This window comes from Marmota flaviventris, chromosome 12 (genome assembly GCF_047511675.1).
Source record: "Marmota flaviventris isolate mMarFla1 chromosome 12, mMarFla1.hap1, whole genome shotgun sequence".
Lineage (NCBI taxonomy): Eukaryota > Metazoa > Chordata > Mammalia > Rodentia > Sciuridae > Marmota > Marmota flaviventris.
In genome coordinates, this window is record NC_092509.1 from 63510023 (window position 1) to 63582111 (window position 72089).

Below are 72089 nucleotides of genomic sequence, written 5' to 3' on the forward strand. Positions count from 1 at the left end.
CAGGAAATATAAGTTGATTTTAGTCTTCACTGGGTTGTTGTTGAAAGAATCAAATAAGATAATGTATATTAAATTGCTATCATATTTTTCTGAAATAATGGAATCACGGGTTCCACCCATATTTCCTTGCTACACCTGGGGATCAGGGGATACACCTCCCAAACCCTTCTTAGTGTTTTCCATATGAGGAATGAGATTGGCAGTTTGGGAGGCAGTAAAGTGGTGGGAATAGAGACTACTGAGGGTGCACCAAGGGGCTGGCTCCCTAGGATGACAAGACCTTCTATACTATGCAAACGCTCCAAGGTTATATCTTGACCTAGGCTGCTCTTTGTCCCCTAAATTTTTTTCCAAGGTGTTCAGGGACTGACCTGTTATTTTCATGGGCAACACCTGTTACTTCTGAATGGCACACTGATCTCCATTGCCATTTTATTGGAGATTTAACATCCTGCTTGAGGTTTCATAATGAGTCTGATGGCTTGGTCATAAGAGAAGGGAAATACAAAGACAAAAGGCTCGTTTCTAGCCTTTCCAACTATACATACTTTTTTTCATAAGACATTGATGAAAATAGGGAATAGGGCCACATATACTTTTATTTTTTATTTTTATTTTTATTTTTGGTACCAGGGATGGAACCCAGGTGCACTTAATCACTGAGCTACATCTCCCTTTTTTTTTTTGTATTTTATTTAGAGACAAGGTCTTGCTGAGTTGCTTAGGGCCTCCTGCTGAGCTCACAGTCCTCCTTCCCTAGCCTCCCTAGCCACTGGGATTACAGGTGTGTGCCACCACACCTGGCCACATATGCATTTTTAAAATCTAAAGACAATTACATTTTATTTACACTTAAAAGAAGAAGCAGATTTGGGAACTACCAATTCAGACCGTGGTTCTGGAGTTACAGGGAGAAGACCAGGCTTTAGCCTCTGTGCCTGGGCATCCCCTTAGTCTTTTCCTGAAGACACCTCCCAACACCTAATGTCGCCTTCTATGAGAATACCAAATCATCTTGTCCTCTCTGTGTTCTTTTTTCTTCCTGTTTTTCTCCCACTACCTCTTCCACAGGCCTCCCTCATTTTATCCTTTTGCCAGTTCAATAGAAATTAATATTCATGACTCTGCTAGAAATGTGATGGTGGTTAAAACGTGCTTCTTATCATCAGGGAGCTGAGGCATTTGTAATGCAACAAAAATTGATTCGCAGCAGGGAATACAGAGGAGGGAGAGGTGAATTCCAAAGGGATTGAATTTTTTAATGGAGTAAGAGAAATCAAGGAGGTCCCCATGCAGGGAGTGCCATCTAAGCTGGATATTAAGTGGTACACAAGCACTGCATAGCCGAGCAGAGCTTGTAAGTTAAAGGAAGACACCCTTAAGCAAATTTCCAACTTGTTCATCCCATGTAATGAATGATCGCAGACTTAGTGAGACATGATCACTTCCCAGAAATATGTCCATTATTATTTTTTTTTTTTACCAGGACTAAAGAAAGAGAATCTCCCAGCTTTCTCTGTGATCCTTCGGGCTTCACATAAAAAGCTCCGATAGCCCAGGAGCCAGGGTGAGTGGGGTATCAGGAAAAGCTGGGCCAAGGAGAGAAAATGCTTATCTCTTTCTTCCTTCCTTCTATCTGTAGACACAGGCTCCTAAGAAAAACCCACTAAGCCAGAACTCATAAAGGAAGAAGAGCAGATGAAGAGCGCATGTACCTCAGCAACCCAAGCAGCCCTTTGGTCAAGGACACTAGCTCATGCAATAAATTCTCTGTACAAACCCCCAGTGGAAAGGTTATAATCATGTGTTTCTATTTAATGAAACTATAAACACACACCATCTCATTCTCATTTAGCAGAAAAGAAAAGTTAGACACTGGAGTTCTCAGAGCAATGACTCAGACTTGTGGGCCTTTACCTTAAGAGAGAGTCTGTGTTGACATGTACAGATCGGCGTTGGATGTCTGTCTTGACTTGACTGGTCAAGGAATCCGGCAAGTTAGGCTAAAAAAAAGGAAACAACAACCAGGACAGTCCAGAACAGTCAAATGGATGGTTTGACAGATGATCATTATCCCCATGTCAGTCTGTCATTTATGTCAAGTAATCACGCTAGTTAATGATGAGCTCCGTGTCCATATGTTTTTGGTGGAGTTCTACCCACCCACCTCATTCCTTTCACTTTTTCTCTTCTGTCCACTTTCTTTTTTTTCTTCCTTGGTCTTGTTCTTGCTTTGGCTTGCATATTTTCCTTCTTAATTTCCCACTATGGTTTATTCATCCTTTAGAAAAAAAACAAGATTATGCAAACTTTTTCTATTTGGTATCTAATTCTAATACGGATTCTAGTTTTTAAGGAATTGTATCAAAAGGTAATTCAAGAATTGACATTTCCATGGTGTGTTGTGATTCACACTTATAAGCCCAGCAATGAATGGGGCTGAAGCAGGAGGATTGCAAGTTAGAGGCTAGCCTCTACAATTTACCTAAACCTTGTGTCAAAATAAAAAGAACTGGAGGGGTAGCTCAGTGGTAAATCACCCCAAGGTTCCATCCCCAGTGCCAACAACAATAGCAGCAAAATCAACATTTCAAAATAGAGAGAAAACACACACACACACACTCACGCACACACACATTCAAGGACAGTGCAAACTTTGAAAACAGTTCTTATATAAATTCCCAGCTTCACTGTTATTTGTCAGAATGGCTATAGATAACTTATTTTTTGACACTGGAAAGTGTCAAATCAAATGTATAGACTTATTATTTCTTGCTTGACCCTCATGATGTCATGCAAAGAGCCCTGGATTGGAAGGCAGAAGCTTTACCTCTGTTGCTATTTCCATCATCTGTCAGTGCTTGGCTTTCTTTTCCCTGGTCTCATTCTCTTACTTGGACATCAAAGAGTTGTCTTCTTGATTTCTGTCATGGTAGCATCTGAGTATTTTGAGTCTATGAGGCTCCTAAAAAATAGATGATGAGCACGGGGCATTTAGACACTAGTCTTTACACATACCTGATGTCATCATTGGCTTTATTCTAAACCCAATATTGAACATCACAATTAACAGTATTTGTAAACTTTGAGAAATAATTGCATTGTCTAGATTTCTCAAGATCTCTTCTCCCTCTAGCTAAGTATGAGATACGCTAAAATCAGACTCAAATGTCACTATTTCATGCCCTCTTATGCTGAAGTGCCTGTCCTATAGATCATGCTCTTTATTTTCATAAAGCTACAAATAATGTGAATCTCAGGTTGCTGAGAACAACCATTCAAGTCCAGGTTGTTTCTGCTCTACTGACTATAACAGATACATTTCTGCTGTGCTAAGCTTAACATTTCTCTTGTATTTCTGCTGGTTCACAAGTTCCTACCAGTGGCTGCTCATGTTGAGCTGGGTATGAAAGCCTGCTCCACACACTGCCATCATTCCCCTGTTGAGTGCCTGTCTCTGTTACACCCACAAAGCATGGTATTTCCTCTTGAGTGACCACCCTCTAAAGATTGTCAAGGCTCTGATTTTAATTATTTCCTGTCTTCTGCTGCTTTTGGAGTTCATTTATTCTTCTTTTTCTAGGACTTTGAGATGTAATGTTAAGTCATTTATTTGTTGACTTTTTCCTTCTTTTAAGGAATGAACTCCATGCAATGAACTTTCCTCTTAGACCTGCTTTCATAGTGTCCCAGAGATCTCAATATGCTGTATCTGTGTTCTCATTCACCTCTGAAAATTTTTTAATCTCCTCCTTGATGTCTTCTGTTACACATTGTTCATTCAGTAGCATAGTATTTAGTCTCCAGGTGTTGGAGTGGATTTTATTTCTTATTTTATCACCAGTTCTGCCAGGCACCATGCTGGTACCCTCAGGACACCACAGCTATGTGATGACTTATACCTTACAGAAAAACAGTGTTGGTAGTGGTGGGTTACTTTTTTCTGTTCAGTTTTGCTAGAGGGGAATCCCAAAGCAGAGTTGGTCATGCCACAAAGTAAAACAACTACTTCAACATTTACTTGGAACTTTCCATAACACCCAGATGAAGTTCAGGTGGGGTTAGGTTGGGGGTGAATCCGACTTGCTGTGTTCAGAATCATCTTTTTTATCCCATGACTAAGGCTCTTTTACTGAGTCAACCTCATCATGCCTGAATCCTTCCTCTCTGAGGACTAGTTCTCTCCCAGAAATCTCAGTGTATAGGCAAACAAGAGTCTGGAGGCTGACACTGCCCTTTTGCCAGATGTCCCCAGACACATCTGAATCTCTTTTAGTCTCAAGCTGGGCCTTTTATTATAGTTGCATAAAAACTGGGTATAATTCAAATTCCTGACTGTATTTTCTGGTTCCTTTGAGCATTTATAGTCTACCATTTCACACAGTTCATCCTTTCTGAGGGTTCCATTGCAACTTGTCAATATGCTTTTTTATGATTTTCTATGTCTATATCGGGTCTCTCTTGAATTACATTCTCAAAGATAGGTCTTGTTTTCTCCTGCTGTCCTCAGTTGGGTCTTGCAAAGTGATGCTAATGTATTAGGATTTTTGAATGGGACAGAGATACCCAAGAATGTTACTGGTGCAACTGGGACAATCAATTAACTTCAAATAAAGAAAATCAGAATTCTGAAAAGATAGTGGAAAGGGAAGTGTAGCTCCTTGTGCCACAATATATCAATGAGTTCAGGACATTGGAACATGTCCCCTATGAGATTCCCATAGAGCCATACATTATAGTTTTTCTTAAAGTATAGTGAGAAGTTGGATTTTCTTCCTCAGCTTGGAATCGCTGTGCCATATTTTGGTGCTTTACTATCTAGAAGAGCACACGGGCAGGAAATCCCAGGGAGGTGAGTATGAGACATGGAGAAGATTGTAATTACACAGAAGTTTAAGGGACTGGAATACTTCGGTTGGATTAATGTTGTAGTTAATTGAAGGTTAGTCATAATATCATTCTTATTTCAACACTTTTTGAATAATCCTTATAAAATGCCTTTAGCAACGTCCATGCAGTAAACATTGTTGAAACTTCCTTTGATGTCTGAGAATTTTTAGAGCCTTTAGGTCAATATTGCTAACACAGATTTTCATTGGAGTTTTAGGAGGCAAGATGGTGCAGGAAGTCAGTCTTTGTCTGAACTAGCCACTATATATTCTTTGGAGATGGTGAGATAAATCTTTCATCCCAGGTGGATGTTTTATGATGGTCCCTCCTTCACTATCCTCACTTTTCCACTCTTAAAATTGTGAAGCTTATTTGGGATGCGTGGTTTCAGAAGTCTCAGTTCATACACAGCTGACTCCATTGCTCTGGGTTCAAGGTGGGGCTGAACATCATGGTGGAAAGGTGTGGTAGAGGAAAAGTGCTCAGAGCATGACAGTGAGGAAGCAGAGAGAGAGAGCTATGCTCACAAGGAACACAATATAGACCCAAAGGCATGCCCCAGTGACCTATCTCTTCCATGCACACCCTACCTGTCCACAGGTAACACCCATTTAGTCCATATTACATATGAACTTCCAGGGGACCCCTCGTATCTAACCCATAATACTAGGTATATAAGAAATTTAAACTATATAAAAATATTAGCCCAAAGTATTCCTTTTGTTCAGATAATTCCCCTTATAGCATATGTAGTTTTGGGTGGATGGTGAGAGAAGTTGGTTTTTCCCTATGATTCCAGAGACTTTTTTTCCTATAACTTTTTCCTAAACCAGTTTCAGCATAATCAGATAGACTAAAGTAATACTTGCTAGTGAAAAAAACATTGAAGATTTGCAGAAAAGTGAAAAAATAGCAAAAAAAAAATCATTTCTATGCACACATCTTTAACCTTCATGGCTCAAGATCATAGTTTTTAAATGGATTCTATTTTTGTATTTCTGATGCTTAAGATGTTAACTTTACAGCATTTATGTGGGATTTTAATTAACTATAGCAGATTAGATAGATCTGTTTAGCTCTAATCCCTCAAAATATCCTCCTAAATGATTATAAAAGAGACTGAATATGAACATCATGAACTCTGAAGGTCTTGCAGAATGATAGCAACAAAAGTTTAGGAAGTGGAACTAATGTTTTCAACTAGTAGTATGTTAAATATTAGTATCTTGGTTAGTTTGAAATCATTTTTAGACCTTTCCTGTATAAATAGTTCTGAAATTTTACTCTATTTGTAAGATAATAAGTTATGCTATCATAATTTCATGAGTTCTGCTTGGAGACCTTAGACTCTTGTGTCTGAGACAAGGGGGTTTCTTACATCTGGAGAAGCAGAGAGTGGAGCTTCATGTTCATGTAGGTCTTCTTGCCCATGAAATCTCTCAGAGATCCAGAGCTGTCCAGATTTATGCTATCTACTTGAGAGTTAGCTTCTCAGTAGAGGGGTTGAATTCAGGAAACCCTATTCTTTTAACACAGATGGTTAGCAATTTCCCTAAATTTTCCCTGGAGGTATGTATTCTCTTTATCTTGGACAAACAAATCTGTCTGTGGCTTCAAAGGAGACATTATTCATCCAAAGATATTCACTGTACAAATCCAACAAAATGTATAGAAATATGAAAGGTCCATGTAGAATCAGCTCTCAACAAATGATGTAATTCAATAGTAATTCAAAAGAAACATGATTTCAATTTTAAGAAATTTAGACTTACAGCTTGACCATATATTATCTAAAAATTTTTCAGGTTTATGGTTCAAAGCCATAGACTTGTATTCCCTTTGTTCTTCTCAAGGCCCCAATTTCAAAAAGTATATACAATTATGCATCACATAACCACATTTCTGTCAGTGATGGATCCCATATATGATGGTGGTCCCATAATATTTTAACAACACTGAAAAATTCCATAGAATTGATGTTGTACCCCTCAGAACATCCTATACTGCACATTATTCAAATTTATGGTGAAACTGGTATACACAAACCTACTTTACTGCCAGTCATATAAAAGTACAGCACATACAACTGTGCACAGTAACAAATACCTGATAATGATAGTAAACAACTATGTTACTGGTTTGTGTATTTACTATGCTATAATTTTTATTATTATTTTTAGAGTGTACTTATTTTGCTTGTAAAAATGTTTACTGCACAACACAGTGCTGTATTATGCCAGTGGCAGCTGCATACATCTGGATTTTACTGAGTCTTTTGATTAATTCATTTTCTTTTGCACTTAATTTGGTCTTGTGTTGCTTTACCCTCCATGGCCTTAGGACAATAGACTACACAATATAGCCTAAGTGTATCATCTATGTGTGTGTGAGCATGCTGTATGATGTTCACACAATGACAAAATTGCCTAACAATGTATTGTTTAGAACATATACCATCCTTAAGGGATGCATGGCTGCATATATACACATAAATACATACAAACATATACACACATGTATAAAACCTGCACATCATACATATTTCTGGAATACATATGAATTTATGTATATAAAACATGCCTATTATGTGCATGCATAAATATACTTGTGTGTGTTCACATAGGTATATATGTATGTGTGTAAACATATATAATTGTATATATGCACTTATTATGTATTATGTAATTATATATATGTACTTATGTATAATTGTATATATGTACTTAAGACATAACAGTGGATAAATGCAAGTTGAGGAAAGATGGTGCATCACAATGCCACTACTCAGAATATGCTTCATGGGAATTTCAGAGGCATGTCAGTGAGGCACAAGAGAGGGCCCAATGCTTCCCTAAAGGAAATTTTTATTCTTATGTCTTTGACAGATGTAGCTAACCTCAAATGTCTCACCTTAGCCACGGCTGCTTTAGATGCCCTGCCACTGCTCAGAGACATTATTCTTTGCTTATATAGGCCAATCTGAGATAATTCTACCCAGCAGACTCTCTGGATGACTTTGTAGCCACTTCAGAGATGCTCAATATAGTTCACAAAGAACTTCTCCCCTACTACCCATGATTAGATAGAAAGTCTGAAGTTGCCTGGCAGGACTCCGCACATGCATGAGCCTTGCTTTTCTTTTCCTTTATTTTCCTTCCTTCCTTCCTTCCTTCCTTCCTTCCTTCCTTCCTTCCTCCCTCCCTTTCTCTCTCTCTCTCTCTCTCTCTCTCTCTCTCTCTCTCTTCTCTCTCTCTCTCTCTCTCTTTCTTTCTTTATCTATATAAGCAGCCTTCTCCACACACTTATCAGAATACTACATGCACAGCTTCCCCTTATGCTGCAGCATATGTCCTAATAAAGCCTCTTTTGGATGGTCACATTTTACCTATTTGTGATTTCTATCTTGAGTAGAGTAGGCTAAAAAGCTGGTTTCACTAAGCATTAGTAGTACTGAGACTGCTGGCACTGAAGGCGGCCAGCAACAAGGACTGGTAACTTTGAGGGTGACTAGGTGGGGGGCATCAGAGAGCAATGCAGAATTACTGGTAGCTGCTGCCTCCAGATTCCAGGAAAACAGTGAGAAGGACCACCAATACTAAGAGTTGAAAGCTGCTGGCATTCAGAGGCAGAGCTACTAACACTAAGGGAGCGGCACTTTGCCTATTCATGAATTCTATTTGAATTCAGCAAAACAACCCTCAGCCAATGGTATAAAATATATATTTTATACACACACACACACACACACACACACACACTGTAAGAAAGGAATAGAAAGCAAGAGACTTCATTGAAGAAATGGTTCTTGAGGAATAGTTATCCCAAACTCCCTCACCTGGCCCAGGCAGCCAGACTACCATTTCTTTTTTTTTTTTTAATTTATTATTATAATTATAATTATTATTATCATTACTATTTGTGGTTTTAGACAGACAGACTGCCTTTATTTTATTTGTTTATTTTTATGTAGTGCTGAGGATTGAACCCAGTGCCTCACACATGCTAAGCGAGTACTCTGCCAGTGAGCTACAGCCCCAGCCCCAGACTACCATTTCTTGTTCAAACATGGAAGCTTCTTCTCTATTGAGGTGGAATGAAGCATTTAGAACATGCTTTGTGTAGAAGTTGGCATCACAGATTTAAATCTGTCTCATTACATTTTTAATAACTAAAGGGGCAATAGTCTGACAGCTCCCCCTCTTCACACACACAAAGGAAATTGACCAACTGACACATTCCATTTCACTGCATGTTGCCAGAGACAGTCTCATTCAAGAGAGACTGAAGGAGACGGAGATGGGGCAGCAGAGGAGATCCTTATTGGCTAAGTAGTTATTTCTTAAAATTTGAATGGGTTACTAGATGTAAGATGAAAAATGACATGAAAAAGAAATATTTTTTAAGAAAAGCAGAAAGCCTAATAATAAAGAAATGAGGAAATAATTCAGAAAACAAAAGTGACATGAAAGTAACATAACTTGAAATTTTATCGCATCCACAAAACAAGTGCAAGCTACCTTTTTTGTTTAAAGCACAGAATAAGAAAGAGCTCTTGAAAAGGAGTAGTATAGTCTCAAAGTTAAAAAAAAAAGCTAAAGGTTTCTGGAAAATAAAACTAAGGAAATCACTCAATAAATAAGAAAAAAGAGATTGAACGAAGTAAAATAATGAAAGAAAATACAAATAAAAACAACAGACCATTACTATTCACAGATAAAGTAATTAGAAATATAGAAAATAAAAAAATCAAAGAAACAGAAAAAAATAAAACAAAACATTACAAAGAACTTATTAATAGTAATGGGTGAAGCTATCAAGGACACCAGATACGAGGTCAATATAAAAAATCAAGTATTTCTATATTCTAGAGATAAATATATGGAAATGAAATTTAAAATATCATCGGTAATAGAAGCAAATGATTAAATTTTAAGAATAAATCTAATGAAATATTTTATAAGAATAGAAAAGAAAAATGTTACTGACAGAAAATAAATGCATCTGAAGTAATTAGAGATTATTTCAAATATATACTGTATTTATAGTAGGAAGCAGTTTCGTTAAGATTTTGAGTCTACCCAAATTGAACTTTTGGATTCAATACAATTCTAATTAAATACCAGGACAATTTAGGTGAAAATTGACAAAATGTGTATGAAAATATCAAAATCTAGAATTACTAAGACAATTTTGGAAAAATTTTTAAAAAAGACAAAATTTCAACATTTAGTCAGATTTTAAGATTCACAATATAAACAGTAATTAAAGCAGTGTGGTTTTGGAGCAGGTCTAGACAAATAGATAAATGGAACAGAATAGAGTCCAAAAAAAGACCTGCACATATATAGTCAGTTGATTTATAGGAAAGTTGGCAGTGGAATTCATTGGAAATGTGGCCTTTTCAATGAAAACGGTGTTAGAGCAATTTAATATCAGGATGGAGAAAAACCAAACCTTGATTCTTGTCTTGCATCATACACAAAAATAAATGTGTCATAGATTATAAATATATATGTTAATATACATAAAGGCATATAAATATATAAGTATAAAAGGTAAAAAGTTATGCTTTTACATGAAAGTACAGATTAATGCCTTCAAGAAATTGAGAGTAGCTTAATATTTCTTTTATTTTTTAATACTGAGATTGAATGCAGAGCCTCCCACATGCTAAAAAAGTGCTCTACTCCTGAGATATGCCCAGCCCCAATATTTCTTTAAAAGGCATTAATCATACATGAAAAGATTAAAAACCTGGATATCTTTAAATTTAAAAAATTTTGTTCATGGGACAATATTAAGGGAGTTAAAAGGCAAGCTACAGAATGCAAGAAAAGATTCATAATTCAAAATTCCTATTACATGTACTTCTGTCCAGAATATATAAAACCACCTACCAATCAATGGGAGTATACATATAATTCAATTTGAAAATGTGCATAATATTGGAGCAAAGAATTTATAAAAAAGGTCCATGCACATATGAAAAAATGCTCAATTATTACTCATCAAATAAATGCAAATTAAAGCCATAATGAAATACCATTTACACCCACCAGAAAGGATAAAATTAAAAAGACTGACAGTCACATATATTGGTGAGGCTATGGAACAACTGGAATTCTCAGACATTGCTAATCGGAGTATACGATGGCACAGCGTCTTTGGAAAATCGTCTGACAGCTTCTTTTAAAGTTAATCATCATGACCCAGCAATTCCATTTCTACATTCATACCTAAAAGAAATTAGCAATATCATCCAAATGTATCAAATGATCACTTTTGCATCTTTTATAATAATCCCAAATTAGGAATAACCTATGTATTCATCAACAAATCTAGTAAGTGAATTGTGAATATGGAATATTCTATAACAATTATAAAAATAACCAACTACTATAACAAGAGGAATTTAAAATCAATAATATAAGGTGTTCTGATAAAGTTATAGGATGAAGGGATGACCATAAAAATCTTGAAAGGCCAAATAAGCTCCATGTGAAGGAATAAGGATCAGATTAATATAAGACGTCTCATCAACAACTGCATATTACAATAAAGTGAAGCAATGTTCCCTCAAATTCTGAGTCAACATATCAATCAGCTATGAGAACAGAAAAAAAATAATTTCCAACAGGCAAAGAAGGGCAATGTTTGCGTTTTAATCATATTTTTTATTAAGTTGCTTGAAGATATAGTCAAGCAACCAGAGGAAAAGAATCAGGAATGGATGACAAAATTCAAAGTGGTGGACCTAACACAAGACAGCAGAGACAAGGAGCCCCTCATGACGACCATAAAGGAACCCTAGAGGCAAAACATTCTAGTTTGGTGTAAAGAGACAATAAAATAAAATAAAATAAAATAAAAAACCCAAGAATTTGATTTCTTGAGAGGAAGAAAAAGAATTTCATGCAAAAAAAATGCTTAAATGAAAGAACAAAAATGGAAAACTAGGATAATTAGAGACACCATGAAAAATGCAATCTAGAAAGTTAGGACTTTAATGGAAATTAAAAGCAAAATTGAAAATATATAATAAAATGGATTCTACTTAACTTCACTGAAGGGGAGCATTTTACTTTGGGTAAGTAGTGTAGGGGTTTACTTTAAGCAATATTGGACCCACAGGAAAAGAAATATTATTCCAGCACAAAACTTGGCTGGATAATGATCAGTTTTTGCAAATTCAGCTTATTGTACAGACAGAATAGGAAAGTCCTTTCTATTGTTGAAGGGAAGAAGGTAAATTTCCACAGTCTTAACATTGAAAAATGTTAAGTATATCTGACAGAAAGGGGAATTGAAATCAGGAGGTGGTGGGAAGAGGGGAAAAGTGGGTAACATTCTTCAGAGGAAGAAGTTGAGATCCAAGTTTTTAAAGATAGGAAAATTGTCTCCTGTATCTCAAAACACTAGAAGACAGAATATTGAATCTTTTTCACCATGAGGAAATGATAGTTGTTTGAGGAGATAGATGTATTTAACCTGATTAAATATGCACAATGTATACGTATATCGAAACATCTCATGGCACTCTATTAGTATGTACAATTTTTATGTTTTGTGTATCATTTAAAAAAGTAAGGATAAATAAAGGAAAATTGATTTAAAATCATAAAGGTAAACAACATTTAAGACAACATTTAAAAATAAAAGCATCACTATCAAGCTATCAAAGAGAAAGGATAGAGAAGTAGAAATGCATTACAATGTATAAAGCTGGCTTCATAAAGAAGCAAGGTCTAAAATATTGCTCAGAATTAGTACAACAGTCGCCGTAAGAACCTAATGCATACAGGGTTGGAAGCATTTCCCTTTTAGGAGTGAGACTGGGGTTGGTGAGAGTGGCTGTTGCTTTTTTTCCTATTAGTGCTCTTCTGCACTAATTAATCTATGACCTCATACGCATATTATTTTGTTAAAAAAATAAGTAAAAACGTAATGATCATTTGCTATGGGTTCCCCCAACCCCAACGCCGAAATATTCATCCTCCAAATGTTTGGTCCTCTGCACACAATTCCTATGCTTTGGAGGAAGGGGCCCCACACTCAGCTCCCATCTTTATGCTGGAAGCTTGGATGAGGACAGAATACATGCCCTAAGGAGAACACTAAGATGTGAGACAGAGAACTTTGCTTGGGAGGTCTGGAGAAGAAGTTTCCTCTTTCTTCTCTGGGACCCCCTTGGAGAGAGCTGTCTCTGGGCTGGATGTGAACCGTGCAGCCCCAGAGGTTGCCAGCAGTCAGGTTGTGACAAGAAGGCTTCTGAGTGAAGGTAGCACTGCAGGAAGCAGTCGGGGAGAACTGGGGGAAAAAAAGTGGCTTTCTGGTCTCTAAAGAGATGCTATTTAAAGCCTCACCTATGGCCAGCTCTACCACAGGAATATTTAAGTTACGTGGGCCATTAAGTTTTATTTTTAAAGCTGGTAAAAGTCAGGTTTCTAGTTACTAATAACCAGAAGATTTCTAAAAGACAAAAATAAAATCCCCCAAACCCGAACAATAACAAAAAGACAAAACTCAAACAACCACAAACAAAAATAAAAAAATACACTTGGAGAATATTTATAAAACAAATAGCAGCATAGACTATTTTATAGAGTTTTCTATAAAAGTTACCTACCAAACATTTTCACAACTATCCCTTTAATCTTCACAGTATCCTTATGAGGTGGGAATTGCTAACCATGCGTTATGAATGAGAAAATAGAACAAAATGGTCAGGTGACATGCTCAAGGTTATAAATGATGAGTTCTTTCGACTCTATTGTACTGTTACCAAAACACTGTATTGCATGTATAGACAAATGAACCAATTAATAGAATAAGAAGCCCATAAACACAGCCATGCATATGTGGAACTTTAATGAGGGCAGAGGTGGCTTGGCGTTTCAGTGGAGAAAAGAGGGATTATTCAATAAAAGGAGCTGGAAAAATTGGTTGTCTATTTGGAAAAAAATGAATTTGGATCCCACCCTTACACCATACCCCAAAATCAACTCCAGATGGATTAGGGACTTAAATGTCAAAAGCAAATTTTAAAACACTTAGTAGAAAAATATAGGTGGGTATCTTTCCGATCTCGGGTAGAGAAGGATTTCTTAAACAGGCACAAAAAGTACAAACCATAAAAGAAAAGATTTATGATTTTGACTTTATTAAAATTAAGAAATTGTGTCCATGAGAAGAATTCTTAAAGAAGGTGAAAAAGCAAATCTGCAACCTGAGAAAAACTCATGTGCAACATATAAGTGACAAAGGGTTAGTGTCCACAATAGGCAAAGACCCCTATAAAATGCTCAGAAATCAAACAGCTCAATAGAAAAGAAGGGGGAAAAAAGAATAAAATATAACAACATATATTTCAAAAAGAAATGTAAACAGCAGGACACACATGGAAAGATGTTTAGCTTCACAGCAATACATACCAGCAAATCAAGGTACATAATAGCAAGATGATATGAATATCAATTTATTTCCAATTTGTTGGCAAGAATTAAGAATTTAAACTACACCAAAAATTGGGAGAGTTTATACAAGATTTCTTATATTTTACTGGTACAAACTGCTTAACAACTTGGAAAGCTGCTTGACATTATCATTTATGTTTTGTTTTGTTGATACTAGGGATTGAACTCAGGGCACTTGACCACTGAGCCAATTATCCCCAACCCTATTTTGTATTTTGTATTTAATTTAGAGACAGGGTCTTACTGAGTTACTTAGAGCCACACTTTTGCTGAGGCTGGCTTTGAACTCATGATTCTCCTGCCTCAGCCTCCTGAGCTACTGGGATTACAGGTGTGTGACACATGGCCAGCTGACATTATCTTTTAAAATTAAACATTCACACACCCTATAACCCAACAGTTTTATACACACACACACACACATATTTGTGCACCCAGAGAAGCATAAAATGATTATAATAGCATTTAATAATTACTCTGTAATAACAAGAGCAGCTAACAACTATTAACAGGGAAACAGACACAGAAATTGTTCATCCTAGAATATATTATAGCAGTGAAATGAATTATAGTTACTTATGATAATATAATGCTGAGTGGTAAGTTCTCAGATGACCACCACATGATGGTTCTTTATAGCCAAAGATTCTTAAAAGTAAGCAATAACAGTTTTGACCAAATACATATGTATGCTAAAATTGTTTTTAAAAGAAAATAATCTAGATGTAAAATTTAGCATGCCAGGGTGGTGCAGGGTAGGTAATGGGATAGGGGTGAATTGTATCATTAGAGGTAATTGTTGCTCATGTCCTAATTCTTGGTTTGGGTAGTTGGTTTTAATTACTAAGAAAACAATAAGCCAATGAATAAAAATGGGTAAATGAATAAATAAAATAAAGTCATGCTTTTACCAATGATGACAGTGTATCATAAATCAAGTCTTCTCATTTGTAGAATGGGATTCAAAACTGCGCCTCCACCCTGGGTTTATAATGAGGATTCAAATTCTTAGAACAATGCCAAATAGTAAGTTTCATATTAGTATGAGGGGGGATGAAAAAAGAAGAAGTAAAGGGAGGAAAAAAGTATGGAGAGAATCACAAATAATCCAATTCTGTGTATATCGAGTTCATTCTTAAAACATTAGTTTAATGCAAATGGGTGTCAAAGGTTGCCAACAAGGGTGGGCCCAATCAGAAAAAAAAATCAAGAGTGGGTTAAAATTTGGAAGAAATTTTTAAAAAGGTAAAAGTGTCTCTAAAATCCAAATACACCAGTGGACTGGCTTACTAGTTAATGGGCAAAGGTTCCAACTTCTATTTTCAGAGTGGAACTTAGTTGCCACGATAATAGGAGGTGACATTTGTTTGATTTTCCTCCCTTGAGTTGTGGAAGAATCCTATAAACTCCTCTATAAATAACCAAGTAGAGGCTGAAAGGTTTCCTGTAACTTACTGACTACAGCCAGTAACCTCTGAGTGACGATTGAATCAGCAGTGTGGCAGCATCCTCCTGGGGAATTCCGCCACTTCCTGTAAGGCTGGACTGGTCATGAGTACCTTATGGTTTTTCCCCTCTGTCCTCAATAGCAGTATCTTAAAAGCCAGTAAACACAAAATATCCCATGCCATATCGTAGAATCCCAAGGTCAATGATTAAAAGCTCAGCTCCTCTGGCCAAGGGGAACAGTGTCCAGTTGTTAAAAGCAACACAATTGAACTCCCAGCCATGAGTAGGAGACAAGACCATAAACCCTTCATCTGAGCAAAGTGCTCAGTTTAACAAATTCAAGTGCCTAGTGAAATGCATAGCAACCCATGTGTCATACTCTAAAGTGTGGGAGTGAGTTAGGGGTAGGGGTTGATTTGGTAATGGGGTTTGGGTTACATGCAGAGTGGATCACTCAGACCACAAAATAAATTTAGCAGATGTTTTCAGCTTCTTTGCTTTATTAGCTCCACAGCAAGCCATTATCTTTCATTTATTTATCTTCCAGTATATGTTGCTTTCTCCCCTTGTCTAAATACTTCTTGGCGGCCTACAAGGTGGGTACCAGAAGGACTGAGTGTAACAGAGATGATTCTTTTCTCACCATTTGGTTATTATCTCTATTACTCCCTCTTCAGCATATCATGCATAACAAACACAACAAAAATTAAATCTAAATCTTGCATTAAATAAAGTTCCAAGTAATAAAATACCAAAATAATTTTTATTTTCACCCCTGCCCCCCAACAAACTACAGTCTACTGTTTATTTATTTTTTTCCATTTGAATAAACATGCACTGGGAAAACCAAGAGAAATACACAGAATAATCCAGTTGGTTTGTTCAGATGAGAATTGACAATGCTTGTTCAAATCCAAGGACTTCCACCCGCACCAGTTCCATCTGATCCAGGAATATTCTTTCCCTTTCTGGTCCTTTCCAGCAATTCAATTTTGTGGAAAGACCAACTAATGGTTACAAATGGAAACTTGTTATTTAAAAAAAAAATCACAGTATAGGGACAGGTCTTCCCAAGAATTGAAAATAAAGTAGAACATGAGTCAGGGATAAAGTCATTTCAAATTCATGTACAAAACTGAAAGCCCTTGTTTGACTTTTCATTCACAGGATTTTTTTTTTCTTTTCGTTTCAGGCTGTGGTCTGAAAAGCATAATGTGATTTGTATAAGAAGCATGTTCCCATTTGGACCTTTAACAAACTCATCTGCTTTGTGTTCTGTCTGAGAAAAGTTAAGTTTGCCCCTTATTAAAAACCAGTTTAAAAAAGACACCAAGGGGAAGGGATAATCCGGACTGAATTTTCTATGGTTTTTTTGTGACTCCAGTTGTTGAGAAGTGAGATTCCGAAGGGATGGATGGGATCGCTCCAGAGGCTTAGTTTAGCATCATCAAAGCCTCCCCACTCTCCCTTTGCAAAGCACAGTATCTGCTTTACCAATCAGAGGGAAATTTATCATGTAGGATTTAGGGGAGATATTTATGGTACCCATAAGCACAATGGCTTTGCCTGGTGAGATGTCAGCATTACTCCATAAGGAGATAAAAGGCCACAGCTGGTGATACAATACAACAGGGACCATTTCAGAATTTTCTAACAGAAGACCTTGTTAAGAAGAGGGATTTTTAGAGTACATTTTGCTGGCTTATTTATTTATTTATTTATTTATTGCCTTCTAGGATGAACAGGTGTGAGAGTCAATTCAAGAATGCTACTAGAGGGAGAAAGGAGTGAGGTAAATATTTCTGATCATTGGGGAAAGACTGAGATTTTTAAACTTTACATCAGGCATGTGATCCAAGCCCTCTCTATCTGTGCACATGAAGGAAACAGAAAACTAGGCCAAGGTTATGCAGAAGATTGGTGTGTGGATTTTTCGAGTTATGGTATTCTCTGACTACACAAAATAGAAGGCAGCTATGTGACACACATCTGATGACAATGTGCCAGTGCAATTTTATATTCATCCTACCTGATGGTACAAGATGTCTGAAGTGGGAAGAGTGTTTTGTTATTTCTTGAACTTACTCTTCTCTTTTGGAAGGTAAGATTATATAATGTGATGAACTTCTGTTGAAAAAAAAGGAGTTATCACATTAAATTACAAGAATTGTTAAAATGAACATATTAAAGCACTACAAAAATAGAGATTCATAAATGCAGTAGAGGTTATTATTAGCAATGTTAACTATAACTTTCAGAATCCTTGAAAGATACACCAGGTATTTTTATTCTAAAAATCCTCTGGCCTTGTGGAGTATCTTATGCACAGCACACCATTGACAAATATTTGTTAAATTGCTGAATAAAAGATAGGTAGACTTTTTAAAGTGGTTACAAAATTACTGATCCACAAAAGGAAAAAAAGAGAGAGAGAAAAGTTGTGCTATACAAATATTGATCATTTAGGTGTTAAATTTTCCATTTATACATTTTTTTTTCAGTATAAACTCATGGGGAAATTGCACCAAATTATTTTAAACAGTTCCTCTTAGGGGCCCATGAAGCAGGCTTTCCTCTAAACTGGATAGATGACTTTTACAGCTGGTCAGTGCTGAGTTCTCTACATTCTTGCCTGAAAGGCGAAAATGACTGGGATATAGGATATCTGACCTATAGATTGCTCATTCTCTGCATGAGTCAATCTTTGAAGTCCAAAGATAAAACTCATCATTCATCACAAATCTTTCCTATAGTCATGAGGTCAGACATCCCAGGGCCCTTCCAAAATTACTGTTCAGACTGATGGTGGGAGAGATTGGCCCAGCTGTGGTCACCTTCAGACACAAAACTCCCTCCCTCTGGCTGAGGGTATGAATGGGTAGAAAGAAGAAAAGAAATAAAAGCTGGCTCGCCATTGTTGAGTCAATCCAGCCCACAGCCTTCAGGATGAAGGGCCACCTGACTCAGAGGAGGCTGCTGGAAGCACAGTGCTGTTTTATCCTGGGGTGTGTTTTCATTAGAAATACCGACTGAAATGAAACAGGGAGTTTGTGCATTGGTTTATTGGACGATGAATATCCCAATCACACTGATGAAAGGCTGAGGATTTGCTACATGTGGGAATGCTTTAGATCACACCTGTGGCCGAGACAGATGTGCATTTCCAAATGCTTATTTCTTTTCCTGCAACGCCAGGTGTATGAGAAGAGAAAAGAAAACTTTTTTCTCCCATGAAAATATGCGTCCAATTCAGTTTCAATTTTTTTTTTACTCTATGTGCCTTAGATACAATATTATCCTAGGGAACCAAACGAAGTAATAAAAGAAGTAAGACAAGAAGATGGAAGGAAGGAAGTGTTATGCTCGAATTCGGGACCCCCAAAAGACCACCAGAGACCAAGATGGATGTAAGCAGCAAAGAGGTGTTTATTGCGAGCTAGCTCGGTCCTCCGCGCGCACACAGCAACTGGTGATGCAGAGAGGCCCTGAGCCCAGGGTTTGCAGCAGTTTTATACATTCTTTGGAGAAGGCAGGGACCCCCACATACATCATAGCGTCTCTTAGCAAATCATCACACATGGCGGGAAAATCATAAAACAACTCTAAAACATGATTAGCACATTCACTGGTGGGAACAAGTTGGGTAGGAGTGATTGGTTAGTACAAGAGAGGGATTCGTTTGAACTGATTGTTTTAAGCCACAAGGGGAGTACGTGCTGAACTACATGGTTTCCCAACATGTTATCAATCACCATAAACTACTGGGGGGTCATTTGGCATCCCAGGTATTTTCCCTGTCTCATGCTGATTGGTGGTTGCTAGGGGGTTGCTGTGGGTCCTCACCTAGCCTGACTGAGTCAGGGACACCAGTAACTATAGGCACTTGCTCCAGGTATTCCTTGTCAAGGAAGGAGAGGAGTAAAGAGTGTGATTTTTCCTCTCTGCCCTTGACTCTCCCCACCCTCCTCCATCTCTTTCTCTCTCTCTCTCTCTCTCAGCAGATTCTGCTGCTTGGTGACAGCTGCAGGTTATGATTCCTTACTGAAGTTTTTCTGATACTTCATTTTCAGTTGTCTTTGGAAGCTGGATCTTATACTTTGGTTCTATGACCCTTCTAACACTCTGTTAGCTATCCAGGATTTTTTCCAATAAAGCTTTACAGCAGATGAGTTAGCATATGCAAAAGTATGGAGAATAGTATAATAAGCCCTCATAGATCCATTACCTTCGGAAACAGTTATCAACACATGGCCCACCTGGCCTGATGTGTACTCACTTTTACTCTGACTCATGGTATTTCAAACAAATCTCATACCTCATCTTATTTAATCTGGGAAATTTAAAATCTTTCTCTCTAAAATAGATTCTTTTAAAAATTGGTACATACCCATAAGACATCCTTATGGGTACAGTGTGATCATTAAACACGTGTATTTGATGTGTAATGATCAGGGTAATTATCATTTCCCTCTCCTTAAACATTTCTTTGCAGGGGAAGCTTTACACTCTTCTTGTCTAGTTCTTTATAAAGTATATAATGAATTGTTGTGAACTACAGCACCCTAATTTGCTGTAGAGCTTTAGAACCTATTCTTCCTATGTAACTGTATTTCAGTAACCATTATATATCCTTTTCTGTTCTCCTTTCCTGGTCTCTTCAGACCACCATTCTACTCTCAACTGTTTTTGCGTCTACCTATGAATGTGAACATGTGGTATTTGTCTTTCTGTGACTGACTTATTTCATGTGACATAATATCTTCTGGTTTCATCCAGGTTGCTGCAGATGACAGGATTCGATTCTCTTCAAGGCTGATTAGTATTCCATTGTGTAAATATTCCATACTTCTTTTGTACCCTGATTGATTCTGCTTATTAGCTATTGGGAGCAGGATTGCAAATAAACATGTGAGTGCAGATCTCTCTTTGATATTCTGACTTTCTTTCCTAACTGTATAAACATTTTTTTAAAAAAATGAATACATAATCATTATCCCACCTAATAATAATAGTTCCTTTGTACCACAGAATATCAATATTCAAATTTTTTTCATTAGCTTATAATCATTAAAAGTTTTTAAAAATACATTCCAGCCAGAACCAAAATAAGTTCCATGCATTGCAACTGGCCAATAGTTCTTTTCAGTATCTTTTAATGTGTATATTCCATTCCTCTTGGTCTTTCTTTTTTCTTTGCAGTCAAAATAATTAAGTTGTTTCCTTGTAGCATTTCTCACAATTGGATTCTTGTGGGCTCATGCTTTTTTGTCCCATGCATTTTCTGTAAATTATTATTAGTTATATCTTGTGGCTCAATCAGAATCAGTTCTAATTTATTTAGTGCCTGTATGTCATAGGTGGTGTTGGGAGCCTCTACTAAGACCTGTAATGTCAAGATGTGTCCCTTCTTATGATGATAGGAGCAATTAATGATCATTGGATCGATCCTTTAATTAAGAATAATAAAAGGGTGATATTATAATTTTCTCAGTCCATTTTAATTTATTAGTTGAACTTTCCATAAAGAGAAAACTTTTCTCATAAATTGTTTGATTGCCTTGAGGGCTCTGCCATACAGGGAAAAATGTTTAATCTTTTCCCATTCTTTGCCAGTTTTCAACATAATTAGTTAACTCAGTAGTCAAAGGTGATTGTTATTTTTTTCCCTGTAGTCATTATGAATTAAAAGTCTTGAGCATAGCCCATGTCTGTCAATCCACTGCAGTTATCTTTATTGATATTTAAATTGGCACATGACAGGCCAGCCAGAGCCTCCTCAGGATGCCCCAGTCCCCTTGATGCATCCTCAGTGATTTCTGGTATATCTTTTCTCCATGGTACAACAAGTTGTTCCAGGCTCATCTTCTACATTTTCTTTCCAGACCTGGTGTCAGTCATTTCTTCATAGTATTTAGGGGATAATGGTTGATCATGGGCTGAGACTTGTTTTCAGATATTTTCAGTGAGCAGAAGCAGTCAATATATTTTTTTCAAAGGATAAATTTGAAATCATACTAATACATGTCATTCAAGTTTAAGACCACTGAAATTTTGCTTAATTCAATCTGTTGCATATGTTTTCTTCCTTTTTTCCTATGAAACGTAGAGTAATAGTATCAATGATCCTGCCAATAATATGATTAATGGAGAGAGAGAGAGAGAGAGAGAGAGAGAGAGAGAGAGAGAGAGAGTTTTGTGTTTTATAATAATTTAAACTAGTTTCTTTTTGTACAGTTATGCCACAAACCAATCAAGTTGGGTTTACTTGTTTTAGTTTCCTTTTGTTCTTTAGGAAATTTTTTCTTTAAAATTTAATTTGGTTGTACATGAAAATATTTGATAACTCCAAAGTCAAATTTACAAAACACATTTAATCTAGGTTATAGTCTTGACCCTTTCATCTTTGTCTCAACCTGACCCTGTATTTAACAATTTTTGTTTATGTTTATCTTACATTTAAAAATTATATATATATATATATATATATATATATATATATATATATATATATATATATAAATTTTATATGTATAATTTTTAAAATGTCATATATAATTTGAAACATATGTAAACATTTTTATAAGTGTGTGTATAATAAAAATATATTTTTAAAAAGTGTGTGTGTGTAAAAATACATCTCTGTCTTAGATAAGTGGTAGCATATAGTACATATTTTGTGCATTTTACTTTTTCCATTTGGTGAACTCTCTGGAGATTACTTCATAACAGTTTGTAGAGATAGTCCCATTCTTTTTTAAAGTCCATAATACTGCATTGTGTGAATTTGCCATAACTTAGTCAACCAGAACCTCAGTGGTAGACATTAAATATTTTGAATCTTTGGTATTTACAAGTAGAACCACAATGAGCACCCACATGCTTATTTATTTTTGTATTTTTTCCAGTGTGTCTGTAAAACAGATTTTCAGGAGTTAAATTCTTGGGCCAAAGGGTAAAAGCATATGTAATTTTATTAGGAATTGTCAAATTCTCTCTGTTGAGATATTACCTTATTTCATTCCTACTAACAATGTAGTACATTGTCAAAATTTTGAATTTTTGCCAATCTGATAGGTAAGAAATCATATCTTAGAGTAGGTTTATTTTCATCTCTTTTATTATGAATCACATCTAGCATCTTTTCATATGGTTAAGAGCCCCATGTCTCATGTGTGTGTGTGTGTTTGTGTGTGTGTGTGAACTGTATGTGCCTATTTTTCCATGTTTTCTTCTATTGAGTTGCTGTGTTTCTCCTCTCTTTCTAGGTATTCTCTGTCATTGTAATTATTTGTTGTATGAGTTGCAGAAATTTGATGTTATTTTGTCATTTCACTTTACTAGTGCTGTTTCTCTTGGTCCTATAAAATTTATTTTCCTTATAAATTTTATGCAGTAAAATGATGCATAAATGTTCTCTTATGTTGCTTCTGAATTTTGAACAACAGTAAAAATGTATGTGCTTCCAGGTTGTAGGAGAAATACACCAACTTTGTAAGTATTTGCATATTTTGGAATTTTTTCATTTATTGGTATGGTGGAAGAACAGACACAATCTATTTATTCACATGGTTGTCCACTTATTCAAAAATGCTTTATTGAAAACCTAATTTTCTCAATTGATTTGAGATAATTTACTGTATACTGTTTTCACTTGTATTTGAGTCCATTTCTATATTGTTGGTCTGTTTATCTCTCCATGCACCCATACTATACCATTTTAATTATAGAAACTTTAGGATATATCTCAGTGAGACTGGGGCAAAGGACAGGGAGCTGATTATTAAAGACAAGGAAATGGGTAGATAGCCTCCCCATCACCCAGTTGCTAACAGCCTCCTGACAGGGGAAGGATCACAATTTCCAACACAAGCAATCACTCCCTGAGCTCTCCTCTTGCATTTTGGCCGCCATGTAGGCAGAATGGGAGGACGGGGTATGAGGAGAAAGGAAACCTGAAATCTATAAAGGTGCAAGACACCCCCACTCCCTTGGGCACCAACTCTGGACCCCTTCCTCTCCAGAGGAGAGAGTCTATCTTTCTTTCTTTCTTTCTGTCTCTCTCTCTCTCTTCTGTTTCTTAGGTAAAATTAACTTTTTTTGCTCTTGGCTCTGTGTTCCTCAGGTGTTTAATCTTCTACAACCAGGGAATGAGGACCTGATCCTTATTTTCAAGACCAGTTTCATTAATATCTACTATTACCCTCCTTTCTATTGCCTTTTGAGTTATTTCTGGATATTTTTGCTTGCTGTTTTTCCCAATTATGACTTTAATGTCAACAGATATGATGTATTTATAATGGGATCATGTTAAATTGAAAATTAATTTGGGGAATATTTTAATTGATCCATCCTTCTAATAATTCAATATGTCTTTCTGTCAAAGTCTACATTTTAAACTTTCAGGAACATTATAGGTTTTAATAAAGTTTCTGATATTTCTAAGTTTGTATTTTTTTCTCTCCCTTCCTTCCTCTGTCTATTTCACTCTCTCTCTCTCTGCCCAACTCTCTCTCATTTTTATAAATCAAATCATCTTTTCTACTATACGCTCTAATTTGGTATATATATGAAAGCTGTTGATTTTATAATTTGGTTTTTATTAAAGCATCATATTGTTTATGATAGTTTTTCTCAATGTTATTTTGGCTTTTTCAAAATCATATTATCTGTGAAGAGGGATTTTTAATTCTTTTGTATTCCAATATCTTTTGAATATACTTCTCTTTTACTTAGTCAGTTAGAGTTGGATTTCTTTGCTTATATTTTAGAAACCTTAATAATAACCAAGATGAAAAATCTAAAGTGATAAAAGACAGATTGAAAACCTAGCTTTATTATCCTTCATCTGTGCTTTCTTTTGCCTTTCCCTTGGCGTCTATGGAGAAAAATACATATGACAGAATGCTGACTTAACATAAGGGAAAGGGTAATAGTTTGGGCTTCTGCAACTGAAAACCCAGGGTAGACCTGGTTCATAGAAGAATCTAGAGTTTCAATGATGTTATTAGGACTCACCAGTTCTCTCTCTTGGCTCTATCTGTGTATGTTGGCTTCTTTTTTCACCATTGTGATTGCAAATACAGCCCTAATAGTTTCAGCACATATCGGTAATGTGTCAATTTATGAAATCAGGTAAAGGGGGAGCCACACAAGATCCACAGGGCCTTAGATCCATAGAAATACTTTTCCCAATAGCAAGGATACTGTGCCAAGGATACAGATCCATAAAACCAGACCCTGCTATCCCTTCTATCACATTAATAGCATTAAGTTGAACAAATATTGGCTAAATAACCATTGGTTAGCAATGTACAAGACTAGGAATGGCCATATTGTCCGGACATTTGTGATATATCTACTACAAGGGTTGAAAATCAAGAAGTTTTTTTTTTTTTTTTATTGTACATGTTCTTGAAAAGTACTATGCACAAAGCAGAAGATAAGTGAATGCTATGGAAGTCAATTTGCTATAGGATAATGGGGATACAAAGGAGCATTCTGGGATGGTGAGGTCAGGTGACATAGAATAGGTAAAGGTTGGAATGGAATGATCCTTTCAACCACGTGGTGTTCAACACCTGCATACTTATTACTAAAAATGGTAACAACTCTGGTCCTTAAAAAATTTGCAAGCTAGTGAAGATGTTATCAATCATTCCATGTTATCTGTGCTTGAATGGAGGCATGTGCAAAGGTACAAAGGAGGTATGAAAGAAGGGGAGTTCAGTAAACCAAGGGGGAAGCAGAAAAGTACACACTGAGAAGTTGATGTCCAATCTCTGTCCTGCAGATGTAAGACTTTTTCAGGTGAATGGGCAGAATGAAGTGAGGTTGGGTGTGAATAGGACAGAGAACAAGACAAGCAAGAAAATCATTCAGAAATGAGTTTGAAAGTAAAACAGAGTTTGAGAAAGTCTAAGAGTAAAGAAAAAATGAAATTGTAGAAAAGTTCAGGATAAAGGCTTTCACATGCCATGTGGGCAAGGTCAAACATAAAAACATGAATAGGGTCATCAGATACTTAGCTCTGTCTCCAAAGAAAAATATATGCTAAATGAAATAAGCCTGACTCAGAAAGTCAAGGGCCACAGCTATCCTACTCTTCAGTATTTACCCAGAACATCTAAAATCAGCACACAATTGTGATACAGCTACTTCAATGTTCATAATAGCATAATTCACAATAGCCAAATTATGCAATCAACCCAGAAACCTTCAGTAGATGAATGGATTAAGAAAATGTGGTATGTTTACACAATGGAGTTTTACTCAGCCATAAAGAAGAAAGAAATCATGGCATTTGCTGGCAAATTGATGGGCATAGAGAAAATCAGGCTAAATAAAATAAGCTGGACTCAGAAAAATCAAGAGTTGATTTTTTTCTCTCTTAAATATGGAAGCTAGAGCAAAATAAGGGAAAGAAGACAGTGGAGGAGGGGATCAGATATCATAAAGATCAGGGAAGATGAGTGGAGTAAAAGACAAAGAATGAGAAAGAGGGAAGAAGGAGGAAAGGAGAAGAAAGTGGAATGAATTTAACAAAAGTAGATACCAATTTCACATTTATGCATATATACAAGAAAGAAAGTTAGTAGAGGAGGGAGAAGAGGAGGAGGGAGGGGGAGAGGAGGTGGGGATGGGGAATGAAATGAAATTCTTTGCATTTATGATATAGTCAAAATAAACCCAACTATTGTGCAAGATTTTAATGAACTAATAAAAAAAAATTTAAAAAGAAAGTCACTTGGATGTGATTAATTGCTCATATACATATATGAATGTAAAAGTATAAAGGAGAAACTGAAAAGATGCACACAAATAATAATGGTTTCCTTTGGGGACAGAGTAGAGAAATAGAAATGGGAGGGGCAAGGGATATGTAAACTGTAATATTATATTTCTTTTACTTAAAAAAGTTCTTGTTTCTCCACATTCTCACCAGTATTTTATGTTGTATTTTGAGTCATATCATTTTTAATAGGCGTATGCTGATATCTCTTATAATTTTAATTTGTAATTCACTAATGACATAAGATGTTCTTCTTAGGTGCTGATTTACCATCAGTACACCTGGAAGCAAATTATACAAAATACCATGTCTACATAGTTGAAATGAGTGTGTCATATTTTTTATTCACAACTTTCATAGTTCTTTACACTATATTTTTAAAGCAATGGGCTTTATTTTTCAGAGTAGTTTTACATTTGCAGAAAATTGAACAGATATTACACACTATTCCCACCCGTCAGTTTCCCATTTATTAATTCTTTTTTTTTTTTGAGAGAGAGAGAGAGAACACCTTTTTTAATATTTATTTTTTTAGTTTTTGGGTGGATACTACATCTTTTATTTTATTTTTATGTGGTGATGAGGATCGAACCTAGCGCCCCCACGCACACCAGGCGAGCGCACTACCACTTGCGCCAAATCCCCAGCCCCCCATTTATTAATTCTTGCTAATAGTACAGTATATTTCTAATAATTGATGAACCAGTATTGATACATGATTATTAACTGATGTCCATGATTTTTGTTATAATCACTCTGTGTTTAACATTACTATGAGTTTGGTACACTGGTAATATCATGTATCCAGAATGATAGTATTTCATAAATAATATCCTTTAAAAAAAAAAAAGAAAGTCAAAGATCAAATGCTTTCTCTTATACATGGAAACTAGAGCAAACTAAGGGAGAAAGGGAGACCCAGTGAAAACAGAAGGGAGGTCAATGGGGTAGAGAATGAGGATTGAAAGGGAAGAGGAAGGACAGGGCAAGAAAGGAACTGTGGAATGAAATTGACCAAATTATGCTATGTACATATATGACGATACCACAGTGAACGTGAGCACCTCTATGTGTATCTATAAAGAACCCATTTAAAAAAGAAACCAATAAATAAATAGAAGGAAGAACAGTAGAAAAGAATAAGGAAAGCAGGAGAAAGGATAAGGGAGGGAAAGAGAAAACACCAGGGACCAAAATGGAGCTCATTATATTCCATGCAATGATGACTATGTGAAAATGAATCCCATAATATGTATAAGTATATGCACTAGTGAAAACAGGAAAAAAGAAACAAAAATTGTGAAATATAATTAAGCAACGACTAACAACATACCAATGTCCTTTGTCATCATAATTTCACTTTTGGTGACTATGTTATCAGTGGTGGCTGAGAACAAATATTTCTCTTTTCAGTTTCTTCATCTCTTATTTAATGATCCGGAAATGACATATGAATAAATGACATGGAAAAGGTTCTTGTGATTTTGTTTGTGTGTGTTGTAAGGAATCCTTTTGTTGTAGGCATAATTTCACCTCAATTTATATGCTTGCAGACAGATCAGAATTCTGTGTACAATTGTTCTTTGGGAATTCCCAGGAAAATTCTCAAGCATGAGGTCCTGATGATAACCTGGCAAGGATCCATAACCACTTTTTTCTCTTTAATATAGGTATAGATTTCTCTTTGTCCTTCATGTAAGTTATTTGCATGTTCCACGAGAGAAATAAAGAATATTGACAAATCCTATATATATTTGGGACTTCTGAACATGGTCCCAAATAAAATAAAATATATCCTTATAGTCCATTTTAATGGCCAAAGATAGTTAATCCCACTGCTTTACCAAAACCCTGTCTTAAGAAAACTAATAGTCAGATGCTGCAGTTGTCTCTATGGAGTTTAAATTTATAAATCAGGTACAGTAAGAGGTTAACAATAATAACCAATGAAAGCATAATTATGGTAATATACTGTAATACAATTGCAGCATCACCATTCTCGTACTTTGTGGCCATTATTGAGTAAAATCAAAGTTACTTGAACAAGCTCTATAATACCATGACATCGCTGATCTGTCTACTAAGTGATTAGTAATCAGAAAGTACATAAAGCCGGGCTACACTGGACAAAGGATGATTCAGGCCCCAGAAAGGATGAGATTTCATCACCACAGTCAGAATGGCAGGCAATTTAAAGATTATAAATTATTTATTTCTAAAATGATCCACTTAATTACTTTAGACCATGATTGACTGTGAGTAACTGAAATCATGGAAGGTGAAACTGTTTGTAGATCAGGGTGGGAAAAGGGAGAGTATTTTAGTTTTCTAAACTGACAGTCTAGAAATTCCTAGTGGACACTGAACCGAAGGCTTGGGCTAGGCTAGAGTGTCTGCTGTAGAAGTGTGACCACTGGCATTTCAAATGTTCAGATGATGACCCGACATAGTGTTGATAACATCTAAATATTGTTTGCCATCATGTTTAAGGTAGGAAATAAAGTGGGAGTGAAATTCTTTGATGGGGCTCTGCATCTCACTACACAAGAGGGCTCTGTCCTTTCTCCTTTTTACCCTGCAATGAGAAAATACAGAGTATCTTCTGGCCAAGGGAGAGAAAAACCTTTGAAGTGTTGCACACCCTAAAAACAATTGGAGAAAGGACTGTATCAACAGGTACAAGGTGTGGTATATAGCTACTATCTACGGAAATATTGTCCCCAACTCCATTTTGTGAGGGGTACCTGGCAGTACAGATAACACTTTCTATGGGAGATTCCTCTTATTGCTATTCAGTATGGAAATGCAAGAAGTGGAGGAAGTAGAGTCAGGGGACTCAAGAGACCCTGGGAATGAATCTGTTACAAGAGTTCAGGTGAGAGTCAGAGGGCCTTAACTGGGAAGTTGGCTTTGGAAATGATCCATTTAGAGGATAGAGTGGGGTGAAAGCAGAGAACAAAGAGGAGGCTTCAGGATGATATGGCTATAATGAGGAGGGTATGGAGAGATGGTAGGAGAGGGCGGGAACTTCAGAGGCTCCTGGTACAGAGAGATCCATTCCTGCTATGAGCTCACCTAGCCTGGGGTACTCTAGTACCTGATGGGTTCATGCTCCCAGTCCCTTTCCAGAGAGGAGTACTGTGCAATTCAAAGTATTTGAAAGGAAGGTGGAGAAGCATACTAGGGCTCTTACAGAAACCAACCTTAAATAACTGAACTGTACTATGTACACTGAAAGTGAGAGAGAATGCTCAAGGTGCTCCACATCTGTTCCTGTTTCTTCCTGCCCTTCTTTGCCAGTGCTGTGTTGCCTAATTTATCAGGAGAAGAGTGGAGCAGAGTTTCCAATCTCAAACTAAAGCCTTAGTTCTTTTTTCTTTTGGATATTGATGCAAAGAAGCTGGAAAAGCTATTATGTAAAAGTTGCAAGCTATTTTGATTCCCTAGAAGTTGTTTATTTTTCAGGATCAGCTATTTTTTTTTAGGAAGGAGTAACAAGATTGAGACTTTTATAACACAAATGCAAATCAGATATCAATTCAATGTGCCTCATAATAAAAATATTCAGTGTTCGTTTGAATGTATACGATATATAATGATACGGTAATACTCTTAAGGGATGAGGGACCCCTAATATGGGCCTTATGTTTTAAAGAGACTTATCTCTGCTCTGATCATTCTTCTTTCCATGGGACAGTGAATCACTAGGCCACGTGGATATGTCCACTTATAACGTATCCTCTCTGCTTGTTCAGATATGTCAATTAGGCACAAATGTACAATGCCAAGGGCCCATGCTATAATTTAGGTATGGAATGTCCTCCAAAGGCTAATGCATTAAATAATTAGACCCCAGTTCATGGTACTACTTGGAGGTTGGGGAACCTTTGGAGGGAGGGTCCAGCACAAGGAAGTTAAGTCATTGAAGATATGCCCTGGAAAGGGACATTGGGACTCCAGCCCCTTCCTCTCTCTTTGCTTCTCGAATGCCATGAAGTGAATAACTTCTTCTGCCACATGCCATGATGACTGCCACAGGCCCAGAAGCAATGATGCAACCTATCATGGACTGAAACTGTGAACAAAGATTTAACATTTCTTTCTTAAAAGTTGACTATCGCAGGTATTTTATCACAGTGATGGAAAGCTGACTAATACGGCCCAGGATACTATTAAGGGACACAAAAGTGTTTTAATTTATTTTAAAATCAGAAGAAAAAAATGAAAAGATATTGAAGTAGAAAGTTCCAACATACTATTGATGGATAAAAAAGAAGAGGGAATATTTCTGGATCTTCAATGATATCATGGAATCTCTGGGTCACTCTTGAAACAACTTTGCATCTTGTTTTTCGAATTTCTGAATGATTAAGACATTTTAGTTGGAATTTTTATCTCTGGCATCAAAAAGGATTCTTATTTATGACTGAACATTATTCCTGGGTTATGTATACCACCTGATTTTAAGCGTTGTATACATATAATAAAACAGTGTATTTTTATCTCATAAATGTGTATAATTGTATGTTAATAAAATGAAAAAAAGGCGAATTAATGGCAAAAATAAAAACAAAAAAAGAATCCTGTCAAGTTCTATTAATTATTTCAAGGCAGTCTTGGGAACATCACAGCAAGGTGACATTTTCATAGGAAGGGGATAAGATTCCTTCCCATCCCTCTCTTTGCTTCACCCAAGAACAAAACAAGCCCTCATCCCTCCTCCTTCTCTCATCACTATCTCTCAACAGCCAGATGACTGTGGAAACTCTCTTTCAGAAGAGAAGTGTTAAATTATCCCCTCTTCCTTCCCCATGGACTCTATTTCCTGTAAGCACTTCTTGGTATTTGCTATTTTATACCTATTTGTTTAGCTTGTCTGTTCTGCTGTACCTGATTTTGATCACCATGACAGCAATAACTATAACTTTTGTTCACTCAGGAATACTCAGTACCAATTGTGCAAAGCCTGGTAACAATATAGGTGCTCACTAAATATCTGTTGCAGCAAAGAGTGAAAGAAAGAAAGAATGAATGCTTCTTCCAAGGAGTTCAGACAAGATGGAGCATTACTTTAAGCCCAGAACTCTGCTTTATTATATTTTTCATTATAGCATTATGTTTGGTTACAACAGGGTGAGATCACCTAAAAGCTGCACTGATGATTTTGGTTTCATGATCACAGAAAGGGCTCACTAATCCTTCCATCTCCTATAGGGCAAGTGAGCCCTCTTCCAGCCCCCTGTTAGACCACAGCCCTTCTCATCAGTCAATACACGGATCCATCATAGAAGCATCTTGACAAGCCAAGTTAATCCTTGAATAAATTGAGACAGCACTGATCATTTAGCCTTAAGAGTTGAAAAACAGCATTTGCTCAGGGAGAGGATTTTTTTTTTTTTTTTTTTTTAAAAAGAGAGGCAGGAGTCTCCAGTTAAGAAGCTTCAATTTCAAGAAGACAATAATTTATAGAAATGTTAGTTTGAGGAGTTCAGCAGCTGTTTCTGCACCAGAGTAATTCAGAAGAATACTCTTTGCTTCCTTGCTTATCCCCAAAGGAGGAATCAAGCTTGCCTCAAAGGCTCAGGCCAGTGTTTACTATCCAAGCCATAGAATTATCCAGTGAAGCTCAAGCGTTCTTTCTAGAGGTTTTTTTTTTTTTTTTCTGTGATTCACTTCACAAGAATAAACAACATTTTAAATATATATTCTCAAAAGTCAAGCCTTTGATCTAAATATGAGGATTGAAAGAATTCCTCACTCAGTTTTTCTAGTTCCAACTCCATATAAATTCTTTATTTCAGAATGTAAAACTTGAGTAAGTAACCTTTTCTCACCTGCAGTTTTATGATCATTTAGAAAATACAGTACAACTCAACTTTTGTTGGCAATAAGTGAAAAGAATAAGCCACTCGGTGGGTTTTCTAAATAGTGGTAATCTTTTGTGTGTGTGTGTGTGTGGTACTGAGGACTGAACTCAGGGTGCTCTGTCCCCAGCACACTTTTATTTTCATTTTGAGACAGTGTTTCTTTTAGTGTAGGTTGGTTTTGAACTTGTGATTTTCCTGGTTCAGCATCCCGAGTAGCAGGGATTACATAGGTATGTGCCTCTGCATCTATTTTTTTTTTATGTGAATAAAAGCCACATCTCTATCCTAGGGGTATTTTATAGCAATTTCTTTTTACTGCATTCTAAAATTCTAATAGCGATATTTCTGGGAAATTTTCCCTACTTATTAATGAGTCATCTACTTTGAAAAACCAACAAGTGATCTTAGGAACCCAGATGTAACTGATTGAAGGTGGATCATGTGGGTAGAATTTTTTATTCTATGCATTTATTGTAAACATTTGATGAGCATTTGATGGATCAGAGCTCAATTGCAGGTAAAAGAAACCATTGAATTAATTCCATCAGAAAGCTACTGAATGCAGAGAATTAGGTGCTTAAACTTAGAAGTGTGGGAAGTACAGGCTCTCAACTGGCATGCACACAGCTAGACCACAGGAACTGAGACTCTGTCACAGCAAAGCCACGTGTCTTCTTGACTGCGCTTGCTTGTCAGCAGGAGTATGACTTGGCTTCAAGATATTTGTGTATTTCAGATCTCACTTGGGTGCCTGTATGTAGTAGAAGTTGGTTCAAACATACAGCTTGACTCTAAGGGAATCCATACAATATATTTTTTTTTTTGTACCAGGGATTAAAATAAAGGGTACTCAATCACTGAGCCACATCCCCAGCCCTATTTTGTATTTATTTAGAGACAGGGTCTTACTGAGTTGCTTAGTACCTCAATTTTGCTGAGACTGGCTTTGAACTCCTGATCCCCCTGCCTCAGTTTCCCAAGCCGCTGGTATTACAGGTGTGTGTCCTGCAGAATCTATACAATTCTAATGTTAGCTTTCTGGTCTCCTGTATTGAGTATGGTTTTCTGCAAGAAATCCAACATGTATATCTGATGTATATTTCTACCTTGATGATATGAAATGAATAAGAATCAGTTTCTTTCCTTAAGGAGCCTACAGGGCCGTAAAAAAGACACAGGAACAGAGATGTATACTTCAAATGCCGCCAACACAGTATTAGGTATTGAGAGCAGAGAAGGTATTGAGAGCTCCATTGGTATGTGATATTTCGCATCTGAGTGTGAGACAGTTCTCCAGGTGGTCTTGGACCTGAATCAACTCAGTTCTCTCTCCTTTCTTGAAGCTCTCAAGAATATCTCTAGAGTGTACTAGGAATGCAACATCTGCAGATTGGCTGGCCAGAACAGCATGGGCTTTGTTCCAGCGTCACAGGCCCCTAGAAATGGGATGTCCCTCAATGCATTAGCAGAATGCATCATGTTGTCCTTCAAGGGTAAGACTGGTGTATGTGTGTGGGGGGGGCTTCTTTTCAGGGTTCTTGGTAAATAGATGAGACTCCATCCACCCTGGATGGCTTTCCAGAGCCTTGAGGTACCAGCTGAACATGAATGCTAGGCTTTTGTTGTCCTTTACTGCCTTTTGCAAAGGAAATCCTGTTTTATGTCACCTATTGTGTGTGTGTGTATGTGTGTGTGTGTGTGTGTGTATGTGTTTTCTGTTCTAGTGTGTTCTCACTGGACTCAAGCAAGTAGCAAAACCATGGTTCGAGATGTGGAGGGCTGAAGTAACCAGAACACAGTGAACTTGATTTGCATAGGGTCTTGATTATAAATTTGAAAATGCATTCTTTGAAGTGCTTAACTTTTAAGAGAAAAATATTCTACTGTTAATATGAGCTCCCTAAAACAGCAAAAGGATACATTAAAAGTGATGACTCCTTCAATTCTTGCTTTCCTAAGGAGACCCTCTGATTCCCAGTGTGGTCCCTCCCTTTTCCCCTTCAGCAGGCTCAGGGTGCCATCATCCCCACTTAGGCAGACAAAGGAGTTGGGTGGGTGGCTTGGCCAAGTTAGTCATCAGGCCACTGGCAGAGCAGACTGGCACATGGAAATCCTGAGGCTGAATTTACTGTTAGCCCTTTGAGTCACAAAGTAGCCCCCACCTCCTCCCAACCCCAGTCTGAACCTGGATCTTATTCAGAGATGTTTTCTCCTCTCTTTGACTTACCTTCTGAATTCATTTTGGAAGAATGTACCCAGATCCTTTGAATCCTACAGGAATGTTGAACTCGGTGAAAAGAGATGTGGTTAAGAAAGCAAATAATATGCTGAAAGATGTTCCCTGGAAGTGGCTTGGAGACATCAAAGAGATTGATGAATCTGCATTTCAAAAAGCCGGCAGGGGGTCACATTTCAGCTTACTTCATCTGCAGCTTCTAAATTGGCTATTCATTGCCAATGATGTCTCTTTCTTTCCATCAGGGTGGGATCTAAATACATCTAGCCCCAATAAAGGGGTGCCTGGAAATGGCATTGTCTTCTTAAATCAAAGCAATTCAAATAAGTGTATCATCTCCTTTATTAACAATAGAATATAATTGTAACATTCCATGATCATCTACTCAATCTCAGGTACTGAGCACAAGCACTTCCCTTGCACTATGTCTTTTAATTCTCAATTGCATTGTGGAGACAGATAATGCGATGTAATAGCATTGCTCAGATAGATATTTTACATTTCAGGAAAAGAAGCCAGGAGAGGCTAAGAAAATGGCCACATTTGTAAGTGCTGAAGCAAGGATTTGAACATATATTAAGCACTCCGTGGTGCTGCCTCATTGCCTTGAAGCCATCCTGGGTTGGCATGGGGTGGCAGAGATAAAGAACACACACTGATAGTAAAATCATTTTTTTCAGGATAAGCAAGTGAGGATATATGCTTCAATAACCAGATGAGGTTCAGTTTCCATTGACAGTTATGGATTGCTAAGACATCGCCAACAGAGTTGAGTGCCAAGGAAGAAATAAGGTATACAGGTGGCAAGGCTTTGTGATATGCCACTGGTAGAGCCACACCATCATCATTACTAAATTCCAAGGTTTAAGGAACTGGGAAGAACATCAGGCTCAGCAAATCCCAGACAAGGGGCCATCCAGACCTGCTCCAACATTTTCAGCAATAGGGTATGCTACATCTCCAGAGACAACCAGTTCTGTTTTCCAATAACTTTCTAATTGAAAAACCAAAAACTAAAAAACTCTACTTTGTGTTGATCTAAAATCCATGTTCCTGTAGCATCTGCAGCATTTACCCATTGTTTGTTACTAGTTCTATCCTCTATGACAACATGTGAAATAACCCCTTTCTACATGGTAGACCTTCAAGAGTCAAAGGCCCTTGCCTCCCCCAGTGCCTTCAGCCATCCTTCCTGCCCCAGAGATTTGAACAATTCACATTCCAGTCTCTCTCCTTTAGGCATATTTTGTTCCCTTTCCATTTGGGGAAAAGCATTTTCTTAGGTGAAGTATACAAAACTGAATAAGACATATATGAGATCTTAAAGACAATTATACAAGCTCAACTCTTACCAAAACTCCCCTAAAATATGATAGCTAGGTATAGGCAGTTATACGGGTTTAGATCAGAATACTACAACCTCATGAAGATGGGGCACTGCAATTCCTTTAATGAAATTAAACTTACATTAGCATTTTGAGTTGTACAACTTTATACTGTTGTATTGAGTCAACTAAGCCTCTCAATCTTTTTCACTCCAACTCCTAAGCCAAAAACCAGAGCAGGACTAGGAAGAAATATGAGTTTTCCAGCCTTTCTCACTCACGTGGCAAGTCATGTTAATCTTGCCTTGAACTAACTTCCTTGTTCATCCACAAGCATTTACTGATGAGTTAAATCTGTCCCCATTTACACATAACATACTTAGATGGGCTGAATGTGAAGAAACGAGACACTTCCCTATCTCCAAGAGACCTATAATCTAGCTAGGAACGGAGGGGGGGGGTACAAAACATGGTAAACTCTCCAAATATCAGATAATGGAAAAAAACAGAAAATTGAATCAGGAACCCTGAGTCCTAGACAGAGCTTTAACTGAAGCTAGTCATACCCAAAACTCTGTAAACCTCAGTTTCCTTATTTAAATGATGAGACAGTAACATGCTTTGGATTCTTTCTAGTTCTGAGGATCTGTGTTTTTGAATTTAAGACGCCTGAATATTTTTTTGAGGGCAAGCTTTATACTGTGTGTAAATAAATTTCCCATTAGGCTGTACAGAGTTAATCCCTAGCATCACTCAATATATTTTTATTGAAGGAATTAAAGAATTATATTAAATATACATTGGGATCTCTACTATACCTTGGTTTCAACTTGGGGTAAAAAAAAGACAACCTCAAAATAGGCACAAGGGTTCTTATTCCAACTGTCACTGGGTGACATCCTGATATGATAGTCCAAAGACAGGAGATGTGATGTTGATGCTCAGGTATGGGTATAGAGATGACTCATCTTACAGTTTCACATTGGTGCTTTAGATTTAAAGTGTAAGCTAGCCATATACCTTGCTTCTTCTTTGTCCTCAAGGATCTGCGGGTTCCCTCTAGGTCTTTCTACCTCTAAAAGGCCCATTGTACTTTCTCCTCTCACCAGAGGGTTTGGCAGACCACCATGAAAAGCTTGATGAAAATTCTGGAAGTATCTTACTTAGCAACCCAAGAAATACTGATTTTCCTTCTCTCAGAGGTAAGATAGGTACCTCCTTTCTGATAAGGCAGAATTCTGGGTATGGAAGCAAACACACCGATACAGATACACACACGAGCTTCACTCCTCTTTACCCAGCTATACATACATACATAAAAGGGAAAGGCATTGGTAAAATTCCTGATAGAATTTTGGAGGCGAAATGAAAATAGAATGCCAAAGGAAAGTAGAGAATATGCCAGGTTTTCCGGGGAAGTGAAATAAAAAAGACACATGCACTTGGAAGAAGAGTTTGAAAGAAAAAAAAAATCACTTGTGTGTAAGGGGGAAAGGTGATAGGTTGCTTGGGAGATATTGAATATTAAGTTGATGAATTGTAATTAGATACAGAAGGGAGCCAATGTAAGGTCTTCAGCCACTGTAGGGATATTTGTGCCTGTGTCCAACGTCATTATGAGACCGTAAGATCTTGAGATCAGGGACTTTGTGGACTGAAGCAGGAAAGTACAGGAAGTAGGATGACTGGCAAAAACTCGGGTGAAGTGGTGAAAGGCTCTTTTCTACAGCATTTTTAATGATGAAACATGTTGTTGCTGAAAATAAGGGCTACTTTAAGTGATAGTTGAAGTAGCTTCTTGAAGTTTACAGTTTTGCTTTTAAAAAGAACTTAGACTTTGGGAGTAATGTTTCCTTGGCAAAGCTTGACTCCCACCAGAAGTCATTTGAGAGAACTGAGAAATAAAAAGCTTATGAAACTTTGGAAACACTTATGCAAATGGCATTTTCATGAGATAACTGTAAATAGATCAGGAACACATGGATTAAATCTTCTCCGGAATACCCACAGGTTTTAAAGAGTAAAGGTCCAGTGTGGTCGACATCATGGAGTTTGGGTTACACTGAGCTCCCTATCTTTGGAAAATCAGATTAAGACTGTCATCAGATGTATGCAGCTGTGGATTTTTCTCAGATATGCTTTAGGGGTTTCTGGCTTTCCGAGTGGAGCCAAAAGTCTTCCAACAGACATGGCAAGATGAAAGTTCGAAAATCTTTGAGAGCATGTTCCGAGGCAGACCCATCACTGCCGTTTATAGTTGGTACCTGCCTAAGAGCCAGATTACAAGAAAACAAACTTGAGAGCTCATGTTTAGAGAGAGAGCCCTGGGTCACAGACTTTGCTGAGACCTCTGAAATGGGAAATTTGACTATTTCTGTTTCTCCTAAAAACTTAAAGAGCAACTTCAACGAAAGACAAAAACTCTCAAATATTTCTGAGCTCATGAACCTAACAAGTGTAATGCCGCTTTGGAACTCAGAAAAGGAAAGATCTTGAAGGGTGAAGCAGAGCTCCGTGTTTGGAGTCCCTGGTCCAATCACCCTGTCCTAACCACTGCAGGCGACAGTGACAACCAGAGTCCCTGTCATCTTCTCACAGAGAGGTTGGTGATGAAGGAAAGGCTGAACAACTTATCTTGTTCGTATTTCTAAGTTGTAGAGCAAGTGGAGAAAATAGAAAATGTCACATTTTGGGAAGCAAAGTTCAGTTTGTGTGCAGAGGATGCCTGTGTTTGCACTGTGGGTTTCCTTAAAGTATCTGCACAGGAAACTCAAAATTCACTCACCCAACAACCAGCATTTTAGAGGTGGCAACCACTGAATTCATATTTATATTCCCCTTTCTTCCTTCTTTTCTCCCCCATCTCTTTCCTTCCTTCCTTCCTCCTTCTTTCTTTCCTTCCTCCTTCCCTCCCTCCCTCCCTTCCTTCCCTCCTTCCTTCCTTCCTTCTTTCCTTCTTTCCTTCCTTCCTTCCTTCCTTCCTTCCTTCCTTCCTTCCTTCCTTCCTTCCTTCCTTCCTTCCTTCCTTCCTTCCTTCCTTCTTCTTGTACTGGGATTAAACTCAGGAATGCCTTACCACTGAACCTTACCCCTTTTATTTTACCCCTTTTTATATTCACTACAGATCTACTTTATTTCACCCCATGTTTCAGATTTGACTATATCTGATATCCATAAAAACCAAGAATCCTTTCCATTTGAGTTCGACATTTTTATACACTGTAATAGATGGATGCGAAAGCTATAAAGCCCCATATTAGAGTCAGTTGGGGCAAAAGAAATGAAGAATATATTTTATTAATAGGACAGGGAATATTGAGAAAATCCACAGGAGCAAGTGGGAAATCTTAAAAACTTGAGGATGCATAACAGTTATTTGTATAAAGCTAATAATTAGTTTTAAATTTGATGAATATTATTATAGTGAGATTAGGAGATGGGAGAGGGAAGTGATTTGACTCAATGTTTCACCCTCTTGTCTTTAATGCCTTATGTAAGATAACTTACTTCTACTCTAAGACTCAATTCTTTGTTCATAAAATAACGATATAAGGGACCTACTTGATAGTGTTGCTATGGCAACTTAGTGAGGTAAAACATGTAAGCTTCCTAAAACATGCTTTAGTTAATAAGTGTTGACCTTTACTGATTCTAATATCAATAATACTGCTGTTTCTGCTCTTGTAACAATGGTGACAATTTCTGCTTTAAAATGAGTCTGCAATGAAACAAAACCCATGTGTTACAGTTTGGAACTGAAATGAGTTCCAGGTTCATGTGTTGAAGACTCTTTAGAGGCTGGGCTTTGGGAAATGATTGGATGGTGAGGGCTCTAGCTTCATCAATTAATTAAGCTATCAAGGGATTCAACTGAGTGAACTATTGGGAAGTGATGGAAACTATAGGAGGTAGAACCTAGTTGAAGGGAGTGAGCCCTTAGGGACTTAATCTTGTCCTCAGTTCCTCCTCCTCCTCCTCTCTTCCCCGATCTCTTTTTCCTGACTATCATGAAATGAAGGGCTTTGCTATGCCATGCCCTGCCCACTGTGATGTTCTGTCTCACCACAATGGGGCCAAGCAATTACAGACTGAAACTTCCGAAAACATGAACCAAAATAAATCTTTTCTATTTTAAGTTGATTTTCTCAGGTATTTTATCACAGCAGTGAAAAAAATATTGCTTGGTGTGTGACAAATATGTACCTTCTAAATAAGTAAATGTACTATGGAATGAAGTTACATAGTTGGACAATTAGGATTTAATCTTAGTCTTTGGAGAATGACATATAATGTTGATGTGATAGATCCCACAGCTTTATACACCTGACAGGGAGACATTCATCTATGTATTCATTATTTGTTTATGCTCAATCAACTGCTCAAAACACAATGATCCTCAGCAGCACAATAATACATACCTACCTGCTCTAAGGAACGTAGGAGGAAATCATAGACGTACATAGCTATTATAAAAAGTTGATTGTCAAAGATGCCATGAGGTGATGGTGGTCAAACCCAGCTCTGTGGACATTTGGGAGTGTGTAGGATGGGCACCTGCATATTACTTGCAGTTAGCAAAAGCAGAAAGTAAAAATGTCCAGGAAAACTTTGCGAAGAAAGAGGGCTTCCATGGGCCCTGAAGGTGAAGGTATGTAGTTTGTGTGATGTTGGGGGTGAGGAGTGAGGAGAAGGAATGGTGTTCCAGCCAAAGTGAACTTGGAGCAAAGACATCAAGGTGGGAATATTTTAGATTGCTTTCTCTTAAACTTGGGTAGGGGTTTCCTTATTTGTGAACACATTGTCAACAACATGTTCCTTCCTGGGTTCCTGTAGGGAGGAGGGATATTTTATGGCCATGGAATTTTGTTTTATGATGACTAAGAATAAATTTTATTTACGAAGGAAGTGAAATGAATAAGGATAACTAATATTTGGTATGTTTACATCAAAATTTGCAAGTAACTAGAATTTCCTTATTTCTATAATTCATACCCTACTAAAGAGTCTGAGTTCAAGTTTCTGTTGTGTTTGTACACATCCAGACTTTTATCCAGAAATAAAATAGTTATTTTTACATTGGGCATTAAATGCATATTGATACTGGCTTTCAACTTTTACTCTTAATTATCTTTGGATTTTCTCTTAATTCTTTTTGGATTTACTCTTTTTTTAAAAAAAAACTTTCTGATTTGAATATAATCACTGTGATTCTACCATTTTCATACTATATCTTTCCATATATCTTACTAACAAGTTCTTCTTCTTCTTTTTTTTTTGCCAAATGGAATAGGTGATATACAGATCTCTGTGTTTTCTGTGCCATAGTTGATTTCTCTTGCCCTATGCAAGGCATTTAACACTCTGTCCTTCTGTTTTGGGAAAAATCTCATCTTTCTGAAGGTAAGCTAATGAGAAAGAAGTATTCAATGTTCCTGGGTCTCTAGACCAAGAATAGTTAATTATTATAACCTACAGACTAAATCCAACCTGCCACATGATATTTAGGTAGTTTTGTTGGAACACAGCTATACCCATTCTTTTCATATGATCTGTAGCCACTGTTGTACTATACTTGGAGGAATTGGGTAACAGCCAAATGTTCCAGAATCTTAAAGGTTCACTAATGGTCCTTTTGCAGAAAACATCTTCTGAGTTCTGCTCCAGACCATAGGACTGAATACTATTTCCCAAATAGAAATGAAAACCATTTCCTGAATGGCTCACCTTGAAGGGAAAATGGGATGTGGTTGATTCTCAGAGGTCAACCTCACTGTTCATTTATGTCAACATGTGTTAACTCAATGATGATTTCTCAAAAGCTCAGAGTTGACCACTTTAAGAAAGACTATATCACAAACCCTTCCATCATCCCCAAAGAGTGCCAAAACAGGCAAGAAGACCAGTGGAACGGAATAGACAAAACACAGAAAAACCCACAAAATGAAATAATCTCATACTAGACTAAGGCACCACTGACATACATTGGAGAAAAGATAACCTCTTCAACAAATGGTGCTGGGAAAACTGGAAATCCATATGTAGTAGAACGAAAAATTAACTTATCTCTCACCCTGCACATAACTCAGCCCAAAGTAGATCAAGGAATTATGTATTAGAGCAGAAAACCCTGCACCTAGAAGAAAAGTCAGGCTCAACACTCCCACATATCAGCTCAGAAAATGCTTTTCTTAATAAAAGCATAAGAAGTAAAATCAGTAATCAATAAATGGGATGCTATCAGACCAAAAAGCTTTCTTCTAGCAAAGGAAATAATCAAGAGCGTAAGAGAGAGCCTACAGAATGGGAGAAAAATCTTTGCTACCTGCACCTCCGATAGAGCATTAATTTCCAGGATAAATAGAGAACTTAAGAAAACAACGGAAAAACAAAAACACAAACAAATAACCTAATTAAAAAATGGTCAAAGTAAATGAACAGACACTTCACAGAAGAAGAAATATGAATGGCCAAAAAATATATGAAAAAATGTTCAAGATCACTAGCAATCAGAGAAATGCAAATTAAAACTGCACTGAGAATCTTATCTCACTTCAGTTAAAATGGCAATTATCAAGAATACAAGTAACGTCGGAGGAAGAGGAAGATGGCGGTGAGGGGAGTGCATTGCCCCCGTGTGCCCCGTCACTGTGTGGGAGAATGACGAGTCAGGACGGCTAAAGGCTATCTTGTTAGGAATTTCCAGCAATAGTGGGGTGCTCCAGAACCTGGAGGAAGGATTTCCATTGCACGAGGGTCGGCTACGGGGGCTCAAACGTGAGAGATTTGTCGCACGGAGGGTCACACTGCTTATTCAGCAAATCACCCCGCGGCTAGAGTCTGCTGCGCGCGCTGGGAAATGAGGAAATAGCGACGCAGGGATACAGCGCTGCAGTTTCTGCCAGCCGTGCAAGCACCATACTCAGTGCTGAATTCTGGGTTCGAGACGGGGGAAGGAAGCGGTCCAATTCGGTTCTCCACACCGGTCAGACCACAGAGGAGGCCAGCGGCCACCATCTTGGAGAGCTGACGTCACCACCCCTGTTTTCGACTGATCACAGCTCATTCAGCCATAGAACAGGTAATTTCAGGCTGCCATTCGCCTGCGGCTTGCAGACAAATTACTCAGGCTCAGTGCAAAATAACCCACGGAAACTGCTTCTTGGAGCCTGCTCTTATCAGAGCATACACCAAGCACGGAGCGGCCGAGTTCTGGCTCCCGGAACTGCTCTGGCCCAGGGCTAAGAAGTCCGCGGAAACTGCTTCTCGGTCCGGGTCCTGCTGAGTACTGTGGAGGTAAATACCAACCGAGCCTTCGTGGGCAGTGGCAACAGGACGGAGACGGGGCCTGTGAGGGCCGGTCAGGACTCACCCATTGCTTTGGTCACCCGGCAAAGGGAACGAAATGCTGCCATTCGCATAGGATACCAACATGGCAGAGATCTGATGTCATCAGAAAGTGGCGGAGGAGAGAACTTCATCAATACCAGCGGTGACAGAAACAGTTGGTCTCCTGGTAGGGAGGGTGAGTCACAGACACCCGAGTCTCTCTCGCTTTGTCGTCGAGCCAGAGGGGAGGAGCTGGGCCGCCGCCAGCGCCCAGATCAGGCCCAGCGGCCTGCCAGCGTGGTACACACGTCACCCCAACTGGAGTAGGGGCAGAGCAGAGCCTTCGCCCGTGCCCGGATCAGGCCCAGCGGCCCGCCGGTGTGGTGGTCACGTGACCCCAATTGGAGTGGGGGCGGAGCGGAACCGCCACCCGTGCCCGCAGGGTGGGCAGACCTGCGACCAACCTGCAGATCAGGCCCAGTGGTCCGCGGGTGTGGTAGGAGGGGCAGGGCAGAGCCGCCGCCCGTGCCTGCAAGGTAGGCAGACCTGCGACAGACCGGCAGATCAGGCCCAGCGGCCTGCCGGCGTGGTACACACGTCACCCCAACTGGAGTAGGGGCAGAGCAGAGCCGCCACCCGTGCCCGAAAGGTGAGCAGAACTGCGACCGACCAGCTGGACAGGCCCAGCGGCCGGCTGGGGTGGTAGGCATGTCACCCCAATTGGAGTAGGAGCAGAGCAGAGCCTTCGCCCGCGCCCGGAACAGGCCCAGCGGGCCGCGGGTGTGGTAGACAAGTCACACCAATTGGAGGGGGGGCAGAGCAGAGTCGCCGCCCGCGCCTGCAGGGTAGGCAGACCTGCAACCGACCGGCAGATCAGGCCCAGTGACCTGCCGGCGTGGTAGTCACGACACCCCAATTGGAGTAAGGGCAGAGCAGAGCCGCCGCCCGCGCCTGCAAGGAGGCAGACCTGCGACCGACCCTGCAAGTGAGACTTTTCAACTATACAAGAGCAATATAAATATATAGGGGGAAAAATTTTTAAAAAACACAACAGTTTCACCAAGCAGAAAGAAACACAAGCAGTATGAAAAGACAAGGAAAGAAAGGACCACAAGCAATGCAGGTCAACCCAACTTTAGAAGAGGTAACAGCTGCAGCAGATGGAATGTCAGATAAAGAATTCAGGATATACATGCTTCAGATGATCTGGAGTCTCAAGGAAGACATTAGACAGCAAAATCAGACAATGAAAGATCACTTCAACAATGAATTACACAAACAAATCCAGAAAGCAAAAGATCAACTATACAGGGATATAGAGGTTATAGAAAACAAACAAACAGAAATCCTAGAAATGTAGGAAGCAATAAACCAACTTAAAAACTCAATTGAGAATACTACCAGCAGAGTAGAACACTTAGAAGATAGAACATCAGACAATGAAGACAAAGTATTTCAACTTGAAAAGAACATAGACAGCTCAGCAAGACTGTTAAGAAACCATGAGCAGAACATCCAAGAAATATGGGATAACATAAAGAGACCAAACTTAAGAGTCATTGGGATACAGGAAGGTATACAGCCCCAAACCAAAGGAATGAGCAATCTATTCCATGAAATAATACGAAAAAACTTCCCAGACTTGAAGAATGAGACAGAATCCCAAATCCTAGAAGCCTACAGGACGCCGAATGTGCAAAATCATAAGAGATCCACACCTAGACACATTATAATGAAGATGCTCAACATTCAGAATAAGGAGAGAATTTTAAAAGCTATAAGAGAAAGGAAGCAGACTACATTTAGGGGTAAGCCAATCAGGATAACAGCTGATCTTTCAACACAGACTCTGAAAGCTAGAAGATCCTGGAATAACATATTTCAAACACTGAAAGAAAATGGGTTCCAACCAAGAATTGTGTATCCAGCGAAATTAAGCTTCAGGATGGAAGATGAAATTAAAACCTTCCACGATAAACAAAAGTTAAAAGAATTTGCAGCTAGAAAACCATCTCTTCAAAACATCCTCGGCAAAACATTACAGGAAGAGGAAATGGAAAATAACAATGAAAACCAACAGTGGGAGTTAGGACAGTAAAGGGGGGGGGGAAATAATCAAAGAGGAAAACAAACCATGTTTAGTAACAGAAATAAACAAATATGGCTGGAAGAACAACCCATATCTCAATAATAACCCTAAATGTTAATGGCTTAAACTCACCAATTAAGAGACACAGGCTAGTAGAATGGATCACAAAACAAGACCTAACAATATGCTGCCTACAGGAGACGCATTTGATAGGAAAAGACATACATAGGCTGAAGATGAAAGGTTGGGAAAAATCATATCACTCATATGGACTTCGGAAACAAGCAGGAGTGTCCATACTCATATCAAATAAAATAGATTTCAAGCCAAAGTTAATCAAAAGGGATAAAGAGGGACACTACATACTGCTTAAGGGAACCATACACCAACACGACATAACAATCATAAATATATATGCCCCAAACAATGGTGCAGCTATGTTCATCAAACAAACTCTTCTCAAGTTCAAGAGTCTAATAGACCACCATACAATAATCATGGGAGACTTCAACACACCACTGGACAGATCTTCCAAACAAAAGTTGAATAAGGAACTATAGAACTCAATAACACAATTAATAACCTAGACTTAATTGACATATATAGAATATACCACCCAACATCAAGCAGTTACACTTTTTTCTCAGCAGCACATGGATCCTTCTCAAAAATAGATCATATATTATGTCACAGGGCAACTCTTAGACAATATAAAGGAGTAGAGATAATACCATGCATCTTATCTGATCATAATGCAATGAAACTGAAAATCAATGAAAAAAGAAGGAAGGAAAAAGCATACATCACTTGGAGAATGAACACTAGGTTACTGAATGATCAATGGGTTATAGAAGACATCAAAGAGGAAATTAAAAAATTCTTAGAGATAAATGAAAACACAGACACAACATATCGGAATCTATGGGACACATTGAAAGCAGTTCTAAGAGGAAAATTTATTGCTTGGAGTTCATTCCTTACAAAAAGAAAAAACCAACAAATAAATGATCTCATACTTCATCTCAAAATCCTAGAAAAAGAAGAGCAAAACAACAACAAAAGAAGTAGAAGGCAAGAAATAATTAAAATCAGAGCTGAAATTAATGAAATCGAAACAAAAGAAACAATTGAAAAAATTGACAAAACTAAAAGTTGGTTCTTTGAAAAAATAAACAAAATCGACAGACCCTTAGCGATGCTACCAAAGAGAAGAAGAGAGAGAACTCAAATTACTAGCATACGGGATGAAAAAGGCAATATCACAACAGACACTTCAGAAATACAGAAGATAATCAAAAATTATTTTGAATCCTTATACTCCAATAAATTAGAAGATAGTGAATTCATAGATAAATTTCTTAAGTCATATGATCTGCCCAGATTGAGTCAGGAGGATATAGACAACCTAAACAGACCAATATCAATTGAGAAAATAGAAGAAACCATCAAAAGACTACCAACTAAGAAAAGCCCAGGACCGGATGGGTGTACAGCAGAGTTTTACAAAACCTTTAAAGAGGAACTAATACCAATACTTTTCAAGCTACTTCAGGAAATAGAAAAAGAGGGAGAACTTCCAAATTCATTCTACGAGGCCAACATCACCCTGATACCTAAACCAGACAAAGACACTTCAAAGAAAGAAAACTACAGACCAATATCTCTAATGAACCTAGATGCAAAAATCCTCAATAAAATTCTGGCGAATCGGATACAAAAACATATCAAAAAAATTGTGCACCATGATCAAGTAGGATTCATCCCTGGGATGCAAGGCTGGTTCAATATACGGAAATCAATAAATGTTATTCACCACATCAATAGACTTAAAAATAAGAACCATATGGTCATCTCGATAGATGCGGAAAAAGCATTCGACAAAGTACAGCATCCCTTTATGTTCAAAACTCTAGAAAAACTAGGGATAACAGGAACATACCTCAATATTGTAAAAGCAATCTATGCTAAGCCTCAGGCTAGCATCATTCTGAATGGAGAAAAATTGAAGGCATTCCCTCTAAAATCTGGAACAAGACAGGGATGCCCTCTCTCACCACTTCTGTTCAACATAGTTCTCGAAACACTGGCCAGAGCAATTAGACAGACGAAAGAAATTAAAGGCATCAAAATAGGAAAAGAAGAACTTAAATTATCACTATTTGCAGATGACATGATTCTATACCTAGCAGACCCAAAAGGGTCTACAAAGAAACTATTAGAGCTAATAAATGAATTCAGCAAAGTGGCAGGATATAAAATCAACACGCATAAATCAAAGGCATTCCTGTATATCAGCGACAAATCCTCTGAAATGGAAATGAGGACAACCACTCCATTCACAATATCTTCAAAAAAAATAAAATACTTGGGAATCAACCTAACAAAAGAGGTGAATGACTTATACAATGAAAACTACAGAACCCTAAAGAGAGAAATAGAAGAAGATCTTAGAAGATGGAAAAATATACCCTGTTCATGGATAGGCAGAACTAACATCATCAAAATGGCGATATTACCAAAAGTTCTCTATAGGTTTAATGCAATGCCAATCAAAATCCCAACGGCATTTCTTGTAGAAATAGGGAAAGCAATCATGAAATTCATATGGAAAAATAAAAGACCCAGAATAGCAAAAACAATGCTAAGCAGGAAGTGTGAATCAGGCGGTATAGCGATACCTGACTTCAAACTATACTACAGAGCAATAGTAACAAAAACAGCATGGTACTGGTACCAAAACAGGCTGGTGGACCAATGGTACAGAATAGAGGACACAGAAACCAATCCACAAAACTACAACTATCTTATATTTGATAAAGGGGCTAAAAGCATGCAATGGAGGAAGGATAGCATCTTCAACAAATGGTGCTGGGAAAACTGGAAATCCATATGCAACAAAATGAAACTGAATCCCTTTCTCTCGCCATGCACAAAAGTGAATTCAAAATGGATCAAGGAGCTTGATATCGAATCAGAGACACGCCGTCTGATAGAAGAAAAAGTTGGCTACGATCTACATACTGTGGGGTCGGGCCCCAAATTCCTCAATAGGACACCCATAGCACAAAAGTTAATAACTAGAATCAACAAATGGGACTTACTCAAACTAAAAAGTTTTTTCTCAGCAAAAGAAACAATAAGAGAGGTAAATAGGGAGCCTACATCCTGGGAACAAATCTTTACTCCTCACACTTCAGATAGAGCCCTAATATCCAGAGTATACAAAGAACTCAAAAAATTAAACAATAAGAAAACAAATAACCCAATCAAATGGGCCAAGGACCTGAACAGACACTTCTCAGAGGACGACATACAATCAATCAACAAGTACATGAAAAAATGCTCACCATCTCTAGCAGTCAGAGAAATGCAAATCAAAACCACCCTAAGATACCATCTCACTCCAGTAAGATTGGCAGCCATTATGAAGTCAAACAACAACAAGTGCTGGCGAGGATGTGGGGAAAAGGGTACACTTGTACATTGCTGGTGGGACTGCAAATTGGTGCAGCCAATTTGGAAAGCAGTATGGAGATTTCTTGGAAAGCTGGGAATGGAGCCACCATTTGACCCAGCTATTCCCCTTCTCGGTCTATTCCCTAAAGACCTAAAAAGAGCATGCTACAGGGACACTGCTACATCGATGTTCATAGCAGCACAATTCACAATAGCAAGACTGTGGAACCAACCTAGATGCCCTTCAATAGACGAATGGATAAAAAAAAATGTGGCATTTATACACAATGGAGTATTACTCTGCATTAAAAAACGACAAAATCATAGAATTTGCAGGGAAATGGATAGCATTAGAGCAGATTATGCTAAGTGAAGCTAGCCAATCCCTAAAAATCAAATGCCAAATGTCTTCTTTGATATAAGGAGAGTAACTAAGAACAGAGTAGGGACGAAGAGCATGAGAAGAAGATTAACATTAAACAGGGATGAGAGGTGGGAGGGAAAGGGAGAGAGAAGGGAAATTGCATGGAAATGGAAGGAGACCCTCAGGGTTATACAAAATTACATACAAGAGGAAGTGAGGGGAAAGGGAAAAATAATACAAGGGGGGGAAATGAATGACAATAGAGGCAGTAGAGAGAGAAGAGGGGAGGGGAGGGGAGGGGGGATAGTAGAGGATAGGAAAGGCAGCAGAACACAACAGACACTAGTATGGCAATATGTAAATCAATGGATGTGTAACTGATGTGATTCTGCAATCTGTATATGGGGTAAAAATGGGAGTTCATAACCCACTTGAATCAAAGTGTGAAATATGATATATCAAGAACTATGTAATGTTTTGAACAACCAACAATAAAAAATTAAAAAAAAAAAACGAATACAAGTAACAAGAAATATTGAAGAAGATTTGTGGGGAAAAGTACAGTTATATATTGCTGGTGGGACTACAAATTGGTATAACCACTCTGAAAAGTAGTATGGTGATTCCTTAAAAAACCTGGAACAGAACCACCATTTGACCCAGTTTTCCCACTCCTCAGCATATAGCCAAATGACTTAAAGTCATCATACCACAGTGATGCAGAAACATCAATGTTTATAGCAGCTCAATTCTCAACAGTTAAACTGTGGAACTAAGCTAGTTGCCCTTCAACAGATGAATAGATAAAGCAAATGTGATATATATATATCACATTTACATATATATATACACACACATACAATGTAGTATTACTAAGCCATAAAGAATGACTTTATGATATTTGCCAGCAAATGATGGATCTGGAGACTATCATTCTAAATGAAGCAAGCCAGTCCTAAAAAACCAAAGATTGAATGTTTTCTCTGATCCGTGGAAGATAGTCCCACAATAAGGGGGTGAAGGGAAGAATAGAAATGCTGTAGATTAGGGCTGGGGTTGTAGTGCAGTGCTAGAGTGCTTGCCTAGCACATGTGAGGCACTAGGTTCGAACCTCAACATCAGATATAAATAAATTAAATAAAGGTATTATGTCCATCCACTCTTGCCGGTTACCGCCCCCCAGGCAAGATATACTGTGTTCCCCTACGTGTAGTGAGCTGGCTGTGAAATACAACAAAAAAATCACATGACACAGAAAAAATTTTGGAATCAAGAGCGGGAGGCTCTATGACCTTAAGGGTCCTGCTTCCACATTTCCACACTTTCTGAGAGTGAGCCCACTTTGGTTTTTAATGGGGACATCAAAGGCAGGGATAAGGTTTCCAGGGTGGAGTCTTGCTTCCTGATGTCTTGTGTCAGCTAGATTAATTGACATCTTGGCAGTCACACCCATCTTAGGTGCTGTGTGGGATCTTAGGCAGCGCTTGGGGTGGGGGGAAGGTTCACCTGCATCAGGGAATCAATCCCTGAGGGGGTGCTACAGGGGGTTCTCAATGCTAGACCTATCTGCTCAGGAGGCTACTATGAGCAACAGTCCACACACAGCCCATGGACAGCTTGTGACAATCCACAAATAAGAATATTTTTTAAAAAGAAATGCAGTAGATTAGACAATGAGGAATGGAGGGAGAGGAAGGGGGTATAGGAAAAGGAAAGACAGTAGAATGAATCTGACATAATTTTCTCATATATATGAAAACAGTGCAATGAATCCCATACCATGAACATCCATAAGAATGGGACTCTGACTAGAATAAGATCTATTCCATGCTTATATAATTATATCAAAATTAATTCTGCTGACATGTATAACTAAAAATAACTAATGAATAGAAAATAAAGTCAAAGTGCAATCAAGTATTTGTTTTGCAATACACAAAGACAAATGAATAGTTGATGAATAATAATAGGGTATCTGCATAAAATTAGTAGTCATTTCAAGAACTTCTGATATTTTCCATTTCTCTTTTATTTATAAATTTTTGAATCACTCTTTAAAATCACCTTTTTCTGTTAAGAAATCACTCATTCTGATATTTCCCCTTACCCTCCTCTTCCCATTCAACTCCTGTTATTCCTTCTTATCTGTTTTGTCCTGTGTACATGACAATAATACTCATGCCTCTTCTAGGATCATAGAATCGCTAGGTGTTTTTCAATGGTCTTCAGGATGGACATATATCTTTGGGGTTAGAGCTGAAATTTGAGTTTGATCAGCAGAATACTTTGTAATCAAAATGATAAGTCCCACATAAGAATTATTCGCTTCCAGTGCACAGGTATCTTAAACTTGAGGACCTTGTGAAGGTTGGTGGCTTTGTCAAATGGGCAAAGGTGGTGCAACTGTCTGTGAATAAGGGTTCTCAGTCAGGGTTTTTGTTTTGTTTATTTATGTTACGATTTTCTTCCAATGATGTCACCGACTTTCACTATGAAAAACACTACTGGACATTGGATTCAGTAGTGGAAAATCCAATCTGTATTCATGTGACTTTCATTCTGATAGTTCTGTAGCTACACTGATGACATGTCCCAAATAGTTAACAACTTGGGTTTTTTAATCCTTTATGTTAAAACTATTATTAAAAAGTTACACCCTGTTCACCAAGTTGTGAAATATTTCAGATCATATTGGAAGTATTTCTGGTTTATTGGCAATGTCATGTAGCCAAGTAAACTGTTTACTTCTCACTTGAATTTTTATTTAAAAATCCAAATTTCACAACCGGTTCAGATTTCCCAGGGGTATTTGCTTAACGTGGACTCATTTAGAAATACTTGATAAATTTGTAAATTAAAAGAACTCAGTTGCAGAAATCAAAATTTCAGAATAGATTTAGATTACTTTGGCTGAAAAATTATGCTGCAACTACTTATATAAAATCCAATTTCTGAAGCTACTGCAAAGTCTAGAATTTACTTTAATTGGGTTTTTTAGTTAGAAAGAAAAAACAAAAAGATGTCAAAGTAAGGGGGAAAAACACATAGTAAGTAATACAAAATAAGGGGGAAAAATACAAAGTAAAGGGGAAAAATTATTGTACTTTTTTATGTCTCCTAAGATGTATTTTTCCACAACATGTCAGGACTTCTTTTGCAGGTGATCAGAACTTTATTAACAATTGGTGAATCCACTCCTACAAAAACAATGTCAGCAAATTAAAAAGACAAGTTACTGGAGAAAGAAATTAGTTGATGGGCTAATCACTCATGGAATTTTCAAGATCATCTATATTTGAAATGGTCCAAACTGCAAATTGCACTATTAAAGGGGAAAAGGTGGGAATTTCTATTTTGTAAGAACAGTTTCCAATATAAGTTTTTAGAAGCATATGGAAATTGAGACTACCCTTAATTTTGCAATACAACTATTGTCTTGAATCAATATCATGAAAAAGCAGAGGATGGAATCAAAACAGAATGCGAATTATTAGAGTAAACAGTTAAATTATAACCTTGGTGCTCACAGCTGTATCTCCTCAAACTTTTTATTTGGTGAAATTAGATCCTGAACACTGTAATTCTGAATTCCTTGAATTTTTACATGTCTTTTCCAAAGCCTTTTGGGAGTAACAAATGAAATTTCAACATGGCGAGTGACTTTCATTCACAGATCAGTTTCTTTCTTAACAGGGTTCTTGCTCATGACATGCCGCCCAAATGTGTCATCCTTTCCCTGCTGAAAAATGACCCATTTGAGAACTTAGCCCAATTAAAGTAGATAATAAAGGATGAGGAAGAAGTGAAGATGGTTGGTCCTTAAAGTTTTGGCACCAGCTTCAAGGTAAAGCTCATAGGGACTTAGAATAGCAATTAAGAGCCCTTTGCTTATTAGATTTCATTAATTTCCTTCCATAAATTCCTTAATTGTCCAACTTCAGGCAAGCCATGAAGGGTTGTTTGCTTCTTTATTTCTTCAATTTTCTTATAATAATCAGGAAGAGGAAATGTCAAGGCAAGAATAGTGAGAAATGAATGCCTGGCTCTGACAAGGCAGACCATTCACAAGACAGCTACCCAACTGCTTGTCCTCTTAAATCCTGAGAACTAAGTCTCAATTTCTGCATCAGGACCTCTGAGGATGGAAAGATAGGCTTGGAAATCTAGTTGGGACTAAGTAGATTTTGTTCTGGTTTCAAAATGCAAACAGTTGGAAGACAGTGTGGCAGTTGCTTACAAAAATGAACATAGCCTTATCATATCACCTAACAATTTCAATTGTACTTCTTGGTATTTACCCACAGAAATTGAAAACTCATGTCCACTCAGAAAACCTGCACATAGGTATTTATAACAGGTTTATTCATAATTGCCCAAACTTGGGAGCAATCAAAATTTCCTTTAGTAGGTGGACGGATATATAAATTTTGGTACATCTAGATAATAAGAGTATTTTTCAGGACTGAAAGTAAAGCAACTACCAGGTACCTCCACTAAAAGACATACCACAATTAAGCTTTTCCAAAGACCTTCCCCATAATTACACTACTTATCACCAAGATTTTACAAAGGGGGTCAACAGGATTTCACAGGAGTTCAGCAGAGAGCTCAATGTGATTTGAAGCTTCCTCTTGTTGTAAAGGCCACATTTCTCTTCATTGTAAAAGCTAGGTCTATAATCAAGCTTGTTCCTGTGCAAAAGATACTTGCTCTGTTTTCTGTTGTAAAAAATTTTGAAATTTCTGTCTAGCCTAAGAATATGGGACAAAGAGTAACTGTTTTGTACCCACCCACTGTCATGTAACCACCCCACTGAGTATAAATTGAAAAGAATTTCCAGACTTGGGGTCCAGAGATTTTTAAGCATTAGCCCCTCTCTGCAGAGATAAACCTGCTTCCTTAAATAAATCTGCTTCCTACCTCAGGTGTCTAGCCTCATCTATCTTACATCAAAAAGAAATGACCTATCAACCCCTGAAGGGACATGGGGAGGGAATCTTAAATGCATATTACTAAGTGGAAGACGACAATCTGAAACATCTACAGATTGTGTTATTTCAACTATGTGACATGATGGAAAAAGCTGAAGTATGGTGATTGTAAAATGATTGTTGTTTGCCAGTGGTTGGGGGAAATGGGGTGAGGGATGACTAGGTGGAGCACAGACGAAGTTCAGGGCAGAGAAACTACTCTCCATGATTCTGTAATGGTGGCTGTGTGTCATTGCACATTTGTCCAGACCCATGGAATGTACAACCTTGAGAGTGAACCCTTACATACGGACCAGGTGACAATGATGTCAATGTAGGTTCATTCAATGTTAACAATTGTACCACTCTGTGTAGGGGTGAATTCTTGCCCGAGTACCCTATAGCCGCAGGAAGACCACAGATAGTTTGCAATGCTAAACCTAAATCTCCCTGGCTACCTTACCGAGAAGTCCCTCATGTAATTCACAGATGGCTTCCCACAGTGGATGTTGGTTGTGGAGGAGGCTGTGGGTAGGTATAAGGGTAGAAGGGATGTGGAAATTTTATGTATTTTTCCCCAATTTTACAGGGAACCCAAAACTGCTCTAAAATTTAAAGTCTTACTTTTTTAAAAAAAATTATTCTAGATCTTTTATCAATAACAGATTCAAATTTTCTGGGATGGGAGGTCTGGGAGGTTCTGATTAATACTAAAGAACCTACAGGACATATTAGCCATGCCAAGGTGATTGTGTTTGGGGGGAATCCTTTTCCTTTATCTTTGTCTGTGAAAGGGAGTTGTCAACCCTGGACAGAGACCCAGGATCTATCCTGTCAGTGGGGGACATTGGAATAGGAAGTTTGTACTCTTGACTGAGACAGAACAATTTCCAAGCAGAGATGTAGCAAGAAGATTTTTTTTGAGATTTTTGGTTTCTTCCTATTGCTTTCTTTGCTGATTCCAAGTAGGTAGTTGAGTGTTTTAGATTTCCCTGCCCCAAGAATTCTAGCAGGCAAAAACACAGAAGCTAATGAAATCAGAGTTACATTTGCTTTGACAACCTGAATTACTTGATCAAACCTTATTGCAAAGGACAAAATTACAATGAATTTGGTTTCAAGACTTTAATTGGCTTTATTGGGATTCTAGAATCAGGCAACACTCATTCCATCAAATAAAATATGTTTTAATAAGCTGAACAGAAGAGGTTGGTTTTATAGATAGAAAAGGGCTAAAGAAACAGAAACACAGAATGAAGATCAGATTGGTCATGTCAGAGTTACTTTTCTTGTAAGGCAATGAGACAGAACAATACAAAAATAACTGATTGGTTAATATCAAGGTATTCTGTCTTCCATTTTGTAAGGATTTAAAAAGAGGAAACTTCCTTATCATGTAGTTGAAGCTGGTCTATTTGGGAAATTTGGCTGGTATAGTTCTCCTGGTTTCTTAGGAGATAGCAATATAGTTTTGATTTGATGAGATAGAACTTCAGCATGGGTGATTCCATTTTCAGTCTGGTCTGTTGGGGCCTAGGGCTGAAGCTTAGTCCAAAAGAATTAGATAAAATTTTTATTTAATACTGAATGGTGTCCTGGGAAAGAGAGAAGTTAGGGAAGAACAACCAAAAGCCAGGTGAAAATGGGGAATCCTGATAATGGAAAAAGGTCAAAGGTCATGGTACCCACTTAGTGATAGCACTCAGAGACACTGTGCTCTGCCTTACAGCAGTACCCTGGATTCAAGGCAAGGCCCCAGAAAGATGATGGCATGGCATGCTTACCAGGCCGTATCTTGGCACATCATTCCTTGGCAGATATTCCCTTGTTCCAAGGATGGGATTAAGGAAACAGAGCTTGTCATGAAGAGCCCATTCAGCCTGGGACAAAGAACACATATTACTTGTTTTTGTGAACAGTGTTAAAAATGCTAGGATTTCTGTCAGACCCAATAATGACTGAGATTGATTGAGTTAGCATTAGTTTCATATTAATTTAGAAAAAAATAAAGAAATGCACCAAATACAGCACACTAGAGGATCTGGTTACAAATTCTTACCCACAGCTTCTGCCCACATCATGGACAGTCTTCTATAGAATGTGATATAGAGCAGTTCCTTAGAACTTCAGCCTTTAGACATCTCCATGGCGGATGATGGTCTTTCCCACACACGCATAACATATAATAAGCCCACTGCAGGTAAGAAAATCATTTGCTGCTTTAACATGAACTGTTTCTTTTGTTCTATGAAAGATTTTAAATTTTAGGGTATTGGTTCAGTCAAATTATGGTGATGTTAACAGTCACTCTGTTATGCTAATAAGGTCACAGTCTCATCAATCAAAAACAATAGAAGACAAGGGACAAATCTCCCACATACAAGAATTCTAAATAATCTATGTAGATGCACCACCTTCAAGGAGTGGAACGTAATTCTTCACTCCATAAGTGTGGTCAGTGCATAGGAACTTCTTTTCAGAGAGCACTTATAGGGAAGAATAACTTTATGATTAAGAAACCTGACAGACACTACTTTGCCCGTGTGCTAGGTTAACATTAATAGTGACATATCATGTTGTCAGTGTGATGAAACAAGTGATGAAAGCAGCACTTTATCTCCAAAGTCCTTCTCTTAAAATCTATTCTAGTTGTGGGAAAAACACTGGGCTAATTCCAAATGAGGGATATTCTACAAAATCACTGACCAGTATTTCTCAAATCAGTCAAGGTCAACAAAAATAAGAAAAATGGGAGAAACTGCACAGCCAAGAGGAGTCTAAGGACACATGAAGACAGATTTAGTGTGATATTCTGGATGAACCTTGGAACAGAAAAAGAACATTAGGTAAAAACTAAAGAAATCTGAATAAGTGCAAAGTTAGGTTAATGATAATTTATTAATATTGGTTGATCAGTTGTATCAAGTGCATCATACTAACATAAAATGTTAATTAATAGTAGAGGAAGTGAAGTGTGGGGTATATTGGAATTCTCTTTATTATCTTCTTTTTTTAATAAATCTAAAGCTATTCCACATTTTTATTTTAAAAAAATAGCAGAATTAATTAGAGAAAAATTCAGCAGTCAAAATAGATTTGTCTAATGTTTCCCAAAAGTCCTAAAAACTTTGAGGACACTCAAATCATTTATTTCTATGGATAAATCGATACAGTTTCTGAAAGTCAGAGGACACCAGCTCTCCTCAAGAGATATTTTGAGGAATAAAGACTTAATGAATTCCAACTGCTGTTTTTTTTTCATAGAGCTATATACAATTAGATTTAAAAGATAACTTTTCAATTGTTCTAGAGCATATTTCTTATTTTATGGAAATGCATTTCTAGAAAAAATATACCAGCCTATATCCTTATGAGAATATAAGGTCACACAGCTAGTAAATTGAAGAATATAAAATTAGAATTGGGAAAGTTCTCTTTTACCATGCTATCTACTATTAAGGTGGCAGTATTTTAATTAGATAATTATTTTAACTCTCTTTTTTTGTCACAGAAAAATTTCAACTTATGGTTAATTCTAGTAAAAATCTTTGAAGTAATCAATTTTAAAATACACTCATCACTAGTTTCTTCTCTCTCTCTCCCCACTCCCTTTCTTTTGTCCTTTAGCATTGTTATTGCTGGTGAGATGGCTCTTGGAATTCTTTCTGTTTCTTTGTAAATGTCCCTGTTTCACATGGCCGGGAACCTTGTCTCTTGTATCTGCAGTGCCTATTGCAGAACTTTCAGCATAACCACTGAAGGAAGGAGGGAATCAAGAAAGAAAGGACTGTCTGGCCTTTGAACTGTTCCTTCAGATATCTCCAGAAATTTTAATGCTGACAAGTACACAAAAGCAAACAGCAAATCACAGAATTGGAAAAAGTTGCCGTGTTAGCATTGTATTTAAAACAATGGAAAAAATGAGTCAAATACATTCTGGGTGAGTTAGTCCAAAAGACAAAAGAAACATTTAGTTCCACTGGAAGGAAACAGAACTCACTTATTGATCATCTACTTTTATAATGGGTATTGTTATCCCATGTTACAGAGATAAAACTGGGGATTAAAATGTTCAGATAATAATGAGGAAATGGCAGAGCTGGAATTCAGGTACTAGTGTTTTTGCTAACTTATGGAACAATTATTGATCCAGGCTCTATCTATCTAGTGCCTGGCAGTGAGCCAATGCTATTATAACTCCCAAACTCAGGCCTATTCCTTTATTCATCTATTACCTCCAAGCAATGCAAGCAATGGGAAGTCGGATGGCTTTGTTACCTAAAATAATGTAGCACAGGACAATATAAGGAAATAAAACTAAACTTTCATATTGTCATTTACTGCAAAACTTGTGAGCAACAATAGAGCTGAAATGCAGTAATAGTGGGAAAACCAAAAATAAAAACTGATCATTCTAGTTAGGGTTTAACCCAACTCCTGGTTGAATCCACCCTTCCCTCTCATACTACCATCCTTCCCTCTCATACCTCTACCCTTCCCTCTGCACTCAACAGCACACTCAGCAATGTCTGGGGGCATACTAAAAGATGCTAAGAAGTACTGAAGAAACAAAAATTAATTCCCTAATTTGCTCATAGAATCTCACTTCTTTAACAGGTCATAGTTTATGTTACTCTGTAACTTGTTTTGCAGGGCATGAATTGAGAAATGTTCTCTAACCATGAGTTGCCAAATAAGGTTAGATTATAGGCTTATAAGGGCAGGAATTGGCTTCTGGTACTGAGCAGAGTACCTAGTGCATAATCAGTGCTCTGTAACTAGGAAATGAAAGAAAGAAAGGAGGGAAGGAGGGAGGAATGAAGGAAGGGAAGGGTAATCCTAGCACTTGGTAGGGATAATGGATACAAATTATTTTTGCTGTTTTTATGGTTAGATCTGGAATGTCCTCTGAAAGTCTCATGTGTCAGAGGTAGGTCTTCTGAGAAGTGATTGGATCACGAGGGCTCTGACCTCGTGATGGATTAACATTGATGGCTGAATGGATTACTGGGAGGTAGAACCTATTTGGAGGAAGCAGAAGATAAAACCTTCTCCCTGGTGACTTCTTTCTCCCAGTTCCCTGAGCTGAGCAACTTTCTTCTGGCACATTCGTTCGTTGGCCATGATGTTCTGCCTCACCTCAGCCCTGGAGCAATACAGCCTTCTAACCACGGACTTAAACCTCTGAAACCATGAGTCAAAATTAAGTTGCATTGTCAGATATTTTGGACATGCTTACAAAAAACTGACTCCATGTTTTTGGGTTTTTCTATGTGTTTGTGTGTGTGCATGCTTATTTTAAGGGGTACGGACATGTCATAAAGCCCTTCAAATGAAGACAATAAGGTGGCTACTAGTTTTCCTGAGTGCTTCTACTCATGAAGAATGGGATTAAATTCTCCTTTGTTTGGTAACTTTTTCTCTCAGGCCATAGAGGTGATTTCAGCTACCAAAATAAATAGATGTTTTTCATTCTCTATCCAGAGATATTACAGGCTATCAGATTCTTAAAACACTGCTTCTAAAAGTAGCTATCTCAAATGGATCCAATTTGGAAGGTGTTTTGTTTATCTGGTGCATGGATCTGTGGCAGTCAGCAAAGCTCATATAAAAGGAGATGAGGACCTGTTATCCGGATGGAATTTAATTGAAAATAAACAAGAAGATGGCTTCTATTTTAGGATAGCATAGCTTCTTAACTACAATTTAATTTCCTTTCAAGAAGAGATGATATAAAACCTTTTGAAATTCCAATGTATTAAGCCATAGTGTACATCACATTGTTATTCCCAGAGGTGTATTTTCCCCCTTGACCTTCAATTCTTTTTTTGTCAAGTAGTTTTCTTGAACACATGAGTTCCATTAGCTGATTTAGTTACATCCTGCCCTGTATCTCTGTCTAGTTAATTTTGACAACAACAAAAGCTGGAACTCTAAACCAACAATTCCAAAAATAGTTTCTTTGAAAACAAAGATACAATCACAAACAGACTGATTTGAAAAGTTCTCTGGATAATGTCTTATACGATTCCTTTAAGAAAAAAATGTAATCAGTCAACTTATTATACCAGAAGTCTCAAAATATAAATCACAGAAATGCATTTATATCTTTTATTGTACTTAATGTAATTCTTAGCATGGAGACTTCCTTTGGGACTATCTTTATTGTGCATCATTCTGGTCTTGGTAACACTGGGCTTAAATGACAGGTTCCCAAAGGATACTTTGTTATTTAATATCACCATGTGATTGATAAGGAACAGTGTTCTTTGGGTTGGACATTTCAATGAAAGGAGTTTGTATATGAGTTTGAAAAAGGGTATGGATTCTTTGCGGTCATTTCAAAGGCACCCTATTTTCATTCCCTCTAAGGGATGACATCAGCCATTCTCACATTGATGGAGCTTTTTCTGTGTGACAGGTATCATGCTATGCATCTCACTTGTAGTATACTTGAAGCAGACCAGGTACCCTCACCCTAAAGACCCTTGCCATAATGAAGCTTCTCCTCTTGTCAGATCAGCAGGATGTCCACAGAGGTTATTGTGGTTGAAGCCTCCTCTTTCTTATAAATGACAGGTTTGCACACAAAAAGTGTGATAGAGTAGAGTCTGCAAGCTTGTTGTATGAAAAGATATTATCTGTTTTCTTGGTTAAAAAAACAAACCAAAAACACTTGTGAAAAACTTATGTCTAGTTTAGGGGATGGAAGAGAGAGCACTTGTCTTCCAATCCCATCCCCTCTACAAATGGGTATAGAGTTCAAAGAATTTCCAAAATCTTTGTTGAGAGGAAAAATTCTTAGGTGAGAGCCACCTCTGGACCCTGCAGTTAATAAACCTGCCTCCAGAAAATTCCTCAGGTGTCCACCTCTTCTGTCCTACTTCATACCTTTCAGTCTTGATTAAAACTGTATGAGATGTACACTATTTTTTCATTATTGAAAATATGTAGAAATATTGGTACTGGGGGGTTTATTGCTCAAAGTCTGGATTTAGGATAGGGAAAGGCAATATCAGGATTAAACCAAGAAAGAAAACCATCAAATAAAACAGAGAGCTTGTCTCCAGAACTCATGTCCCCAACAGTATATACAATACTGATTTCAAATCCGTCCATTTGAAATGTTCTTCTAAATCTCACTGTCAGTCTTTTGGGGAAAATGTCTTCTCTCATTCCCTCCCACTTTTATTTATTTATTTATTTCATGCACATCATCCACCATCTACATCTCTACCCATCGTCACTAAATCAATCCTAATTATAAAAGGCAAGAAATTCTCCATTACCAAACCATACAAAAGCCACAGATTAGCTATCATTGTTTAAAAGATGACCCTAAATCTCTTAATGCACTTTGTTAGTCAAGTTTTTCTTATTGTGACAGATAACTGAGAAAAGCAACTTAGAAGAGGAAAGATTAAAAAGATGATTTTAATACATGGTCAGCCTGTTCCATTGCCTTGAGCCTAAAGTGAAACAGAATACTGTGACAGATGACTATGGCAGGAAAATTGTTTAGCTCATGGCAGCTGCAGGAAGGGGGCAAGGCCCAGGAACAAGATTTAGTCCCCAGGGCATGCCTCTAATGACGTCATCTTCTCATCTGCTTACAGTTTCTACTACCTCCAGTAAGTAGTCCAGCTCTTGATGGACCAGCCCACTGACAATGTCAGAATCCTCATAATCCAATCACTTCCCCCAAACACCACCGTTGTGGTTTGGACCTGAGGTCATCCCCCAAACCCCCTGTCCACTCTAGTTTCAATGAGCTAACTGTATACAGGTGGGGCATGGCTAGAGAAGGCAAGCCACTAGGGGCAAGCCCTGGAAGTGTTTATCTTTCCTCAAGCCCCTTTCTGCCACCTACACCATCCTGCTTCCTGGCTGCCATGAGTGTAGTAGCCCTCTTCTGCCACATTCTTCTTCCATGGTGTTCTGCCTCACCTTGGGCCCAGAGCAATGGAGTTGACTGACCATGGGCTGAACCTCTGAAACTGGGCGCCAAAATAAACTGTTACTCATTTAAGCTATTCCTGTCAGGTATTTTGGTCACAGCACCAAAAACTTAACTAACAAACTATCCTCTGGGCGAAATGTCCAAGTTTATGTGGGGGACATACCAGATTCAAACCAAAACATCCACAAAATTACATGCTGCATGTAGATTGTGGCAAAGAATCCCATTTGTTTCTTAAGATTAAAGTAGTTTTTCTTTAATAACTAGCATATAAGAAAAATAGTTCAAATGATTTCTTACTTAATTTTGTTACTCTCTGGGGTTTTCTAGAAGCACAATAATAATACTGCTTGATTTTCCAGTGAAGATGAATGTGATAGGGAGTGGAGGAAGGAAAGGCCAGAAAAATAAATTGGGATCACAGTGCATAGACCCTCGAATGTCAAATTACAGTTAGACTTAATATTTGCTGGCTAGAAAGGCAGTTAGCAGAAAGTGTAAATAACTGACCTAATTCATGATTAGAGAAAGAATATATCTTTCTTCTTTGAACTTCTTTTCTCCACATGATTATTTTCTCTGTTTATTACTCTTAACCTTAAAAGGAGTTACTGAGAGATTAGGTGGGCTTACCTACTTAATGCAATAGATAATGTTCATGAAAAATAAGTAATAAGTAGATATTGGCCAATTAAAATTTTGTAGGGGAGAATTTTCATATCAGAAAAGGTTACAAACTTATGCAATGATGGCGTTATTTTATGTTAGATTTTTTTTATAAGAGAAAGATTTCTCTCATATAGTGAATGTGGGAGAGATTTCCAGTGTTCATCAAAACAGAGTGAGTTTGCCAGACTGCCTTTCCACTGAGTATAGTCAGTGCCTCAGTTTTGGCCAGTGGACTGAGGTCAGAAATGGTGTGTGCTATTTCAAGTCTGGCTCATGGAAACCTTTCATGCTCAGCCTCCATACCATTTCCCATCTTTTGGCTGGTGAGGAATGATACCAGATAATAATGAAAGCTAATGCTATGGAGGAGTCACACTATAGAGGAGCTAAAGTCCTTGAAGAACCATTTTGAAGAGCACCATAAAAGTAAGAAGTAAACTCTATTATGCGCATATATTCGATGAACATAGCAGTTAGTTGACCGTAATTGATAAAGTTCAATTCATTCCCTTTCTGGTCACAGAGTGTTTTAATTAGCTTTTTCATCACTGTGACCGAAATACCTGACAAGAACAACTTGGAGGAGGAAAATTTTATTGGGGCCTCATGGTTTCAGAGGTCTCAGTCCATAGAGGACCAAAACCATTGTTCTGGGAATAAGTTGAAAGCAGAATATTATGGTGGAAGAACACCATAGAGGGAAGATACTCCCTTGATGGCCTCCAGGAAACAGAGAAATAGAGTTGGGGAGAAAGGGACTGAAGAGATGATGCACTCCAGCCACACCCCACCTGCCTATAAGTGATCACCCAGTCCGTCCATTCATTTGTTACCTGGGAAAACTCATTAGGTTACGATTCTTATAACCTCTGAGTTATGAAAATTCTACCTCTGAATATTCCTGCATTATTGAGAGCTTTTCACAGACATTTTATATCCAAATCATAGTACTCATTTTCAAAACCTCCATGTGACTTTTCACATCTCTCTTTAAGATTAAAAAAAATGCTTTGTTTTCTAATATTGCTCACATCGTTTCCTTCCTTTATATTTCCATTGCCATCCCCAAGTTCAGGCCTTTACTTACCATATGTGAAGTGTTAAAGGATACTTCCTTCCAAGTTATTTCTGCATATTTAATTTCTCTAGTTCACTCCATCCTATATTCTACCAGCATATTGAACACTGTTTCATGATTTCATATTGAGATTCAGTCTCTTCAAAAACTACTTATTGCCCTAAAGACAAAACTCCAAAATCCTCAGTAAATAATTTACTTCCTAGAGCCAACACACCTTTTCGAACATTTCTCGTTATTCTCTATCAGAATCCTCCAGATCCAACCACTGTTTGGCACATATGCCAGACTTTTTTCATAATCACTTACTTGTTCAAACATTTCCCCACAACTGGAATATTACTTTCCTTTTCTTGCTTCTAAAAAGTCTTAACTATCATTTACCTTCCATCCCACGTTGTCTTTTTCATGAACACTCTAAGCACACTCTTCTGGAAAGTTGTTCTCCCCTCAAAACCCCTATGAAACTGACTGTTGATAGTCTTCATTGTGTATCAATAAAACTCCCATGCCTTGTTAGTTGTGCTTTCCTTTAGTGTGAAAACATGATTCAGTAGTGATTTCAACTCAGGAACATAGCCACTTCCTTGAGGCATGACCACTACTAGCTTCCAAAGTTTTAGGAAGGTTTCTAGCATCATCCCAGATTTTTTCTGTCTTGGATAACTCAGATCTCAGGGTTGAGTGTGGGCCACTTGTCTCACATACACTAGTGAATCCAACATATTTCATTATTCTAAACATTAAAGGTAAATAACCTACATACAGATACCTTTCTTTTTCCCAAAGCCAGTATGCCCATTCAATTTTAGTACCCTCTAGGATAATATCCCTGTGGTTATGTGAAAGTGACAATAGGATTCCATCTGCCCAAGAAATCCCATGGCTGAACAGCAGATGTAAATGCTTGATATAAGGTTATGGCCTGAATAACCACCACAAATTCATATGTTGAAATCCTGTCCTCCAGTGTGATGATATTAGTAGGGGGGGACTTGGAAGGTAATTAGATCATGAGGGTGGACTTCATTGTGCAAGTGATTAGTGTCTTTATAAGGCACCCCAGGGAGCTTTCTAACCCTCTTTCTGCCCTTGCAGGACAGAGCAATAAGCTGACCATCTATAACCTGGACACCAATCTATCAGAGTCTTGATCTTTGACTTCTCAGCCTCCAGAACTGTGGGAAATCAGTGTTTGTTGTTGAAGCCACCAGTCTACCAATTTGTGGTTTTTTGTTCAGAAGCCTATACTGAGTACTTGAATATGTGCACTGTATTTATTCATTTAGTTGTTTTCCTAAAGTCAGCTCCAAAGTGAAAACTCACCTAAGTTTCATGTTTAATGTTTGACTTGCTTCTACCTCTATTGTTATCACCTACACTACACCCCCTGGGTTCCAGTTAACATCGTGACACTTCCCACACATAGTCTGTGATTTTATCATGCTCTCTGATAAACACCTTTAGTTTTTTACCCAGTTGCCATTTTCTAACCCACTCTTTCCTTACTGATAGAACCCCCAAATTTGTTTGTAGAGAAAAGATGCTCAAATGCTCAAAGTGTCCCCATTTCTCTGAGCTGTCATAAAGATTTAGTCATTTTCTTGCTTTTCTAGCTTCTCTTTTAGCTAGAGGTGGCTGAGTAACAGCTCTGGCTGAGAAGACAACTGCACAAATCTGCTAACCATTCATGGAAAAGCTTTTGATTTGCTGATAAAAGGAAGTAGACACATTTATTGCCTCCTTTCCCCCTCAGAGTTGCCTCGGATGGATTATAATAAAAAGAGCCGTAGTGACCATTTTGCAATGTGAGACAACATCATTAAACAAAGACCAAAATAATTGTAGAGACATTGAACCTCACACCCATAGTTGTCTATATCCGACTCAGTTATATTGAGACACCTCTTTCATTTCAGATAATTTACATATTATTATACACCTACCCCATAGATTCACCTTGTAAAATGAAAGTCACTGTCCCTTTTTACTGATAAGAAAATAGGGTTTAAAGAATGTGACATAATAGTAAATGTTGTTTTTTTCCCCCACTTAGGATACAGACTTATACATATGCTATGTTATTGACTTTATACAAATCAAATACGACATAATCCCTACAAGCATGCATTATATAATCTAGGTTCAGCATTCTGTTTTATCTTAAGCAAAAAAAAATTAATTTTAATTTTCTATTTCTTATTATTCTTGTTTTTCTTTCCCCTCTTCTTCTTCTCTTATAAATTAAAAAGTGTGTATATATATGTGTGTGTATATATATATATATATATATATATATATATATATATATATATATATGTGTGTATATATGAATGGTCATTTCAGTTAAGCTTTGGAAAACTACAATCTCTGAGGAAAAAGAAACATTGGGTATCTTTAATGTACGCAGATTATGGTCAGAAAACAAAGTCATACCTATGTGTTTGGGTGCTAAACCTTTTAAACTGATTGGTGACAGTACACCCCGAAATAACCAGGCAGTGAGTTCTTTGACTCTAGTACATACGTGTGAAGCACAGAGATAAACTCGCTTCAATCTTATGCAGTATGTTTTTCTAAGCATCTGTGCCAAGACTGATGGTTCCTATTTTGCAACAGTTTCAAAGCTTCCCTTTCATGAATAGGAGACAAACTGTCACTTGATTTTTTAGCAAATAAAAGTCAGTATTGAGTTCCTCTGTGGAGAACAGAAGTTTATATATATATATATATATATATATATATATATATATATATATATATATATATATGACCCTGTTTCCTCCTTTTAGAAATTAGACCTCTGCCTGAGTTCTAAGTGCTTCTATAGTCTTAAGGAAATGGAGTTCTCAAATCTCAAGCTTCTTGAGTTGCAGTTGGCATCTGAACCTGGGGCACTAGCAGAGTTGGCCGGTGTCAGCAGCTATAGGACTGTCAGGAAAAATAGGATGAAGGGACAATGTTTTATTCTAAGCAGACTTTCCATTATGAGTAGGCATTCCAGTGTTCAGCTCCTCAACCCAGAGGACCAAACACCTCTGACTACCTCAAATGTAGCCTTGCTGAGTGCTTCCATATTTAGAGGTTGTTAGAAAGGATTGAAACAAGTGACCTATAATGAGGAAGGAATCAGGGCCGGCTCTGAACCTCCTCAGAGGTACTGTAATGAACTGGCCTCGGAAGGTCTTTGATGCCGCCTTTGCATACTGTATATGAGCTTTCAGCTCAGTCATTTCCTCTGCACTTTGGTAGCACAGCATGAAGCCTGCTATTAGAAACAAGGTTTATTGCTGTCTTGCAAACATTTATTGGGTAATATCTAAAACATGGTGTCAAGTTATAGTAATGTGCTATTCCGGGAACCTTTTTGAGAATTTTAGTGTTTCAGAAAATGGTCCTTTGAGAATTCTTCTGTTTCAGAAATGAAATGTAGTGAGGATGTGTGTGTGTGTGTGTGTGTGTGTAAAATGCACTCACAGATTCTCTAATTACCTAATAGAGATACACCATTTTTCTTTCAAGAGAAGCATCTATTCCTAAGATGGCTCTTGGAATTTTCAAGGAGTCCACTTAAGAGAGCCAAAAGCCATCTTGCATTTGCTTTTAGATATTATTTGCCTATTTTTATGCTGATCATTGACACACACATTTTAATTCCCAAGGGAATTTATTTGGTGTTACTATCTATTCAAGCTCGAGCTTCTCTAGTTTCAAAGAGTTCAATGTAAACTTGAAGTAGACTTTTTATTTTTAAAGGGTGATAGGGAAAGAAAATTCACCTTTAATCATTATGATTAAATGAGAATGCATACAGTGGTGTTTAACTATGGCTATGCAAATCCTCTTTTCCGAACAGTATCTGAAGAATGCCTGGGTAGGATCATGCTCAGGATATGTTTAGTAACTAAATAGAGGATAATTAAACAGACAAATAAATAAGGAAAATTGTCATCAGCCTACGAATAAATTTTTCCTATTTAATGTTCAAAGATTCATAGGTAATTGTTTCTCACAATGGATTTACAAAAAACTATCCTAAATGGAATGATGAAAAAAACCATGATATCAAGAAATACTTAATTGAGTTGGGGCAAAAAATGAACATGTAATAAAGTGGAGGCCATCTTAGTCCCTTGATGATCTGCTGGCCTTCCTGACCATTGACACTCCATTGAGTATCAATGACATTGACCATTGGACACTCGCAGCTTATTGAAAACTGTATCCCTAGTCCTGCAGCTCTGACTGCTCCCTCAACACTCTTCATCCTCTTCCTCCTCCTCAGGGTCTATCTGCGACAGTTCCATTTACCTCCTCAGTCCTCTTTCTTTCTTCCTCTCCTACTTTGCCTTCCTATTTCCAGATTCTTGATTTTTCTTTAGATCTGAACTCCCAGCTTTGGTTTCTGTGTCCCTCTTCTGCATGTGGGTTTCCATAGTGCTTTATACTTAACTGTACCCTGAATCAACACATGGTAAACTTCAGGGAAGTTTTTTGTTATGCATATTATTATTCAGTACTGTCATCCTAAGAACATCTAACTGACCATTAGAAGACACTGTCTTCTAGCACCAAAGTCTAACCATGATGAGGAATAAGACAATGACTTCCTTGTTTGCAAAAGGACATAGTTGCAAGGTATAGATTACTTACAACTCCCCCCTTACAAAAACCTGTTTGAGCATTAGTTATATGATTACTATCTCAACTGAAGTGCTATGGACTAAATATTGAAGTGATATGGACCAAATAGATAATTAAATTTAGATGAAGTCATGAGAATGGTCTCCTGTGAAGGGCTTAATTAGTATCTTTATGAGAAGAGAAACCAGGGGTTTTGTGTTCTCTCCTGCTGTCTGTCTCTCTTTGTACTATGTGAGGACACAGGAAGAAGACAGCTGTTTATAAACCAAGAACAGAGCTCTCCTCAGCAACAAACCAAAGTGCACCTTAATCTTGTGGACTTGGAGCCACTAGAACTGAGAGGGTATACATTTCCATTGTTTAAGTCACCCAGTTTATAGTATTTTGTTATGGCAACCCAAGCTGACAAAGACAGAGTCCATTAAAGGTAGTTTTTGACAGAGAAAAAATGTATTTTTAAATAAGTCATTGATAACTCTCTTCATAGGATTTTTTTTAAAGCACAGATTTAGGTCTTTAAAATTTAGAAAACAGAAACAAAGGAAATAATCTCACAGTGTCCTGATGTCTTTCTGCCTCCAGTTTCATGCCTTTCAACCATTCTCCTTGAACTCCATGCAAAGGTGTTTTTTTGAAAGTAAACTTGCTTGATTAAATTGTTCTAATCCATCTGCCTCTGGCATCCATTACCTTAAGGCACAGACTTCTATGGCAGTCAATTAACCTACAAAAATCTCCCTTCCCTTTATTACTTTGCACAGGCTGATTTCCTTCTCCTCCCTCTCTTCCACTCTTTTAATAAATAAATTCTAGCCAGCTTTCAGAACTCAATCAGGGCTTTATACCTTCTTTGGAAAGCCTCTCCTAGTTTATTCAAAGTTTGGAAGGTATCTGTACTCTGTGATCCTACCACATTTGAGTCCTCTCCTTCAGGTCCCTATGTTTTAAGAGTTTTTTTATCTGTTTTAGTAAACTTTCCATTACTGTGACAAATATCTGAGATAATCAATTTAATAAGAAAAAATATTTGCTTTAGCTCATAGTTTTGGAGGTTTTAATCCATGGCTGAGGTGTTTTGGGGGCAATACACAATGGTAGGAGTCTGTGATGGAATAAACCACTCACTTCATGGCCAGGAAGCAGAAACAAGAAAAAGAGGAAGACACTGGGGTCCCACCAATCCCATTAAAGGCACACCCCCAATGACCTAAGTCTTCCCACTAGGCTCCATCTTAAAAGCTTCCACCACCTCTGTTTTAGTCAACTTTTTTACTACTATGTCTAAAAGAACTGAGAAGAACAATTAGAGGAGGAAATGTTTATTGGGGGGGCTCACAGTTTCAGAGATGACAGATCGCAGAGAGCCAGCTCTACTCCTAGGGCCTCAAGGTGAGAGAGAACATCATGGCAGAAGAGTGTGGTGGAGGAAAGCAGCTCAAGATATGATGATGGAGAGAGAGAGAGAGGGGGGTGGGGAGAGAGAGAGGGAGAGGGAGAGAGAGAAACTCCATTCTTTGGGGTATATACAAAATATATACCCCAAATGCAGCCCCCAATGACTCACCTCCTTAAGCCACACTCTATCTGCCTTCAGTTACCATTAATCCCCATCAGGAGATTAATTCACTGATTGGGTTAAGGCTTTCATAACGTAATCATTTTACCTCTAAATCTTCTTGCATTGTTTCACACATAAATTTTGGGGGGACACCTCACATCCAAACCATAACAAACTCCTAATAGTGCCATGCTCGGGACCAAGCCTTTAACCCCATGGATCTTTGAGGGACATTTAGGATCCTAACTACAGCATTGCATGTCTCTGGCACAATTTTTAAACTCAAAAGGCCAGGGCAAGTTCTCTTCATTGTCTACCTAAAGCTTTAACCAATAACTGGCATGTGAGTACACTTGAGTTTTCATTCGGAAAGTAACTCAATGAAACTCAATGAGTTCCCAGGTCTTTCTGACTACTTTGATTGCTGTGACTCATAGTCACATGCCCCAAACTTATTTTTGTACCCAAGGGTTGTATCTCTCCACTTCTGATGCTTCCACAGATTTCAGTCCCTCTTGTTCTTATTTACAAAATGCTCTTCATATCCGGTGTTTCTGTGGGTTTCAGACAGCACGGTGTAAGGAGCTCTTCATTTGTGAAGAAGTTTTCAGGTAGGAAAGGAATAATTCCAGAGAATTTCTCTAGTCCCTCTGAACTTACTCTTTAATCCTAGAACAGAAAATCTTCTTAGGTTTTGTTTTTTTTTTTTCTATCTCTCTCTCTGTTTGCTCCCCCCCCCCCCCTTTTCACAATTAGGTGAAATTAATGTGAATTAACTGCCAAGATTAATATGAATTAAACTGTGTTAACACAAATTTAGATGACAGAAAACATCTTTTTAATTACTTCACAATCTTATGAAATGTTGCTTACTATACAATGAAATTGCAAATATTTCTGTTAACTTTTTCTCTTGGATCCTGATAGAGTTTTCCTTTAGATGGTACTGAGGCAGTCCAGACAGCCCAGCTGTTTTTAGAACTGTTCTAGAAACTCACTGGAAATCAATTTCTTGGTCTAAGACTGATTGACTGATTGACTTTAATATTTATGAAACTTGGTAATGTTTTTTGATGCAAAGGTTTATCTTAGAGGAAAATGCACTTTTCAAAGAAATTATCATGTTTAGATTTTCAAATGTGGTCTTAAAGAGCAAAACAAATACTCTATTTCTTAAGATTGTGGGTGATTTGCTTTTTGCTTGGGGTTTTTACAGTGCCTCAATTCATCTTATTGCAGCACTCACTAAACTAAAACTTAGAAGAAAAATTTAAAGATGATTTTTATAGAAGTGACATCATTATATAATATGTTGGCTTTTCATATTTTCCAAACAGATACTTGGATATAACAGCATAGAAGTTAAATAAAAAAGTTGAAATTAATCCAATTCTCTATTTTTCTTTCCATTTTTTCTAACCAAGCTTTTTATTGCCAGCTTTTACTTTGCATAATAATATTTGATGAATTGTCCAGGAAAGACCCAGTGGGCACATTTCTCTTAGAAATACGCTTCTCTGTGCAATAAGAGGCCAAATTCTAGGGCAACATGCTTATGTAATCATGTAAGACTTTCCTCATTGCTGAAGAGTTGACCACCCTGGGCATTTGCCAAATATGTAAATATGTAGAGGTCAGTGGTCACCAGAGAATTGAAAACACAAATCACTCTATTCAAGTTCATCCCTATTTTTAGAAAAAACAATACCAACTTAAAGAATCTATCCTTCTAGCAATAGCCTAGTAATATCTTGATATACTAAATCTATTACTTAATGTATTTAATTACTCTGATTTCACACATGGGTCAGAACTGTGAACTTTAGAATATTTTTTATGGTATAACCTCAAAAAGAATTTCAAGAAGCTATGAAACCTCTTGTACATTTCTTTTGAGACATAAAATATCTCATCATAATTTGAAATTCTATAGTAGAATTCGTATT